Here is a 72,089-nt window from a genome sequence, read left to right as displayed (position 1 = left end):
TCCGTCGCAACGTCCCCTGAATGCCCATCTGCTAGCCTGCTAGCCGCGGCCCGCTAGCTGTCTAGAGCATATTGGCTGTTAGCTGAATAGGTCCATCGGGCAATTTCTTGGGCCACTATACCTATTTTTGCCAATTGGACTGGTCCCCTTTACCACACGGAACCCTACTAATCCATCATGACTGGTCTAGCGACGTAAATGCATGAGGAGGCTATAAACAGACTTCCTCCATCGCGGCGTTGTGACGGAGGCCCTTCTGCTAGCTTGCTAGCCCCGGCCCGCTAGGTGTCTGAATCGCCGTGTCTCCAACCAGCCTCACTACTCACTGGACTCCTTTGATCACTCGGCTACGCATGCCTCTCCCTAATGTCAATATGCCTTGTCCATTGCTGTTCTGGTTAGTGTTTATTGGCTTATTACACTGTAGAGCCTCTAGCCCTGCTCAATATACCTTATCGAACCCTTTAGTGCCACCTCTCACACATGCGAAGACATCACCTGATTTAAATGATGTTTCAAGAGACAATATCTCTCTCATCGTCACTCAATGCCTAGTATACCTCCACTGTATCCACATCCTACCATACCTTTGTCTGTACATTATGCTTTGAATCTACTCTACCGCAACCAGAAACGTGCTCCTTTTACTCTCTGGTCCGAACGTACTAGACGACCAGTTCTTATAGCCTTTAGCCAAACCCCCTGCTAGCTGTCTGAATCGCCGTGTCTCTAGCCAGCCTAACTACTCACTGGACTCGTATGATCACTCGGCTACGTACCCTTATCCTACTCCTCCTCTGTTCCTCTGGTGATGTAGAGGTTAATCCAGGCCCTGCAGTGCCTAGCTCCACTCCTATTCCCCAGGTGCTCTCATTTGTTGACTTCACATTCATCTTCTGCACATCTACCATTCCAGTGTTTAATTGCTATATTGTAATTACTTCGCCACCATGGCCTATTTATTGCCCTTACCTCCCTTATCTTACCTAATATATAATATAATAATATAATATAATAATAATAATATATGCCATTTAGCAGACGCTTTTATCCAAAGCGACTTACAGTCATGTGTGCATACATTCTACGTATGGGTGGTCCCGGGGATCAAACCCACTACCCTGGCGTTACAAGCGCCATGCTCTACCAACTGAGCTACAGAAGGACCTCATTGACACTCAATGTATAAATACTTTTTTTCTACTGTATTATTGACTATGTTTTGTTTATTCGATGATTCCATGTGTAACTCTGTGTTGTTGTTTGTGTCGAACTGCTTTGCTTTATCCTGGCCAGGTCACAGTTGTAAATGAGAACTTGTTCTCAACCAGCCTACATGGTTAAATAAATGTGAAATATATATATATATATCTTTTTTTATATCCCAGGCCTACTCTTGATAAGTTCTTCAGCAAAACAGAATGATCAACAGTGTTGAACGCCTTTGACAGATCAATGAACAAGGCAGCACAGATCTCTTCAGCATCCAAGGCAATGACAAGATCATGAACAACTAGCGTGGTTGCTGTGGTAGTACTATGCCCAGGCCTAAACCCTGATTGGTTTATATTAAGAATAGAATTATCAGATAAAAAGGAACAAAGTTGTACATTAACCAAAGATTCTAAAATCTTAGCTAAACAAGAGAGTCTTTAAACGGGGGCGATAGTTGACAAGATCATCTGTATTCCCACCCTTGGGGAGTGGCAGCACATATAGGGATTTCCATGCCTTTGGAGTACTTCCTGATAACAATGTTAAATAAAAAATGTGGGCCACTGAGCCAGCAATAAGGGGTGCTGCACGCTTAAGCAGACCAGGATCCAAATGATCAGCCCCTGTCTGATGTTAACAAAGTCTCCAGGACTTCTTTATCAGTGAATTTCGGAAAACTCCTGACCAGCATTTTCAGTATCATTCAATATATTTTCACCGGCGAACGACGATCCAAACGACTCTTTTCAAGAGCTGGCTTTGAAATACCTTCAAATATAAAGCCTGCAGAGATAAAATGGTGATTAAATACATTAATGATATCCATTTAGTCAGTAATAGGGCCAGAATCTGCATTAGTCTATTGGGGAGAGAAGAGGAGCCACAACCCTTCAGTGATTTAACAGCTTTCCAGAATTTAGCTGGTTTCCCTGTACATTCAGATAGTGTATTAACATAATAATCTGATTCATCTTTTTTAGCTAGTTTTACATGGAGAATGCTCAATTGCCTAAAAGACTGCCAGTCTGTGCCCGAGTCTGAATCTAGCTTTGGCCCAGGCAGCATCTCTGTTGTGTATGATTTCAGATTGCTCTGGACTGAACCAACTGCAAGACCTATTTTTAATTATCAGGTTTTTTTTATTTTTAAAGGAGCATGTTTATCTACAATACAATTTAAAACGTGGTTTGAGACGTGGTACAGAGCCAACTCTGGATCTGGTATAGATGCAATGCAATCAAATTCACCAATATAAAGGTCACCAAAAAAAAGGCCTGTTCAATGAAATGCTTACAATTACTCTTGTTGATAAAAGGAGGTTTGGACCTAGGCATCTGTATATCCCTGACACATACAATGGGACAGTGGTCACTAATATCTAAAGCAAATACCCCAGTATTTGTAAATATGAGGTCAATCAAAGTCGATTTCGTAGAGTCCTTTTTAAGTTTGGACGAGGCAGGCTTTGTAATCAGCTGGGTCAAATTTAGATGAGTACAAAAATAATTTAAACAGACATGCATCCTGCGTTCCCCATGCAAAATTAAAATCTCCAGCGATCAACACCTCTGGGGGAATAAAAATGGCAATTAAATCAACGAGTTCGTTCGGTACACAATTCTTGGCGGAGGGTGGACGATATATTTATATAACTGTTATTTTGGAGTTCGAACCCAAATTAAGACTTAAAGGAAACAATTCAAATAGTTTAAGACTGGAGGTGGCCTTTCACAGAGACACATAAAGAAGATTCCTTGTGTAAATAGCAACACCACCACCTTTGCCTTTCCTACCAGCCCTAAAAACACATTGTAAACATCCATAGAAACACCACCACCGTTACCTTTCCTACCAGTCCCAAAAACACATTGTAACCATCCATAGAAACACCACCACCGTTACCTTTCCTACCAGCCCTAAACACATTGTAACCATCCATAGAAACACCACCACCGTTACCTTTCCTACCAGCCCTAAACACATTGTGACCATCCATAGAAACACCACCACCGTTACCTTTCCTACCAGCCCTAAACACATTGTAACCATTCATAGAAACACCACCACCGTTACCTTTCCTACCAGCCCTAAACACATTGTGACCATCCATAGAAACACCACCACCGTTACCTTTCCTACCAGCCCTAAACACATTGTGACCATCCATAGAAACACCACCACCGTTACCTTTCCTACCAGCCCTAAACACACTGTAACCATCCATAGAACACCACCACCGTTACCTTTCCTAACAGCCCTAAACACATTGTAACCATCCATAGAAACGTCAGAGTCCAGGGTTTTATCAGTTAACCGGGTCTCAGATAAAATAAACATATTAGGGTCTACCTGAGAGAACCATATATTGACATTATTCATTTTAGATAATAAACTACGAATGTTAAGATGAAAAAAAGAAAAAAAGTCAAACCTTTTCTGCAATTTAAAATACTTTGAGATTTCAGAACGACAGGAGACTCAAAGATTAGATTATACCAATTAGGAAAAGTAAACAAAGTAGGAATATCAATGACATTTCTCCGGTTAGCACCATTTGACATGTCACCACTTTCAGATACAACATGTGGAACTCACATAGTGACCAAAGAGGACATGGTAAAAACGGACTTACATGTAACGCTAAAAGCTAATATTGTTCTCGCAACAATTTAAGAAGAAGAACCAAGAACCTTTCCAATGTTTGATGACGACAGCCGGGAGCCATTTTCACCCAGGTGAATTCCGTCTTCCACAAAGTGGCCAGGTCTATTCTAGAAGGAGTCAAATGATTCCAATTGTGTTATTTCGTAGTTCTGATATCTTCACTATTATTCTACAATGTAGAACATAGTACAAATATAAAAAAACCTGGAATGAGTAGGTGTGTCCAAACTTTTGACTGGTACTGTATGGTACTTTAATCTGCAAAATTGTAATTATTCGCCTACCTCCTCATGCCTTTTGCATGTGTAATTGACTTTTTTCTACTGTGTAATTGACTTGTTAATTGTTTACTCCATGTGTAACTCTGTGTTGTCTGTTCACACTGCTATGCTTTATCTTGGCCAGGTCGCAGTTGCAAATGAGAACTTGTTCTCAACTGGCCTACCTGGTTAAATAAAGGTGTTCTCAACTAGCCTACCTGGTTAAATAAAGGTGTTCTCAACTAGCCTACCTGGTTAAATAAAGGTGTTCTCAACTAGCCTACCTGGTTAAATAAAGGTGTTCTCAACTAGCCTACCTGGTTAAATAAAGGTGTTCTCAACTAGCCTACCTGGTTAAATAAAGGTGTTCTCAACTAGCCTACCTGGTTAAATAAAGGTGTTCTCAACTAGCCTACCTGGTTAAATAAAGGTGTTCTCAACTAGCCTACCTGGTTAAATAAAGGTGTTCTCAACTAGCCTACCTGGTTAAATAAAGGTGTTCTCAACTAGCCTACCTGGTTAAATAAAGGTGTTCTCAACTAGCCTACCTGGTTAAATAAAGGTGTTCTCAACTAGCCTACCTGGTTAAATAAAGGTGTTCTCAACTAGCCTACCTGGTTAAATAAAGGTGTTCTCAACTAGCCTACCTGGTTAAATAAAGGTGTTCTCAACTAGCCTACCTGGTTAAATAAAGGTGTTCTCAACTAGCCTACCTGGTTAAATAAAGGTGTTCTCAACTAGCCTACCTGGTTAAATAAAGGTGTTCTCAACTAGCCTACCTGGTTAAATAAAGGTGAAATTTTAAAAAAGGAAAAAATTAGGTTGTATTTTGGGTTTGCCTCATCTTAACCAACTAGTTTGAGTAGCAGGAGTCTTATAATGTCCTGTTCTTTATCTCTCTTTTCATCTACCCCTGCCCCCCCTGCCCCCTCCCCCAATCCCCCAATCCCCCTCAATCCCCCCCCCAATCCCCCTCTCTCCTCCCCAGGTTTGGTGCGTTGATGATAACAGTGGCAGGTCTGAAACGTCTTCGTTCCTCCTACAGTAAGCCTCACATATCAGTACATCACAGTACTCTCTTCACCGTCCTCTTCTTCACCTTTGACTACCGCAGCCTCTTGGAGACCATGCTGCTGGACCTCTTCCTCAAGTCCATCGTCTTCAGCGAGGTGACCAAGAATCTTACCCTGACATCTGAGACCTATTCATTAGGGCACACAGCACACAAAAAGTCCTCACAGGAATAGTAAGTCGTGTGTGTGTGTGTGTGTGTGTGTGTGTGTGTGTGTGTGTGTGTGTGTGTGTGTGTGTGTGTGTGTGTGTGTGTGTGTGTGTGTGTGTGTGTGTGTGTGTGTGTGTGTGTGTGTGTGTGTGTGTGTGTGTGTGTGTGTGTAAAATATAGCTCAGATGTGCACGTGCCTTTTGAATTTTATGTTTCCGTCCCTTACAATCAAAGTATGCCTGTAACACAATGCACTGCTTTATAAATTAAAACATATTTCTTTTGGGAACAAATTTGAGCATATTCAAAACTTATGATTAATCACGATTAACTACAGAAAAGCATGCGATTAATGGTGATTAATTATGTTAATCTTTTGACAATCGTAGTAACAACTTGCGTAATGATGTGCATTTTTATAGGGTGATTATAGGGTAGGCGATTAGAAAAGAATGCCTCAATATTTGCAGCCCTAGGTGATATCTCTCTAGAAGTTGATAGTCTTCGGTTAAGGTAAGATTATAATGAAGGATCAGAGAAAGCTGAAGAGCGCTGCATTTCTTTCGATCCTGTCAGTTACCTTTAGCGTCTATTGATGAAGGTATCATCTTCACGGGTGACTTTTGTTACGAGCCCCAACGCTCGGTTGCGGTATGTTTTTTATTTTTTTATGCTTGAGTCATGTCCTTTCATATCAGCGAGAAATTACTACACACCTTATTAGGGTTTGGGTTACTGTTCCCTCATATATCTCCATGTTAAAGCGCGTGTATGGGAGATAGACGGAAGACCGAGGCTTCTACCTGTCCTAATTAGCTATCTAGCATGCTCCGAAAACCTGTGCTAATTAGCTATCTAGCATGCTCCGAACACTTGTGCTAATTAGCTATCTAGCTTTCTCCGAACACCTGTGATAATTAGCAATCTAGCATGCTCTGAACACCTGTTCTAATTAGCTATCTAGCATGCTCCGAACACTTGTGCTAATTAGCTATCTAGCATGCTCCGAACACCTGTGCTAATTAGCTATCTAGCATGCTCCAAACACCTATTCTAATTAGCTATCTAGCATGCTCTGAACACCTGTTCTAATTAGCTATCTAGCATGCTCCGAACACTTGTGCTAATTAGCTATCTAGCATGCTCTGAACATCTGTTCTAATTAGCTATCTAGCATGCTCTGAACACCTGTTCTAATTAGCGATCTAGCATGCTCCGAACACTTGTGCTAATTAGCTATCTAGCATGCTCTGAACATCTGTTCTAATTAGCTATCTAGCATGCTCCGAACACCTGTTCTAATTAGCAATCTAGCATGCTCCGAACACTTGTGCTAATTAGCTATCTAGCATGCTCTGAAAACCTGTTCTAATTAGCTATCTAGCATGCTCTGAACACCTGTTCTAATTAGCTATCTAGCATGCTCTGAACACCTGTTCTAATTAGCTATCTAGCATGCTCCTTACACTTGTGCTAATTAGCTATCTAGCATGCTCTGAACACCTGTTCTAATTAACTATCTAGCATTCTCCGAACACTTGTGCTAATTAGCTATCTAGCATGCTCCGAACACCTGTGCTAATTAGCTATCTAGCATGCTCCGAACACCTGTTCTAATTAGCTATCTAGCATGCTCTGAACACCTGTTCTAATTAGCTATCTAGCATGCTCCGAACACTTGTGCTAATTAGCTATCTAGCATGCTCTGAACATCTGTTCTAATTAGCTATCTAGCATGCTCTGAACACCTGTTCTAATTAGCGATCTAGCATGCTCCGAACACTTGTGCTAATTAGCTATCTAGCATGCTCTGAACATCTGTTCTAATTAGCTATCTAGCATGCTCCGAACACCTGTTCTAATTAGCAATCTAGCATGCTCCGAACACTTGTGCTAATTAGCTATCTAGCATGCTCTGAACACCTGTTCTAATTAGCTATCTAGCATGCTCTGAACACCTGTTCTAATTAGCTATCTAGCATGCTCTGAACACCTGTTCTAATTAGCTATCTAGCATGCTCCTTACACTTGTGCTAATTAGCTATCTAGCATGCTCTGAACACCTGTTCTAATTAGCTATCTAGCATGCTCTGAACACCTGTTCTAATTAACTATCTAGCATTCTCCGAACACTTGTGCTAATTAGCTATCTAGCATGCTCCGAACACCTGTGCTAATTAGCTATCTAGCATGCTCCGAACACCTGTTCTAATTAGCTATCTAGCATGCTCCGAACACCTGTTCTAATTAACTATCTAGCATTCTCCGAACACTTGTGCTAATTAGCTATCTAGCATGCTCCGAACACCTGTGCTAATTAGCTATCTAGCATGCTCCGAACACCTGTTCTAATTAGCTATCTAGCATGCTCCGAACACCTGTGATAATTAGCAATCTAGCATGCTCCGAACACCTGTACTAATTAGCTATCTAGCATGCTCTGAACATCTGTTCTAATTAGCTATCTAGCATGCTCCGAACACCTGTTCTAATTAGCAATCTAGCATGCTCCGAACACTTGTGCTAATTAGCTATCTAGCATGCTCTGAAAACCTGTTCTAATTAGCTATCTAGCATGCTCTGAACACCTGTTCTAATTAGCTATCTAGCATGCTCTGAACACCTGTTCTAATTAGCTATCTAGCATGCTCCTTACACTTGTGCTAATTAGCTATCTAGCATGCTCTGAACACCTGTTCTAATTAACTATCTAGCATTCTCCGAACACTTGTGCTAATTAGCTATCTAGCATGCTCCGAACACCTGTGCTAATTAGCTATCTAGCATGCTCCGAACACCTGTTCTAATTAGCTATCTAGCATGCTCTGAACACCTGTTCTAATTAGCTATCTAGCATGCTCCGAACACTTGTGCTAATTAGCTATCTAGCATGCTCTGAACATCTGTTCTAATTAGCTATCTAGCATGCTCTGAACACCTGTTCTAATTAGCGATCTAGCATGCTCCGAACACTTGTGCTAATTAGCTATCTAGCATGCTCTGAACATCTGTTCTAATTAGCTATCTAGCATGCTCCGAACACCTGTTCTAATTAGCAATCTAGCATGCTCCGAACACTTGTGCTAATTAGCTATCTAGCATGCTCTGAACACCTGTTCTAATTAGCTATCTAGCATGCTCTGAACACCTGTTCTAATTAGCTATCTAGCATGCTCTGAACACCTGTTCTAATTAGCTATCTAGCATGCTCCTTACACTTGTGCTAATTAGCTATCTAGCATGCTCTGAACACCTGTTCTAATTAGCTATCTAGCATGCTCTGAACACCTGTTCTAATTAGCTATCTAGCATGCTCTGAACACCTGTTCTAATTAACTATCTAGCATTCTCCGAACACTTGTGCTAATTAGCTATGTAGCATGCTCCGAACACCTGTGCTAATTAGCTATCTAGGATGCTCCGAACACCTGTTCTAATTAGCTATCTAGCATGCTCCGAACACCTGTTCTAATTAACTATCTAGCATTCTCCGAACACTTGTGCTAATTAGCTATCTAGCATGCTCCGAACACCTGTGCTAATTAGCTATCTAGCATGCTCCGAACACCTGTTCTAATTAGCTATCTAGCATGCTCCGAACACCTGTGATAATTAGCAATCTAGCATGCTCCGAACACCTGTGCTAATTAGCTATCTAGCATGCTCCGAACACCTGTTCTAATTAGCTATCTAGCATGCTCCGAACACCTGTGATAATTAGCAATCTAGCATGCTCCGAACACCTGTGCTAATTAGCTATCTAGCATGCTCCGAACACCTGTGATAATTAGCAATCTAGCATGCTCCGAACACCTGTTCTAATTAGCTATCTAGCATGCTCTGAACACCTGTGCTAATTAGCTAGCTAGCATGCTCTGAACACCTGTGCTAATTAGCTATCTAGCATGCTCCGAACACCTGTGATAATTAGCTATCTAGCATGCTCTGAACACCTGTGCTAATTAGCTATCTAGCATGCTCCGAACACCTGTGCTAATTAGCTAGCTAGCATGCTCTGAACACCTGTGTGTAGTAACCGAATGCCGTCAGAAATGAGTTGTCTAAAAACACCTGTTCTAACTTGAAAGCTGGTTAAAACAATAAATGTATATTTTGTATTTGTGAAATGATTTTGATGTGATAAAAAGTACAAAAAATAATATTCTAGAACCATGCTTGAGAACCTGTTCACATTAAGATGGAGCATTTCTGAACAGTCTGTTCCATGGCTGCCAGAGCTATCTAGCATGCTCCAGAACCAGTCTCCATGGCTGCCAGAGCATGCTCTGAACAGCCTGTTCTGAAAATAACATAAAGTCTAGCATGGTCTGCCACCTGTTCTAATTATACTTGAAACATCTTCGCTATCTAGCATGCTCTGAACACCTGTTGAAACATTAGCTATCTAGCATGCTCTGAACACCTGTTCTAACTCCAGCTATCTAGCATGCCCAACACTTGTGCTAATTAGCTATCTAGCATGCTCTGAACACCTGTTCTCCATTAGCTATCTAGCATGCTCCAACACCTGTTCTCCATTAGCTATCTAGCAGCCCAACTCCAGTTCTAATTAACTATCTAGCATTCCCAACACCAGTGCTCCAGCTATCTAGCATGCCCAACACCTGTCCTCCATTAGCTATCTAACAGCCCAACACTAGTTCTCCAGTAGCTATCTAGCAGCCCAACACCTGTCCTAATTAACTATCTAGCCCAACTCCAGTCCTCCAGTACACCCCAACAGCCCTATCTAGTCCTCCAGTACACCAACAGCCCAACTCCAGTCCTATCAACAGCAGCTCCAACACCAGTCCTCCAGTAGCTATCCAGCAGCATTTCCGAACACCTGTGATAATTAGCAATCTAGCATGCTCCGAACACCTGTGCTAATTAGCTATCTAGCATGTACCCCCAACACCTGTTCTCCAGCTATCTAGCAACTCCAGAACACCTGTGATAATTAGCCCAATCTAGCAGTCCTCCAACACCTGCCCAACTCCAGCTATCTAGCATCCAGTCCTCCAACACCTGTGATAATTAGTCCTCCAGTACCCCCAACACCTGTTCTAATCCAGCTATCTAGCATGCTCTGAACACCTGTACCCCTAACAGCCAGCTAGCATGCTCCAACACCTCCTCCAGTACCCCCTATCAGCATGCTCCAGAACACCTGTGATAACAGCTATCTAGCATGCTCAACACCCCCAACAGCAATTCCAGCTATCCAGCATGCCCCAACACCTGTGCTAATTAGCTCTAGCATGCTCTGAACACCTGTCCAGTCCTAGTAACCCCCAACAGCCCAGAAATGAGTTGTCATAAAAATACAGTCCTGCAACTGTGAACAGCTGGTTAAAACAATAAATGTATATTTTGTAGTACCCCTAAGTCCTTGTGAAATGATTTTGATCCAGTCCTGATACCCCCAACAGCCCAAAAAACTCCATTCTCCAGAACCGTATCAGCCCAACTCCAGTCGATTCCATTAAGATGGAGTATTTGGCTGCCAGAACCAGTCTCCATGGCTGCCAGAGCCAGTCTCCATGGCTGCCAGAACCAGTCTCCATGGCTGCCAGAGCCAGTCTCCATGGCTGCCAGAGCCAGTCTGAAAATAACATAAAGTCCTCCAGTACCCCTTCAGTACATTATTGGGCTATCCAGTCCTCCATGCCTCAAAGCCCAACTCAGTCCTCCAGTACCCCCAAACATCTTCAGCCATTACAGCCCAACTCCAGTCCTCCATGCCCAACTCCAGTCCTCCAAAACCCCAACAGCCCAACTCCAGTCCTCCAGTACCCCAACAGCCCATCTCCAGTCCTCCAGTACCCCCAACAGCCCAACTCCAGTCCTCCAGTACCCCCAAAAGCCCAACTCCAGTCCTCCAGTACCCCCAACAGCCCAACTCCAGTCCTCCAGTACCCCCAACAGCCCAACTCTAGTCCTCCAGTATCCCCAACAGCCCAACTCCAGTCCTCCAGTACCCCCAAAAGCCCAACTCCAGTCCTCCAGTACCCCCAACAGCCCAACTCCAGTCCTCCAGTACCCCCAACAGCCCAACTCTAGTCCTCCAGTACCCCCAAAAGCCCAACTCCAGTCCTCCAGTACCCCCAATAGCCCAACTCCAGTCCTCCAGTACCCCCAACAGCCCAACTCCAGTCCTCCAGTACTCCCAACAGCCCAACTCCAGTCCTCCAGTACCCCCAACAGCCCAACTCTAGTCCTCCAGTACCCCCAATAGCCCAACTCCAGTCCTCCAGTACCCCCAACAGTCCATTTCCAGTCCTCCAGTACCCTCAACAGCCCAACTCCAGTCCTCCAGTACCCCCAAAAGCGCAACTCCAGTCCTCCAGTACCCTCAACAGCCCAACTCCAGTCCTCCAGTACCCCCAACAGCCCAACTCCAGTCCTCCAGTACCCCCAACAGCCCAACTCCAGTCCTCCAGTACCCCCAAAAGCCCAACTCCAGTCCTCCAGGACCCCCAACAGCCCAACTCCAGTCCTCCAGTACCCCCAACAGCCCAACTCCAGTCCTCCAGTACCCCCAACAGCCCAACTCCAGTCCTCCAGTACCCCCAACAGCCCAACTCCAGTCCTCCAGTACCCCCAACAGCCCAACTCCAGTCCTCCAGTACCCCCAACAGCGCAACTCCAGTCCTCCAGTACCCCCAACAGCCCAACTCCAGTCCTCCAGTACCCCCAACAGCCCAACTCCAGTCCTCCAGTACCCCCAACAGCCCAACTCCAGTCCTCCAGTACCCCCAACAGCGCAACTCCAGTCCTCCAGTACCCCCAACAGCCCAACTCCAGTCCTCCAGTACCCCCAACAGCCCAACTCTAGTCCTCCAGTACCCCCAACAGCCCAAATCCAGTCCTCCAGTACCCCCAACAGCCCAACTCCAGTCCTCCAGTACCCCCAACAGCCCAACTCCAGTCCTCCAGTACCCCCAACAGCCCAACTCCAGTCCTCCAGTACCCCCAACAGCCCATCTCCAGTCCTCCAGTACCATCAACAGCCCAACTCCAGTCCTCCAGTACCCCTAACAGCCCAACTCCAGTCCTCCAGTACCCCCAACAGCCCAACTCCAGTCCTCCAGTACCCCCAACAGCCCAACTCCAGTCCTCCAGTACCCCCAACAGCCCAACTCCAGTCCTCCAGTACCCCCAACAGCCCAACTCCAGTCCTCCAGTACCCCCAACAGCCCAACTCCAGTCCTCCAGTACCCCCAACAGCCCAACTCCAGTCCTCCAGTACCCCCAAAAGCCCAACTCCAGTCCTCCAGGACCCCCAACAGCCCAACTCCAGTCCTCCAGTACCCCCAACAGCCCAACTCCAGTCCTCCAGTACCCCCAACAGCCCAACTCCAGTCCTCCAGTACCCCCAACAGCCCAACTCCAGTCCTCCAGTACCCCCAACAGCCCAACTCCAGTCCTCCAGTACCCCCAACAGCGCAACCCCAGTCCTCCAGTACCATCAACAGCCCAACTCCAGTCCTCCAGTACCCCTAACAGCCCAACTCCAGTCCTCCAGTACCCCCAACAGCCCAACTCCAGTCCTCCAGTACCCCCAACAGCCCAACTCCAGTCCTCCAGTACCCCCAACAGCCCAACTCCAGTCCTCCAGTACCCCCAACAGCCCAACTCCAGTCCTCCAGTACCCCCAACAGCCCAACTCCAGTCCTCCAGTACCCCCAACAGCCCAACTCCAGTCCTCCAGTACCCCCAACAGCCCAACTCCAGTCCTCCAGTACCCCCAACAGCCCAACTCCAGTCCTCCAGTACCCCCAACAGCCCATCTCCAGTCCTCCAGTACCCCCAAAAGCCCAACTCCAGTCCTCCAGTACCCTCAACAGCCCAACTCCAGTCCTCCAGTACCCCCAACAGCCCAACTCCAGTCCTCCAGTACCCCCAACAGCCCAACTCCAGTCCTCCTCCAGTACCCAGCCCAACAGTCCCCAACCAACAGTCCTCCAGTCCTCCAGTACCCCCAACAGCCCAACTCCAGTCCTCCAGTACCCCCAACAGCCCAACTCCAGTCCTCCAGTACCCCCAACAGCCCAACTCCAGTCCTCCAGTACCCCCAACAGCCCAACTCCAGTCCTCCAGTACCCCCAACAGCCCAACTCCAGTCCTCCAGTACCCCCAACAGCCCAACTCCAGTCCTCCAGTACCCCCAACAGCCCAACTCCAGTCCTCCAGTACCCCCAACAGCCCAACTCCAGTCCTCCAGTACCCCCAACAGCCCAACTCCAGTCCTCCAGTACCCCCAACAGCCCAACTCCAGTCCTCCAGTACCCCCAACAGCCCAACTCCAGTCCTCCAGTACCCCCAACAGCCCAACTCCAGTCCTCCAGTACCCCCAACAGCCCAACTCCAGTCCTCCAGTACCCCCAACAGCCCAACTCCAGTCCTCCAGTACCCTCCAGTACCCCCAACAGCCCAACTCCAGTCCTCCAGTACCCCCAGTACCCCCAACAGCCCAACTCCAGTCCTCCAGTACCCCCAACAGCCCAACTCCAGTCCTCCAGTACCCCCAACAGCCCAACTCCAGTCCTCCAGTACCCCCAACAGCCCAACTCCAGTCCTCCAGTACCCCCAACAGCCCAACTCCAGTCCTCCAGTACCCCCAACAGCCCAACTCCAGTCCTCCAGTACCCCCAACAGCCCAACTCCAGTCCTCCAGTACCCCCAACAGCACAACTCCAGTCCTCCAGTACCCCCAACAGCCCAATCTCCAGTCCTCCAGTACCCCCAACAGCCCAACTCCAGTCCTCCAGTACCCCCAACAGCCCAACTCCAGTCCTCCAGTACCCCCAACAGCCCAACTCCAGTCCTCCAGTACCCCCAACAGCCCAACTCCAGTCCTCCAGTACCCCCAACAGCCCAACTCCAGTCCTCCAGTACCAGTAAATAACGGTAAATAACGAACACTATGATGTTCTTTATGAATTGACAGTGATACACTGCCATCTGTGGTCATATCACATTATTGTATTTGTTAAGACTCTTAGTGGCTATGGTTACCGATGCCTTGGGAATTAAAATAAAAATAATAATCATTCTGTTTATTCAGATATTTTTTTTTTTTGCATTTGATAATTTGATAAATTTAAAAAGTGTTTACAGTACATTATGTCAATATACAAAATATCAATTTTTGTTTATAATATTTATTACTGTGAACATGGTATTTCTCATCCATTTATGAGACAAAGGTTATATAAATAAGAATGTGTTTGATTTACAGCTGGTTTAAATGTTATGATGAGTCTCAAAAGCCAGCGGTTTATTGTAAAATCTGATGTGGATTTCCATACCGAATGTGCTGTATGATCAGGGTCATGATCAGAGTAATGATTAGGGTTGGGGTCAATTTCATTTCCATTCCAGTCAATTCAGAAAAAAAAAAAATTCCAATATTTTTTTTTTTTTTTTAATGATTGAAGAGAATTGGACTTGAAGTGTTCTTCCTGAATAGACTGGAATTTAAATGGAATTGAGCCCAACCCTGATACTGAACCAGTACCGAGCCTTCAGAAAGTAAGAAAGTATTCTCTCCTCTTGACATTTTCCCCCCCCCCACATTTTGTGTCACTGGCCCACACACAATACCCCATAATGTCAAATTGGAACTATGTTTTTAGAAATGTTTACAAAAAAATAAATTTAAAGCTGAAATATCTTGAGTCAATACATTTTTAACCCCTTTTGTTATGGTGAGCCTAGATAAGTTCAGGAGTAAAAATGTGCTTAAGTTGCTTGGACTCAGTGTGCAAAAAGTGATTTTTTAATGACTACTTCATCTCTGTACCCCACACATACAATTATCTGTAAGGTTCCTCACTCAAAGCCCAGGGAGGTTTTCCAATGCCTCGCAAAGAAGGGCACCTATTGGTAGATGGGTAAAAAAAAATAAAAGCAGAGATTGAATATCCCTTTGAGCATGGTGAAGTGATTAATTACACTTTGGATGGTGTATCAATACACCCAGTCACTACAAAGATACAGGCATCCCTTCCTAACTTAGTCGCTGAAGAGGAAGGAAACCGCTCAGGGATTTTGCCATGAGGTCAATGGGGACTTTAAAACAGTTACAGAGTTTAATGAATGTGATATGAGAAGACTGAGGATGGATCAACAACATTGTAGTCAAGATTCAGTTGCCGGAGAGGAAAGAAACCGCTCAGGGATTTCACCATGAGGCCAATGGTGACTTTAAAACAGTTTAATGGCTGTGATAGAAGAATTGAATGCCTGTGACAGTAGAACACTGAGGATGGATCAACAACATTGTAGTTACTCCACAATACTAACCTAAAATGACAGAGTTTAATGGCTGTGATAGGAGAACACTGAGGATGGATCAACAACGTTGTAGTCACTCCACCATACTAACCTAAAATGACAGAGTGAAAAGTCTGTACAGCATAAAAAATATTCCAAAACATGCTTCCTGATTGAAAAAAACGATGCAAAGAAATGAACTTTATATTCTGAATGCAAAGAGTTGTTATTTTTGTATCTATTTTTTTACAAAACAACACAAAGACAATACAAACAGTGGGTGCTCTGGTCAGTGGGTGCTCTGGTGAATGGGTGCTCTGGTCAGTGGGTGCTCTGGTCAGTGGGTGCTCTGGTGAATGGGTGCTCTGGTCAGTGGGTGCTCTGGTCAGAGGGTGCTCTGGTCAGTGGGTGCTCTGGTCAGTGGGTGCTCTGGTCAGTGGGTGCTCTGGTCAGAGGGTGCTCTGGTCAGTGGGTGCTCTGGTCAGTGGGTGCTCTGGTCAGAGGGTGCTCTGGTGAATGGGTGCTCTGGTCAGTGGGTGCTCTGGTCAGTGGGTGCTCTGGTCAGTGGGTGCTCTGGTCAGTGGGTGCTCTGGTCAGTGGGTGCTCTGGTCAGTGGGTGCTCTGGTCAGTGGGTGCTCTGGTCAGAGGGTGCTCTGGTCAGTGGGTGCTCTGGTCAGTGGGTGCTCTGGTCAGAGGGTGCTCTGGTCAGTGGGTGCTCTGGAGTGGGTGCTCTGGTGAATGGGTGCTCTGGTCAGTGGGTGCTCTGGTCAGAGGGTGCTCTGGTCAGTGGGTGCTCTGGTCAGTGGGTGCTCTGGTCAGAGGGTGCTCTGGTGAATGGGTGCTCTGGTCAGTGGGTGCTCTGGTCAGAGGGTGCTCTGGTCAGTGGGTGCTCTGGTCAGTGGGTGCTCTGGTCAGAGGGTGCTCTGGGTGCTCTGGTCAGTGGGTGCTCTGGTCAGAGGGTGCTCTGGTCAGTGGGTGCTCTGGTCAGTGGGTGCTCTGGTCAGAGGGTGCTCTGGTCAGTGGGTGCTCTGGTCAGTGGGTGCTCTGGTCAGTGGGTGCTCTGGTCAGTGGGTGCTCTGGTCAGTGGGTGCTCTGGGTGCTCAGTGGGTGCTCTGGTCAGTGGGTGCTCTGGTGGGTGGCTCTGGTCAGTGGGTGCTCTGGTCAGTGGGTGCTCTGGTCTCAGAGTGGGTGCTCTGGTCAGTGGGTGCTCTGGTCAGTGGGTGCTCTGGTCAGAGGGTGCTCTGGTCAGTGGGTGCTCTGGTCAGTGGGTGCTCTGGTCAGTGGGTGCTCTGGTCAGTGGGTGCTCTGGTCAGTGGGTGTGGGTGCTCTGGTCAGTGGGTGCTCTGGTCAGTGGGTGCTCTGGTCAGAGGGTGCTCTGGTCAGTGGGTGGTCAGTGGGTGCTCTGGTCAGTGGGTGCTCTGGTCAGAGTGGGTGCTCTGGTCAGAATGGGTGCTCTGGTGAATGGGTGCTCTGGTCAGTGGGTGCTCTGGTCAGAGGGTGTTCTGGTCAGAGGGTGCTCTGGTCAGAGGGTGCTCTGGTCAGTGGGTGCTCTGGTCAGTGGGTGCTCTGGTCAGATGGGTGCTCTGGTCAGTGGGTGCTCTGGTCAGAGTGGGTGCTCTGGTCAGTGGGTGCTCTGGTGAATGGGTGCTCTGGTCAGAGGGTGCTCTGGTCAGTGGGTGCTCTGGTCAGTGGGTGCTCTGGTCAGAGGGTGCTCTGGTCAGTGGGTGCTCTGGTCAGTGGGTGCTCTGGTCAGAGGGTGCTCTGGTCAGTGGGTGCTCTGGTCAGTGGGTGCTCTGGTCAGAGGGTGCTCTGGTCAGTGGGTGCTCTGGTCAGAGGGTGCTCTGGTCAGTGGGTGCTCTGGTCAGAGGGTGCTCTGGTCAGTGGGTGCTCTGGTCAGTGGGTGCTCTGGTCAGAGGGTGCTCTGGTCAGTGGGTGCTCTGGTCAGTGGGTGCTCTGGTCAGAGGGTGCTCTGGTCAGTGGGTGCTCTGGTGAATGGGTGCTCTGGTCAAAGGAAGGGTGTTTTCAAGGGTGCTCTGGCAGTGGGTGCTCTGGTCAAGGGTGCTCCAGTGGGTGTCTGGTCAGAGGGTGCTCTGGTCAGAGGGTGCTCTGGTCAGTGGGTGCTCTGGTGAATGGGTGCTCTGTCAGTGGGTGCTCTGGTCAGAGGGTGCTCTGGTCAGTGGGTGCTCTGGTCAGGGTGCCCAGTGGGTGCCCAGTGGGTGCTGGTGAATGGGTGCTCTCAGTGGGTGCTCTGGTCAAACAGGGTGCCTGGGTGCTCTGGTCAGTGGGTGCTCTGGTCAGTGGGTGCTCTCAGTGGGTGCCCAAAAACCACCACAGTCCGATGCCCGAGCTGGCATGGAAGTGAGCGTACCCATAACCACCCGGCCCAGCACTCTCAGTGTGAAACAACCTGGCCCAGCACTCTCAGTGTGAAACCACCACTCTCAGTGTGAAACCACCACGCTCAGTGTGAAACCACCACTCTCAGTGTGAAACCACCACGCTCAGTGTGAAACCACCACTCTCAGTGTGAAACCACCACGCTCAGTGTGAAACCACCACTCTCAGTGTGAAACCACCAGGCCCACCACTCTCAGTGTGAAACCACCAGGCCCACCACTCTCAGTGTGAAACCACCAGGCCCACCACTCTCAGTGTGAAACCACCAGGCCCACCACTCTCAGTGTGAAACCACCAGGCCCACCACTCTCAGTGTGAAACCACCAGGCCCACCACTCTCAGTGTGAAACCACCACTCTCAGTGTGAAACCACCAAGACCACCACTCTCAGTGTGAAACCACCAGGCCCACCACTCTCAGTGTGAAACCACCAGCCCCAACACTCTCACCTCTCATAGTCTGAAACCAAAACACACATAACTAAACACAAAACATACATCACATCCCCACCCTCACCCCTGACTGGAGGACCTCTAACCTTTATACTGGGAATGTGTATACGCCTTGTGTTTGGGGCAAATCCAACACACCACTGAGTACCACTTCATATTTGCAAACGTGGTGGTGGCTGCATCATGCTATGGGTATGCTTGTCATCGACAAGGGAGTTGTTTTCAGGATAAAAAGAAACAGACTAGAAGCTAAGCACAGGCAAAATCCTAGAGGAAAACCTGGTTCAGACTGCTTTTTTCCACCAGACACTGGGAGAAGAATGCATCAGCAAAGACAATAACCTAAAACACAATGTCAAATCTACACTGGAGTTATTGAATGAATGTTTTGACTGTATTTGAGACGCCTAGTTACAGTTTTGACTTAAATCAGCTTGAAAATCTATGGCAAGACTTTAAAATGGTAGTCTAGCAATGATCAACAACCATCTTGACAGAGCTTGAAGAATTATGAAAATAATGAATGGTCAAATGTTGCACAGTCCAGGTGTGGAAAGCTCTTAGAGACTAACCTAGAAAGATTCACAGCTGTAGGTGATTCTAACATGTATTGACAGGTATGAATTCTTCTGTAAATTAGATATGTATGTATTTTCAGTTTCAATAAATTAGCACAACACAACAAACTGTGGAATAAGTCAAGGGGTCTGAATACTTTCTGAAGGCTCTGCAAGTCTGCTAGACGAGGGCCGTTAGCCACACGTGATAAAGCCCACAAATACATTTCGGGAACATTTCACTTCCCGTCCCACAATGCAGTGCAGGTGTTAAACTGAGTGTTAGATGCTCAAATAAAACCAGGGCCCTTTGTAACACTTGATTTGAAAGTCTTCAATACTTAAAGCTTTGTATTGTCCTACAGCCCCAGACTATACTCTCTGACAGGTGTATGGCTACTAGAACATACTCTCTGACAGGTGTATGGCTACTAGAACATACTCTGACAGGTGTATAGCTACTAGAACATACTCTCTGAAAGATGTATGGCTACTAGAACATACTCTGACAGGTGTATGGCTACTAGAACATACTCTCTGAAAGATGTATGGCTACTAGAATATACTCTCTGAAAGATGTATGGCTACTAGAACATACTCTGACAGGTGTATGGCTACTAGAACAGACTCTCTGACAGGTGTATGGCTACTAGAACAGACTCTCTGACAGATGTATGGCTACTAGAACATACTCTGACAGGTGTATGGCTACTAGACTATGGCTATTTGCAGTATCACGAGAGCAAGCACAGGAACATTTCACCTCAGTAAAGGTTTATACTTCGTCTGTTGAGACGTCTGAAGACCATTTAGAATGTGACAAGTGTCTAAAAACAGGAGGTGACTGTTAGGAATATTATGAATAAATGACTAAACAATATCCTCATTTTAAATAGAACTGTAACTAAGAAAACTTATACTCTGTTTTATTATATTTGATTGACAATATGAGTTCATAAGAAGGGATTATGTGGCATGAACAAGGAGTAATTAAATATAACGAACACCATTCCAAACTAGTCTGGAGAGGAATGGGTTGTGGGTTAAGTAAGCAGAGAGGGTCATTAACCTATGGTTGAACCGACGAAACTTAGCTCTGGGGTGTTTTAGATAAGGCAGTGAGTGCATTCCTAGGTTTTCTGTTAATTAGAACTGTCAGCTAAGTGGTGATCGATAATGGTGAGGGGTCAAGAGTTAATTCAGTTATGTTGTGTGACGTGTGTGTGTGTTAGTGAGTTGGAATGAACTTTTAAACTCACTTAATTCTAGGTCGGGCGGAGGGGATTTATTCTAGAAGCAACGAAATGACGTCATGTTTTGTATATAAACTGTTGCTCGTGGTTAGGTGGCAGCGCGCTCCACGAAAAAATACTATTATCTATTATTGATAAGACTATTTTATGCAAACAAGATCCTTACAAATTCTCATAAAATAGATTAAGTGAATTCAATTAATGAAAACATATTGGAATAATTAAATTACAGTAACAGTAACTTGACCAACTGTAAACCAGCCTTAACAGGGCAGGTGCTAAGTGGGTTGACCGCTCAAATAATCACACCCTATTTTGTTTCACCTGCGTCCTCGTTATTATCCCCCCCCAGGTGTTGCTTGTTTTCCCCAGTGTATTTATCCCTGTGTTTCCTGTCTCACTGTGCCAGTGTATTTATCCCTGTGTTTCCTGTCTCACTGTGCCAGTGTATTTATCCCTGTGTTTCCTGTCTCTCTGTGCCAGTTTGTCTTGTATTTCCAAGCCTACCAGTGGTTTTCTGCTTTGCCTTTTTGCCTTTTTGTCTCCTTTTGCTAGTCCTCCCGGTTCTGACCCTTGCTTGTTTTCTGGACTCCTGCCTGACCATTCTGCCTGTCCTGACCTCGAGCCTGCCCTGACCAGTCTGCCTGCCTGACCATTCTGCCTGTCCTGACCTCGAGCCTGCCTGCCCTTCGATATCTCCTGAACTCTGAACTGGTTTTGATCTTTTTCCTGTCCACAACCATTCTCTTGCCGACTCCCTTTTTGGATTTACTAAACATTTAAGACTCCAACCATTTGACTCCTGTGTCTGCATCTGGGTCTCGCCTCGTGCCATGATACAAATAATGCTTTAATTGATCTTTTATGTCACAAGATCTGTGGTTCATTATGTTTCGAACATGTCACAAGGAAGACCTGTGGTTTATGGTGCGCCTCACTGTACCATTTCTGCTGAACATTCAGAAATGGGTCACAAGACCGTGTCAATAAAGGAAGTTAATGAGAGACTGAGAGAATTACACCTGGAATCATATTTCTATATATTGTGACCTTCAGTGTTATTTGGGTGACTTATAAAACACTAGTGACTAAATGAAACTCCCTTTGCAGTTATCCAAACCTGTAAACAGTACTGTTTTTCTTTAATGCGTCCATATTGCACAATGCATAAGTCTTCCTCGTGAAATGAATAGCAAGCTTTATCAAAATTGTGACTGTAGAATAAACTAATTCAGAAAATCTACATTTAACACAATAGATGAGTCACTATATGTAGGGAAAAAGGCAGTGGTGGAAAGTATTTAAGTCGTACATATTATTACTGAAGTTGTTTTTGGGGGAGTTACCTGTACTTTACTATTTATATTTTTTGACAACTTTTACTTTTATCTCACCACATTTCTAATGAAAATAATGTACTTTTTACTCCATACATTTTCGCTGACACCCAAAGTACTCATTACATTTTGAATGCTTAGCAGGACAGGAAAATGGTACAATTCACGCACTTATTATTCAGAGAACATCCTGATCTGGTTGACTCACTAAACAAATGCCTTGTTTGTAAATGGTCCTGGCTATCTGTAAATAACAAAAACAAAACGTCTGGTTTGCTTAATATAAGCAATTTAAAATTATTTTTACTTTTACTTTTGATAATTAAGTACCAAATACGTTTTAGACTTTCTATGTTGTATTTTACTGGGTGACTTCCTAGTCATTTCCTATTAAGAAATCTATACTTTTAGTCAAGTATAGACAATTGGGTACTTTTTCCACCACTGAAAAAAAGACCGTATCATCAAAAACAGGAATAAGTCATATTTTTATCAGAGAATACGAGACAGCGCATGACTTTGTATCACGTGTTTATAACGTAGACTCATTTATCAAATCATGCCCCGCCTTCCCCGCTTTGGGGCCATCTGATTGGCTGTCCAGCAAATCCTGACTGTTTTTTTTTCTTCTTCCCAACACTGTGATTTGCATAAAAATCCTCTCCCTGATTCAACGGCAACAAACGGTACCGGAGGTTTCCTGACAACAACAACAACTAATAACTAACAAAACAAAAACAAAAACAAAAAAGGTAAAGGTAAAGGTAAAGGTAATCAAACTATGTTTTACTTTTCGATCATACCTCAAATGTAGCTGACTGTGTTGTTATGTTCAGTGTTGTAATGGGTTACTGTAGATTTGCTTCAGTTTAATGTTTTGTAAATGGATGGTGTAACTAACAACGGCACGTCTGTATTGGCTTTGCTGCTTGGCTCCACTGTAAACAGCCGCAGCTTTTGGACAAAACGTTTTAATACAAAAGTGTTTCATATAATCTTTAACATTTAGCTAGTAGCTTGCTATGCAGTGATGATGATGCCTTCCCCCAGGACAAGAGGATCATGTTGACATCGACCCTAGCCCTTCTGGGCCTCAGTCTGGGACTTGTGGCGAATGCTTTCCCCACACAACAGTCTGAAACCGGGAAGAACTGGGTGGTGATTGTCGCTGGCTCCAATGGCTGGTACAACTACCGACACCAGGTAAGAGTGAAGTTAACCGGGTACATTTTGAAAGTCTGTTAATGTACACTTGACTTTATCAGTTGAGTGAGTCATTTGGTTGCAATCTTTTACCATGATTACATCCAAAACGGCTCCCTATTCGCTGTATAGTGCACTACTTTTGACGAGGGCATATGTATTACACTATGAAGTGGGGGAAATGTGGCTATTTGGGACATATCAGTACTTTTACCAATTTATCTGCCTAGACTTAAAGGTCACATTCCATTTGATAAGAGAGACTAGACGTGTATAGCTGTAATTGGCCACTATATTACTAGTGTAGCTAGTGCTTTTTAACATTTTATGTAGCAGTGATTCACTCCCACATGCATTTACAAATTACCTCGTCTAACGCATTGCCTTGTACCGGTACCCCCTGTATATAGCCTCGCTATTTTTAAAAATTTTATACTTAGTTTTTTTTGTTAAATATTCTTAACGAACTCTTTCTTGAGCTGCACTGTTGGTTAAGGGCTTGTATAAACAAGCATTTCACAGTAAGGTCTAAACCTGTTGTATTTGGGAGCATGTGATAAAGTTGAATAATAATCAGTAAACCTACTCATGTGCCTCTCAATCAATAACCCCTCATTCTCAATCACATCCAGATCATCAAATGGATAGATGCTGTGATGCATTATTTTGAGTTTTACCTGATTTTTGTTGACTGACTGACTGTGTTCCCAGCTAATGCTCTGTATTTAGCAGTAGACTGACTGGTTGTTTTCCCAGCTAATGCTCTGTATTTAGCAGTAGACTGACTGGTTGTTTCCCAGCTAATGCTCTGTATTTAGCAGTAGACTGACTGGTTGTGTTCCCAGCTAATGCTCTGTATTTAGCAGTAGACTGACTGGTTGTGTTCCCAGCTAATGCTCTGTATTTAGCAGTAGACTGACTGGTTGTTTTCCCAGCTAATGCTCTGTATTTAGCAGTAGACTGACTGGTTGTTTTCCCAGCTAATGCTCTGTATTTAGCAGTAGACTGACTGGTTGTTTTCCCAGCTAATGCTCTGTATTTAGCAGTAGACTGACTGGTTGTGTTCCCAGCTAATGCTCTGTATTTAGCAGTAGACTGACTGGTTGTGTTCCCAGCTAATGCTCTGTATTTAGCAGTAGACTGACTGGTTGTTTTCCCAGCTAATGCTCTGTATTTAGCAGTAGACTGACTGGTTGTTTTCCCAGCTAATGCTCTGTATTTAGCAGTAGACTGACTGGTTGTTTTCCCAGCTAATGCTCTGTATTTAGCAGTAGACTGACTGGTTGTGTTCCCAGCTAATGCTCTGTATTTAGCAGTAGACTGACTGGTTGTGTTCCCAGCTAATGCTCTGTATTTAGCAGTAGACTGACTGTGTTCCCAGCTAATGCTCTGTATTTAGCAGTAGACTGACTGTGTTCCCAGCTAATGCTCTGTATTTAGCAGTAGACTGACTGTTCCCAGCTAATGCTCTGTATTTAGCAGTAGACTGACTGTTCCCAGCTAATGCTCTGTATTTAGCAGTAGACTGACTGTTCCCAGCTAATGCTCTGTATTTAGCAGTAGACTGACTGTTCCCAGCTAATGCTCTGTATTTAGCAGTAGACTGACTGGTTGTCCCAGCTAATGTTCCAGCAGACAGTTCCCAGCTAATGCTCTGTATTTAGCAGTAGACTGACTGGTTGTTTTCCCAGCTAATGCTCTGTATTTAGCAGCAGACTGACTGGTTGTTTTCCCAGCTAATGCTCTGTATTTAGCAGTAGACTGACTGGTTGTTTTCCCAGCTAATGCTCTGTATTTAGCAGTAGACTGACTGGTTGTGTTCCCAGCTAATGCTCTGTATTTAGCAGTAGACTGACTGTGTTCCCAGCTAATGCTCTGTATTTAGCAGTAGACTGACTGTGTTCCCAGCTAATGCTCTGTATTTAGCAGTAGACTGACTGTGTTCCCAGCTAATGCTCTGTATTTAGCAGTAGACTGACTGTGTTCCCAGCTAATGCTCTGTATTTAGCAGTAGACTGACTGTGTTCCCAGCTAATGCTCTGTATTTAGCAGTAGACTGACTGGTTGTGTTCCCAGCTAATGCTCTGTATTTAGCAGTAGACTGACTGGTTGTTTTCCCAGCTAATGCTCTGTATTTAGCAGTAGACTGACTGGTTGTGTTCCCAGCTAATGCTCTGTATTTAGCAGTAGACTGACTGGTTGTTTTCCCAGCTAATGCTCTGTATTTAGCAGCAGACTGACTGGTTGTTTTCCCAGCTAATGCTCTGTATTTAGCAGTAGACTGACTGGTTGTTTTCCCAGCTAATGCTCTGTATTTAGCAGTAGACTGACTGGTTGTTTTCCCAGCTAATGCTCTGTAAAGTGACCTAATACATTCTGACTCCTCCCCCTCAATTAATCTGACTGATTAGTGGGGGTGACTTGTTGCCTTACATTACACGATTAGTTTACTTCGTGTCCTCCCCTTTCCCCTCCCTAGGCCGACGCCTGCCATGCGTACCAGATCGTCCACAAGAATGGCATTCCTGACGAGCAAATTGTCGTGATGATGTATGATGATCTGGCGACCAATGAGCAGTGAGTATTCAATTTCTGTTGTCCACCTTGTCTGCTTAGCTCTTCTCCTTTTTTAACAAGGGTTGCTGTAATCCATTATATATTGTCATGACGGACTGCACATGGTCTGTTCCAGGATTATAAATGACGACGATCCGATCTACTTTCATCTTCAGCTTCAGTCTGTTTTTATTATGGGTTGGCTCTGCAATATTTGCATTCCTGAGATGAGAGCAGAGTATATGTTATCCTTGTGTTGGGTGCACGATGGGCCTAAAACATCTCCTCATTGTGCTGTGGCAAACAGGCGGCAACCAGGCTCCACTCGGGCTCTCGCAGCGGTCTAAGGCACTGCATCTCTGTGCAAGAAGTGTCGCTAAAAACCCTGGTTCGAGTCCAGGCTGAATCACATGTGGTTAGAGCGTTGGACTAGTAACCGAAAGGTTGCAAGTTCAAACCCCCGCGCTGACAAGGTATAAAATCTGTCGTTCTGCCCCTGAACAGGCAGTTAACCCACTGTTCCTAGGCCGTCATTGAAAATAAGAATTTGTTCTTAACTGACTTGCCTAGTTAAATAAAGGTAAACTAAAAAATAAAAACATCCGGCTGTGATTGTGCGCCGCCTTACGGGACTCAATTGGTCCAGCGTCGTCCGGGTTTGGCCGGGGTAGACGTCATTCTAAATAATAATTAATTTTCTTAACTGACTTGCCTAGTTAAATAAAGGTAAAAATTGTATTTTTTTTATAAACAATTCTAAACTCTGTCAGACACCATCCAGTAAACTGTTTTGTGTTTCTCAATCGGTGCCCTATTCCCTATACAAGTGCACTAGTTTTAACCAGAGTCCTATGGACTCTGGTCAAAGGTTATTCACAATAAAATGGAGTAGTGTAGCATTTGGAAGGTGGGCTGTTTTTAGAGGCTCACTGAGACACCATTGACTCTTCGGTCACAAGGATCTAATTTAGCTGGGAATTATGGTGCCCGGGATAGGCCGTGAGGTTCAGGGTTTAAGATGGAAGACGATTCTCTAATGAGAAGAATGTTCTCTCTTGTCCAGTAGCTAGTAGCAACATCAGCCATTGGTTAATACATACGCAGGTACTGGAACCACTCATGTCAATGACAGACACACATTTTGAAATTGTACTTGTCTTACTGTAATCACTAGATGGTCATATTGATCTACTTTGACTCAGACTGTGTCTTAATCTAGGTAAAAATCTAATGTTCTCATATATATATATATATATATATTTTTTTTTTACTGTACAACAATGCCATTTTTGTTTCATTGGTCCTGTAATATTTTCCTGCATAGAGTTGCTGCTGGGATGTACTCTTCCAAGTTACACTTAAAGTCTGAATCGGGAAAAAACAAACAGAATCATGTGACACTTAGGTTTTTGTGTGATGCTGTTTTTTTTTCAGTATCTGAATGTGTTTGAATTTGACTAGTGTAGGAATAGATGATGATGATGATGTGATTCCTGTCATTGGAGGGTAGAGGAAGTGATACTAGAGTTTTGATAAAGAACCCTTTTTGTCATTGCCTTGTGATGGTTCCAAACTGTCAACCACTGACGCGGCAGCGTAGCCTAGTGGTTAGAGCGTTGGACTAGTAACCGGAAGGACGAGCTGACAAGGTACAAATCTGTCGTTGCGCCCCTGAACAGGCAGTTAACCCACTGTTCCCAGGCCGTCATTGAAAATAAGAATATGTTCTTAACTGACTTGCCTGGTTAAATAAAGATAAAATAGATATTACAGTGCTAATGTGTATTGTGATAGAATGCATGTCTTGCCAAGACTGTAGACCGCAACATTTTGTATTTGTCAAACTGTTTTATCAGAAATGTCTTCGGCTCAGTTCTCAAACGCACAGGGTAGGCACATTACTAGCTGTTGGGTGGTGTAAAATGCCTTGGTGGGGGGGGGGTGTCCTCTGTAGTTTTTTTTTGGTTATATAATAAATTGTATGGCCTGTTTCCTCCAGGCATGTATCTGATTATCTATCCTCTTTGTTTTTCAGAAACCCCACCCCAGGGGTGGTGATCAACCGACCCAATGGGACAGACGTCTACAAGGGAGTCCCCAAAGACTACACTGGAGACGTGAGTGGAAGGAAAATGGAACATTTCAAATGCTTAAAAAAAAAAATTTTTTTTTTTTAATACTTTAAAAAAAAATTCAGTGCTAATATCATCACACAACAATCATTGCTTTATACAGTACTGTTTCAAGTTGTGAACATGGATCTCAAGTCAGGAAACTGTCCTCAGTGCCTGTTCTCTGACTGTACCTTACAGGCTGTTACCGCTGACAACTTCGTGGCTGTGCTGAAGGGTGACTCAGCCAATGCTAAGGGGGGGTTCTGGGAAAGTGCTGAAGAGGCAAGTGATTGAGGGGGGGGGGGGGCAGGTTGTAATATCATATGATTACCACAGTAGGGTGAAAGTTATTCCAGAACTTTTTACGGTAGACTTCTAAAATGAAATTAAATAAATTATTGTTACAACAACGTATTGTTATAAAGTGTCTTGACAGACTGTTCCATTGAGAACCTTCCCTGGAAAAACACTCACAGCTTGAAAATGGGGATTGTGTCATATCTTTCAGTTCAAATGAAAAACACCTGGCTTATCAACATAATCTTTTTTTTTTAACTTCCTGTTGGCAGCGGTCCCAACGATCATGTGTTTGTGTACTTCACTGATCATGGAGCTCCTGGGCTGCTGGCCTTCCCCAATGACGACGTAAGCATTTTCACACATCCTGCTCATCTACCAGGGGTTATTTATTTTCGGAACACCTTGCTGTGTTCCCAGCTACTGCTCTGCTTGTTTTTTTATGGACACCTTGCTTGTTCTGGCCAAAAGTAGTGCTCCTGTAAAAGGGATTTCAGACAGTGCCTTTTCTGTCCATGGATGGCAGGATGAATGACCCAGGTCTGCTCTCTGTGAAATAGAAAGCTGCCATGTGTTTCAACTAACATTCAGAACAGTTTGAGTTAGGGTTATGATGATAAAAACAAATTATCATATTTTAAGCCTGTTTGACTAAACCTTATGTTCTGTCAGTCAGCAAAAAAGTTGTGGCAGAGACTGAGTCACTGAACAAGACAAGGAGTACTCCTCCCACAATGCCTTGGGCAACCTAGAATCTTGTGACTGACTCTTGTGGCTCTACCTCATGGGGTCTAGTGCTTCTTTTGTTTTAAAGTTAATGCACTGGAAGAAAAACAGAAATGAAACTATATTTATGAAATGTTTGTTTTTTCTACAGCTTCATGTTGCCGACCTCATGGATGCCATCAACAACATGCATGAGAACAAGAAATACGGGAAGGTATGGAAGTTAAACCTGTTAATGTTTGTGGATGTGGAGCGCCAATCACATGTTGATTTAATAATTTTAAAAAACATTTTTAAAGACAAGTTATTTAGAGTTGAGAGTCCAGATAGTTTCCCCTGACTGGACTTGTTGTTTTTTTTTCATTGATCTTCTCTGCTCTCGCAGTTAGTGTTCTATATCGAGGCCTGTGAGTCGGGATCAATGATGACCAAGCTGCCTGCTGACATCGATGGTGAGCTACGCTGCGCTTCAACCTCCCTGTGACTCGAATCACAGGGAACTATCCAGAAACGCTGATAGTAAAGAACGGGTTAATCATTAACTGTATCGGGGGGTGTGTTCAAGATACTCTTGACCGCTCTTTGACCAGCCAGATCACCAGTGGTACATGTCGGGAGATTATGTGAAAACCGGACACTAGGGGCAGCATTGAGCGCTGTTATCTTCAAGTAGGTTTCGGTGAGAATCTGGCGCCAAAGGTTGCATGTTTCCCTCCAATGATGGAAAGTTGTTTTTCTTCTCTTTTTTTTTTACCCTTAACGATTTGAAAGTAAATACCTAACCTTAAAACATTGCGTTAATGCCTAAACTCAATCTTAAACACTTTGAACTTTTGATGTTTGAGAAAGGTGGAAAATCTCTAATTCTGATGTGACACTGGAAATGATGCTAACAAATTGATGGAAGCACCAATGTAATTATCTTCAAAAATGTAAAGCTGATCCAGTAAGTCTGACAACTCCCATACAGGTCAATGTCTTCCTGAACAGGGCTGTTTTTGGCCTCTCACTAAATCATGCTCTGAACTTTCCCCTAGGTACATATCTAGGATCAGCTCTCCCAATCTTAACTTTAACCATTAGTTGGGGAAATGAAAAACGGACCCAAGATCAGCGTCTAGGGGCAATCGGGGGCGGCAGGGTAGCCTAGTGGTTAGAGCGTTGGGCTAGTAACCGGAAGGTTGCAAGTTCAAATCCCCGAGCTGACAAGGTTACTAGCCCAACGCTCTAACCACTAGGCTACCCTGCTGTCGTTCTGCCCCTGAGCAGGCAGTTAACCCACTGTTCCCAGGCAGTCATTGAAAATAAGAATTTGTTCTTAACTGACTTGCCTGGTTAAGTAAAGGTAAAAGGTCAAATAAAAAAATAACATTTCAACCTACTTCCCAAAATCAGCCCTTGGTAATGGTCTGTTCAGACGGCCAATTAAGTAGAACTGGGTCACGTGTACATAAGTCTTCACACAAGCAGATGGCAGCTACATTGTGTTGGAGTTGTTTGTCACTGTGTGAAAGGACCTTAAGGAGACATGGTCTGTGTCAGACCCTTGGTTATTGTCATGCTCTGCTCCATGGGCCATGTAGATACTTGTCTCCCTAGTCTACTGTCTGGACTAGATCCTAGTTTACTGTCTGGACTAGGGTCTACTGTCTGGACCAGAGCCTAGTCTGCTGTCTGGACCAGAGCCCAAATCTCATACTTAAGTAAAGGTAAATATGCCTTTAATAGAAAATGACTCAAGTAAAAGTCACCCAGTAAAATCCTACTTGAGTAAAAGTATTTGGTTTTAAATGCACTTAAGTATCAAATGTAAATGCTAAAATATGTTTAAGTAAAATTCCTTTATATTAAGCAAACCAGACGGCATTGTTCTTTAAATGTATTGTATTTTTTACAGATAGCCAGGGGCATGCTGCAACCCTCAGACATCACTTATAAATGAAGCATGTGTTTAGTGATTCTGCCAGATCAGAGGCAGTATGACCAGCGACGTTCTCTTGATTACTTGTTTCATACTAGACCATTTTCCTCTCCTGCTAAGCATTCAAACTGTAACAAGTACATGGTGTCAGGGGAAGACCCCCCCCCCCCCCCCCCAAAACAAAAAAACAACTTAAGTAGTATTTTGACTTAAGTACTTTACATCACTGGCCTTGGGGACTTTACGACGCTGGCCTTGAGTGACCGACATCCCATAGTGTTGTATTGTTACCCACAGGCCGAATTCTTCATAGTCTACCGTACGTCATTAAACCATGATGAGGGTGTTTCTTTACTATTTAAAAAAATATATGTATATTTTGTTGTGTATAATCAATCAAGCTATAGATTTCCAATTGTGATGGTGTATAAGCAGTGTCCTGGATCCATAGACCTCGTTTTAAACGTTCTCACGGTCTAAATCTCTCTCTCATTCAGTGTATGCCACCACAGCAGCCAACTCTCATGAGTCGTCCTATGCCTGTTACTATGACGATAAGAGGGAGACTTACCTGGGGGACTGGTACAGCGTCAACTGGCTGGAGGACTCTGATGTGGTGAGTCTGGTACAGTGTAAACTGGACACACAACGTAAACAATGTCCTCGACTAACCACAAGTCTTTACCAGATTTTGTGTTTTTGAAAAGGAACTGTTGGATACAGCCGTTACTCCAATGTTTTTGTCTCAAAATAAAAGGAGCAGAACGTCCTTTAGCCACACACTCACTTTCTCTTTGTAAAATGTCTTTCCCTGACTGTTGTCCCAGGAGGACCTGAGCAAAGAGACCCTGATTAAACAGTTCAAGATCGTCAGGAGCCACACCAACACCAGCCACGTGATGCAGTTTGGAAACAAGGTGAGGGATTCAGAGGGAAGACCCAGCGAATTCCTGTTGCAACGTTCAGTCGGAGTCACATGACGTTATAGTGAAATGGGTTTATCTGCTAAGATTTAGATGTAAAAGAGGATTAACAAACCTCTACTTCCTCACTTCTGTTCAGATGGCTAATGTTTATGTTCCAGTAGACTATTTAATGAACGAGACGGTAACTGTAGTTCTCTAGACTCTGACCTGTATGAGGGAGGTTAGCTAACTGTAGTTCTCTAGACTCTGACCTGTATGAGGGAGGTTAGCTAACTGTAGTTCTCTAGACTCTGACCCGTATGAGGGAGGTTAGCTAACTGTAGTTCTCTAGACTCTGACCTGTATGAGGGAGGTTAGCTAACTGTAGTTCTCTAGACTCTGACCTGTATGAGGGAGGTTAGCTAACTGTAGTTCTCTAGACTCTGACCTGTATGAGGGAGGTTAGCTAACTGTAGTTCTCTAGACTCTGACCTGTATGAAGGAGGTTAGCTAACTGTAGTTATGTTCTCTAGACTCTGACCTGTATGACGGAGGTTAGCTAACTGTAGTTCTCTAGACTCTGACCCGTATGAAGGAGGTTAGCTAACTGTAGTTATGTTCTCTAGACTCTGACCTGTATGAAGGAGGTTAGCTAACTGTAGTTCTCTAGACTCTGACCTGTATGAAGGAGGTTAGCTAACTGTAGTTCTCTGTTCTCCAGACTCTGACCTGTATGAAGGAGGTTAGCTAACTGTAGTTATGTTCTCTAGACTCTGACCTGTATGAAGGTTAGCTAACTGTAGTTCTCTGTTCTCCAGACTCTGACCTGTATGAAGGAGGTTAGCTAACTGTAGTTCTCTAGACTCTGACCTGTATGACGGAGGTTAGCTAACTGTAGTTCTCTAGACTCTGACCCGTATGAAGGAGGTTAGCTAACTGTAGTTATGTTCTCTAGACTCTGACCTGTATGAAGGAGGTTAGCTAACTGTAGTTATGTTCTCTAGACTCTGACCTGTATGACGGAGGTTAGCTAACTGTAGTTCTCTAGACTCTGACCCGTATGAAGGAGGTTAGCTAACTGTAGTTCTCTAGACTCTGACCTGTATGAAGGAGGTTAGGTAACTGTAGTTCTCTGTTCTCCAGACTCTGACCTGTATGAAGGAGGTTAGCTAACTGTAGTTCTCTGTTCTCCAGACTCTGGCCCATATGAAGGTGGTAGCCTTCCAAGGTAATGTCAATGCCAAGCCTGCCGCCCCCATGACCCTGCAACCCGTAGAGGACCCAGACCTAACCCCCAGCCCTGATGTACCCCTGGCCATCCTAAAGAGGAAACTGATGAGGACCAATGACCACTCTGCAACCAAGAAATACTTCAGCCAGATTACGTCACACCTCAAGGTAACGGACAGGAAATGCGTATACCTTTTTTAATAAAAAATAATAATATATGCATTTTTTTTGTTTCGAATGAACCTGGGATGCATTCAATTGGGAACACTGTAACAAACTGAAAACAAGTGTTCCTCAATGAAGTTCAGACAGTTTCGCTCTGGTCGTGTCTAATGAACATGACCCAGACTTTATCATCAGATGCTTCTGGTAGTTCATAAGAACTTGGAGAACTGTGGTGATTTAAAAAAAAATATATATATATATATTTTTTTTTTAAATGTATTTTTCCCCACTAGGTGCGTGAGCTGCTGGCAGAGACAATGCGCAGGGTGGTAGAGACGGTGACAGGAGAGGAGATCACGACCCAGAGGGTTCTGAGTACCAAGCTGGATCTGACCCAGCATCAATGCTACCAGGCTGCTGTTAACCACTACAAGATACGATGCTTCAACTGGCATATCACTGAGGTACAGTCCTGTCTGCCAAATGTATTTAAAAGACTAGTTTAATGATTTTTTTTTTTTTTATTATAATTTTTTCTACATCAACAGTTGTCACTTCACAGGAACTCAACCTAGGTACCATCTATGACACGGCCCCAGCACAGAACTCTCTTTAAAAAAAAATTAAAAATCATTTATTTGAGAAGGGACAGATACAATGACGATATTGACCCCATTTGCATACACAAGTCCGACACACCATCATTTAAGCCTTCATTTATTTCAGGGTTTGTCCCCCCCAGTTGGTTTGTGGTACTGTCGGTTCTGTCTCTGTGTCAATCTACTTCTCTTTCCCAGACTTACCCATGTACTACAGAGACTGAATAACATAAATACGTCGCTGAGTAAGAAACTCACAACCGTCAAAATAATATATTTTTAGACATGTTTACTGTTAAACTCAGACCCCTCCTCCCCCCTGCCCCCCTCACATGACCATGGGCTTTAAACAAAACTTTACACAGAATAACAGACATGACAGACATAACAATGACTTCTGTACAGGACATGTGGAGGAAGTAGAAACATTATGACTTGAATGTACTTTCCATTTTGAAACGGTGTACTGTAAGTCCCCCCCAGTATGGCTCAGAGAACGGTGTACTGTAAGTCCCCCCAGAGAACAGTGTACTGTAAGTCCCCCCCCAGTATGGCTCAGAGAACAGTGTACTGTAAGTCCCCCCCCCTCCAGTATGGCTCAGAGAACAGTGTACTGTAAGTCCCCCTCCAGTATGGCTCAGAGAACGGTGTACTGTAAGTCCCCCCCCAGTATGGATCAGTAGAACGGTGTACTGTAAGTCCCCCAGAGAACAGTGTACTGTAAGTCCCCCCCCAGTATGGCTCAGAGAACGGTGTACTGTAAGTCCCCCCAGTATGGCTCAGAGAACAGTGTACTGTAAGTCCCCCCCCCCCAGTATGGATCAGAGAACAGTGTACTGTAAGTCCCCCCAGTATGGCTCAGAGAACAGTGTACTGTAAGTCCCCCCCTCCCCCCAGTATGGCTCAGAGAACAGTGTACTGTAAGTCCCCCCAGTATGGATCAGAGAACAGTGTACTGTAAGTCCCCCCCCCAGTATGGATCAGAGAACAGTGTACTGTAAGTCCCCCCCCAGTATGGCTCAGAGAACAGTGTACTGTAAGTCCCCCCAGTATGGATCAGAGAACGGTGTGTATATAAAAGGTGTGATGTTTGTTCTTGTGTTGCAGTATGAATATGCTCTGCGACACCTGTATGCCCTGGTCAACCTGTGTGAGGGAGGATACCCAACAGACAGGTACTGTACCAGTCCCAATGCTGAGTCTGAAATGTCTCCCTCTACAGGGAAGGGGTTCTCAAACTGTTTTCTGTGGACCTGGGGAACCCTTTTGTGATTGCAAATTTATCAGGGACCCAATGATCAGAATATAAATGTGTTTTTAAAAATATTTTTTTATAAATGTGTATACAAGGAGTTCAAGGCAGTCTATGACTTTGGTTGTGTGTTGCCAGACGAACCAGGCCTCTGGCCCAGGGAATGAACATTTTTACAGGCCCATCTCTTAGCATCTGAGAAAATGCTGCAATTTATCCTCATTTTTCCATGAGGAAGAAGGAACACTGCATTTATGTTTTTAAAGGAAATATATAATTGAAGTGTGGATACTTGTATGGTGAATAATGAGGACTTATACTTTAACACGATCAAAAGGGGCACTAATGCACGGTTGGCAAACGCAGTAATATTTGGTATATTCTGTTATTATACACTGCTCCAAAAAATAAGGGGAACACTAAAATAACATCCTAGATCTGAATGAAATATTCTTATTAAATACTTTTTTCTTTACATAGTTGAATGTGCTGATAAATAAAATCACACACATTATCAATGGAAATCAAATTTAGCAACTCTTGCAGGTCTGGTTTTGGAGTCACACTCAAAATTAAAGTGGAAAACTACACTACAGGCTGATCCAACTTTGATGTCATGTCCTTAAAACAAGTCAAAATGAGGCTCGGTAGTGTGGCCTCCACGTGCCTGTATGACCTCCCTACGCCTGGGCATGCTCCTGATGAGGTGGCGGATAGTCTCCTGAGGGATCTCCTCCCAGCCCTGAACTAAAGCATCCGTCAACTCCTGGACAGTCTGTGGTGCAACGTGGCGTTGGTGGATGGAGCGAGACATGATGTCCCAGATGTGCTCAATTGGATTCAGGTCTGGGGAATGGGCAGGCCAGTCCATAGTATCAATGCCTTCTTGCAGGAACTGCTGACACTCCAGCCACATGAGGTGATTGTCTTGCATTAGGAGGAACCCAGAGCCAACCGCACCAGCATATGGTCTCACAAGGGGTCTGAGGATCTCATCTCTGTACCTAATGGCAGTCAGGCTACCTCTGGCGAGCACATGGAGGGCTGTGCGGCCCCCAAAGAAATGCCACCCCACACCATGACTGACCCACCGCCAAACCGGTCATGTTGGAGGAAGTTGCAGGCAGCAGAACGTTCTCCATGGCGTCTCCAGACTCTGACTCTGTCACATGTGCTCAGTGTGAACCTGCTTTCATCTGTGAAGAGCACAGGGCGCCAGTGGCGAATTTGCCAGACATGGTGTTCTCTGGCAAATGCCAAACGTCCTGCACTGTGTTGGGCTGTAAGCACAACCCCCACCTGTGGACGTCGGGCCCTCATACCACCCTCATGGAGTCTGCTCAAACTGTCAGAAACAGACACATGCACATTTGTGGCCTGCTGAAGGTAATTTTGCAGGGCTCTGGCAGTGCTCCTCCTGCTCCTCCTTGCACAAAGGCGGAGGTAGTGGTCGTTGCCCTCCTACGGCCTCCTCCACATCTCCTGATGTACTGGCCTGTCTCCTGATAGCGCCTCCATGCTCTGGACACTACGCTGACAGACACAGCAAACCTTCTTGCCACAGTTCGCATTGATGTGCCATCCTGGATGAGCTGCACTACCTGAGCCACTTGTATGTGTTGTAGACTCAGTCTCATGCTCCCACTAGAGTGAAAGCACCGCCAGCATTCAAAAGTGACCAACATCAGCCAGGAAGCATAGGAACTGAGAAGTGGTCTGTGGTCACCACCTGTAGAACCACTCCTTTATTGGGGGTGTCTTGCTAATTGCCTATAATTTCCACCTGTTGTCTATTCCATTTGTACAACAGCATGTGAAATGTTGTCACTCAGTGCTTCCTAAGTGGACAGTTTGATTTCACAGAAGTGTGATTGACTTGGAGATACATTCTGTTTAAGTGTTCCCTTTATTTTTTTTTGAGCAGTGTCTTAATATATTTCGTTTTTTAATTTCCAAGGGAGCTACTTCCATAGACTAATCATGTCAATTTTTGTCCCCCTGCTCAGTATCCTGATGGCAATGGAGAGCGTGTGTCACTTCAACTAGCCGGATCTTTCTGAACACCTCTTTCGGATCAGGTTGCTGTCCCTCCACACAGGAGGGTCTGAGACGACGAGTCTTCTCTTTGCACTGACAAGGAATCAAGTTTGACAAAATATATTTTTTTCACACTGCTATACCACTTTTTCAAATGTTTGATTTTTAAACTTTTATTCCCTGGATTTATTGAGACATTTTAAACATGTGTTTTTTTTTTAAATGATGAATTGTATGATCACTGAGCATTTTGTTTTTACTACTCTTTTTTTAAATGTATTTTTAATTAAGATTTTGATTTTTGGATTCAGTTTGGATTCTTTTCTCCCTCTGGTGCAGTGGTGTCTGAATTTAGTGGGTATACTGTAATTTTGCAAAACTGCCCTCCTAGTGAAGGAAAGGCACCCTGTGTAATTCTATGAGAAACGATGACCTACACTCTGAATGACCTAAATTGAAACCCATATTGGTCTTTCAGTCAGGCTTTACTGTGGAAGTAAGCTAATAGTAGACCCACTATTTCATATACCCCCCTCCCTTCCTGCACCTTTTTTAATATAACAATTTCTTTAGTTTTTCCAAGTCCATAACAATGCTTAAACCACATGACTACTTTTGGGGTCTGGGGGATCTAAGAAATGTAGATTTTGAGTAGCTAACCTCTTAATGAAAGTGCTTAGGCACCTAGCACTGTTTGGTTAGTGATGTTTCTGTAGCCACTGGCTTGATCTCCGTCTGCCAGGGAGGCATAGCTAGCTTAACGTTTTTAAATTGAGACGTTTTTTTGTGAACCATGTCTTTCCATCTACCAGGAGACTGTTGGGGGGGGGGGTGTTGTCATCAGCATCGATATTTTCCCCTCTTCATTAATTGTTTGATACCTGGACATTTTACTTCATATTATGAGGCGTGTCTTACCTTGACTCAAACTAGCCACAATCCCATAGAAACATGGAAATAATTGTGTTTTATTGGTTTTGTTTGTCCAGTAGACAAGTTTATATTAGCAACCATGATACATTTCATAATAATTTGAACGGATATTTCTGTCCCTGAGAACGTGTGCAATCAGCATTTTTAGATTGGTGATTTTCCGCAAATTGTTTTTTTTATTTTTAACCTTCGCATGTCGCCGTTGTTTATGTTGACGCACCGACAATGTGACGAAATAATAAAATGAAGCGAAACATTCAATCAGCCTTATTAATTGATACGGCGCATACCTACAATACTTTGATAAGCATCGTGGCGATTTAAGAAGTGAGTAACGCCAGGGTAGGGTTCGATCCCCGGGACCACCCATACGTAGAATGTATGCACACATGACTGTAAGTCGCTTTGGATAAAAGCGTCTGCTAAATGGCATATCTAGTATAGGCAATGCCCATAAAAATGGGTTTATGGTTTGGACCTGCGTGTACCCTCCACTACTGCTTGGGTGCTGGCTCTGCTATACGCCAACATGAGCCCGTTGTCAGGACTGTGAATGACGGAGTATTGTGATGTTGCCCCTAGATGCTCATCATGGGTCAGTTTTGCACCCCCCCCCACACACTAATGTTTAGGATTGGGAAAAGGGGAGCTGATCCTAGGGGAAGAGTTCACCCCACTGGCCTGTAACAGGGTTGGTGCTTGGAGGTTGAATCCTACAGCATCATAATACTCTCACGTTAACCTCCAAGCAGACTCCTGTAAAGGCTCAGGATACAGTGTTGTCACAGGGATGTTAAACTAAAACCTTGATAGTCAGAACAAATTATGAAGGAATTGTGTTCACTAAAATGAGCCACAAGGTGAAGCTGAGGGGTGTAGCCCACCACAGCCATGATTTAAAAAATATATATAATGCATGGACTCCAGATTTATTGCTTTTATACAACTGATTACCAGCCTTAAAGCAAGATTCTTTCCCAAACCATTTTAATTTAACAACCCGTGATGCTAGATTCACTAACACTCGTTGTCAAGTGCAATTTTTAGGTGTTTGGTTGTTAGTTCTATTCTCATTGACTGGAATTTTAAGCAACCTGCAAAGTTCTAGAACTATGGCAAACAATGGTTGCTATGGATGCTCAATCACTACAGACTGAAAGCTGAAAATACTTCAAACTAACTGCATGTGTATGTTGTCTATCATGGGCAGGCTAGACTCTCTTCACAATAGGGATTTCTAAACCAACGGTTGTATAATATGAATTACCATAGTGGCTCTTTCCATCTAGTCTACACCTCCTGTGTCATAACTTCAGATTTAATCAAGATATTGACCGAATCAAATAATGGTTCCTCTTCTGTTGGGAGTAATTTGTCATATTAGGATTATATATATTTTTTAAAGAGTTAAATGGTGTACCTGGTTTTGCTGAGGAAAGGTAGAGGCCATAGACTGGATTCTATTTACGTTTTCTAGCCACAGTCTATTCTCAAAAGCAATGGTGATTCTTTCATTTTTAATTTGCTGAAGTTTCTGCATGACTGTCTGTAATAAGATGCCAAATGGGGCAGAACACAGTTTTTAGGAGTGTAGAAGGGCGAGATGGCCATGCAGTGGAGGACTAAGGGTTTGACGAGTGGACTGCAGGAGTAACAGCAAACTAGAATGTATGTATGAAATGTTCACTCTTTGGAAATTGAAAAATAAAACTGACAGTGTTCATGTCTTTATGTCTGACTCTTAGGTTGTCCTCAAATTACTGACTTTACAAACACTATAGTGTGTGTGTGTAACATTAACACCTACTCTTTCCATGACAGACTGACCAGGTGAAAGCTCGGATCCCTTATTGACGAAGGGGAGGAGACCAGTTACACAAGGATTTTTAAAGAAATATATAATTATAAGCCTTCAGACATGGCTTGTGTAGTAAGTGTGCCGTTCAGAGGCTAAATGGGCAAGATAACAGATTTAAGTGCCTTTGAAGGTGGTGTGGTAGTAGATGCCAGAAACCGGTTTGTGTCAAGAACTGCAATACAGCTCTTTTTTAAACTTTTTACGCTCAACAGTTTCCTGTGTGTCTCCAAGAATGATCCACACCCGAAGGACATCCAGCTAATTTGACACAACTGTGGGAAGCTACTAGGGTAGCCTAGTGGTTAGTGTAGGGGCGGCAGCGTAGCCAAGTGGTTGCGACACAACAGTGGTAGGCTTGATTACCAATAACGACGAGACTGCCTACAGGGAGGAGGCGAGGGCCCTAGGAGAGTGGTGTCAGGAAAATAACCTCACACTCAACGTCAACAAAACTAAGGAGATGATTGTGGACTTCAGGAAACAGCAGAGGGAACACCCCCCTATCCACATCGATGGAACAGTAGTGGAGAGGGTAGCTAGTTTTAAGTTCCTCGGCATACACATCACAGACAAACTGAATTGGTCCACTCACACTGACAGCGTCGTGAAGAAGGTGCAGCAGCGCCTATTCAACCTCAGGAGGCTGAAGAAATTCGGCTTGTCACCAAAAGCACTCACAAACTTCTACAGATGCACAATCGAGAGCATCCTGGCGGGCTGTATCACCGCCTGGTACGGCAACTGCTCCGCCCTCAACCGTAAGGCTCTCCAGAGGGTAGTGAGGACTGCACAACGCATCACCGGGGGCAAACTACCTGCCCTCCAAGACACCTACACCACCCGTTGTTACAGGAAGGCCATAAAGATCAAGGACATCAACCACCCGAACCACTGCCTGTTCACCCCGCTATCATCCAGAAGGCGAGGTCAGTACAGGTGCATCAAAGCTGGGACCGAGAGACTGAAAAACAGCTTCTATCTCAAGGCCATCAGACTGTTAAACAGCCACCACTAACACTGAGTGGCTGCTGCCAACACACTGTCATTGACACTGACCCAACTCCAGCCATTTTAATAATGGGAATTGATGGGAAATGATGTAAATATATCACTAGCCACTTTAAACAATGCTACCTTATATAATGTTACTTACCCTACATTATTCATCTCATATGCATATGTATATACTGTACTCTACATCACCGACTGCATCCGTATGTAACACATGTATCACTAGCCACTTTAACTATGCCACTTTGTTTACTTTGTCTACACACTCATCTCATATGTATATACTGTACTCGATACCATCTACTGTATGCTGCTCTGTACCATCACTCATTCATATATCCTTATGTACATGTTCCTTATCCCCTTACACTGTGTATAAGACAGTAGTTTTGGAATTGTTAGTTAGATTACTTGTTGGTTATCACTGCATTGTCGGAACTAGAAGCACAAGCATTTCGCTACACTCGCATTAACATCTGCTAACCATGTGTATGTGACAAATAAAATTTGATTTGATTTAGAGCGTTGGACTAGTAACCGGAAGGTTGCAAGTTCAAACCCCCGAGCTGACAAGGTGCTTTCGTTCTGCCCCTGAACAAGGCAGTTATCCCACTGTTCCTAGGCCGTCATTGAAAATAAGAATTTGTTCTTAACTGACTTGCCTGGTTAAATAAAGGCAAAGAAATGTGCTTAACTCACAATCTGCATGGACTCACTGTGTGCAATAATAGTGTTTAACATGATTTTTGAATGAGTACCTCAATCTGTAAGGTCTGTCAGTCAAGCAGTGAATTTCAACCACGAAGACCAGCGAGGTTTTCCAATGCCTCGCTGAGGGAGGGCACCTATTGGTAGATGGGTAAATATATGTATATTTTTTTAAAGGCGGCAGCGTAGCCTAGTGGTTAGAGCGTTGGACTAGTAACCAGAAGGTTGTGAGTTCAAACCCCCGAGCTAACAAGGTACAAATCTGCCGTTCTGCCCCTGAACAGGCAGTTAACCCACTGTTCCCAGGCCGTCATTGAAAATAAGAATTTGTTCGTAACTGACTTGCCTGGTTAAATAAAGGTAAAAAATAAATAAATTTAAAAGCAGGCATTGAATATCCCTTTGAGCACTGTGATGTTATTAATTCCACTTTGGATGGTGTATCAATACACCCAGTCACTACAAAGATACAGGCGTCCTTCCTAACTCAGTTACCGGAGAGGAAGGAAACCACTCATATTAAAATGTTCCAAAAAACGCATCCTGTTTGCAATCGTAGAGGAAAACCTGGTTTGGTCTGTTTTCCAACAGACACAGGGAGATGAATTCACCTTTCAGCAAGACCATTACCTAAAATGTCAAATCTACACTGGAGTTGCTCAGCAAGAAGACATGCAATGTTCCTGAGTGGCAGAGTTAATATGTATGAATGTTTTTATTTGATTTTTTTTTTACAAATTTGATCATGTTTCTTCCACTTTGACAGAGTATTTTGTGTAGATCGTTGACCCCCCAAAAAATACAATTAAATCCATTTCAATCCCACTTTGTCACACAACAGAATGTAGAACAAGTCAAGGGGTGTGAATACTTTCTGAAGGCCCAGTATATATACACAGACCCAGATGTGTGTTCTGAAGGCCCAGTATATATACACAGACCCAAATGTGTGTTCTGAAGGACCAGTATATATACACAGACCCAGATGTGTGTTCTGAAGGACCAGTATATATATACAGACCCAGATGTGTGTTCTGAAGGCCCAGTATATATATACACAGACCCAGATGTGTGTTCTGAAGGACCAGTATATATACACAGACCCAGATGTGTGTTCTGAAGGCCCAGTATATATACACAGACCCAGATGTGTGTTCTGAAGGACCAGTATATATACACAGACCCAGATGTGTGTTCTGAAGGACCAGTATATATATACAGACCCAGATGTGTGTTCTGAAGGCCCAGTATATATATACACAGACCCAGATGTGTGTTCTGAAGGACCAGTATATATACACAGACCCAGATGTGTGTTCTGAAGGCCCAGTATATATACACAGACCCAGATGTGTGTTCTGAAGGACCAGTATATATACACAGACCCAGATGTGTGTTCTGAAGGACCAGTATATATATACAGACCCAGATGTGTGTTCTGAAGGCCCAGTATATATATACACAGACCCAGATGTGTGTTCTGAAGGCCCAGTATATATACACAGACCCAGATGTGTGTTCTGAAGGCCCAGTATATATACACAGACCCAGATGTTGGGAGGCTTCTCTAAAATGATGTTGGAGGTGGCTTATGGTAGAGAAATTAATATTAAATTCTCTGGCAACAGCTCTGGTGTACATTCCTGCAGTCAGCAAGCCAATTGCTCACTCCCTCAAAACTTGAGACATCTGTGTTGTGTGACAAAACTGCACATTTTAGAGTGGCCTTTTATTGTCCCCAGCACAAGGTGCATCTGTGTAATGATTGTGCTGTTTAATCAGCTTCACCATCACCTGTCAGGTGGATGGATCATCTTGGCAAAGGATAAATTCTCACTAACTGGGATGTAAACAAATTTGAGAGAAGAAAGCTTCTTGTGACTGGGAAAATTCTGGGATATTTTATTTTAGCTCATGAAACATGGGACATGTTGCGTTTATATTTTTGTTAAGTGGAGTGCCATCCTCTTTTGTATGGTAATTATACTGCCATCGTGTGGCAGTAAGCAGTGTTGCATTCTGAGTTTAGGCGTTTCCATTGCGTTATCTTGCTGGAAGAGAGGAACAACTCGGCGGAAAACCTCTCTCTCTCCAGCAGGTGGCGTTATATTTCGTTGTTTCAACCATCAAAGCAAGGAGTGTTTGTATGAAGGTCAATGAGTGTCGAATTTAATAAACCAGAAAACATTATGGCTTATTTGCTACGTGAGGTTTATTTGATCAACTAGAAGTTTTGTAATGCATACATTGTTACAAGTGTACTGATATAAGTAGGACACGCGACATCCCGGCAACTTTGAGACGAAAAACACTTTTATATTGGAGTTGTCTTGCTGAAAGCATAACATCTCTCTCCATTGAATACAGTTGTTTGACTTCAAGAACCCAAAGATATACACCGGGGGAGCTAGCCCGCCGTGCCGCTTTGTGGACAACGACTCCCATTGTCAGGGCGGAGAGACATGTAAATCTTGTCAGTGTATCTATAACATTTGCTGCCCCTCTGACAGCGGGAAGACAGAAATCCGGTCACAGGACCCTTCACGCCACGTCGCCGGTGCTGTACGTCACTATGAGCGTGGGTTTCAAAGTGCACGGAATACCGATATCACTATGGATTTATATTTTTATAGTTTACAATTGCACTTTCATATCAATACATAATGTTGCTTTATTTGAACTAAAGGCTGCTAGCTACCAAGTGGCTGGGCCAGTTTAAACCCAAAAGTGAACGATGTGTGAGGCGTCAAGTTTCGCTTGCTAACCAACCAACAACGTCAAAGCCAATCTACTAATTAGTCATTTTACCTGAAATATGAAATGGATCATGACTCGATTTAATCTACTTTCACTGCGATTGGTTAATCAACATGCAACATATCTTGTATACTGTCAATCACTTAGATAAATTATTTGTGTTTAGATGAACAAAATCATATTAACTGAGCCTTGCCTGCCCTTTCCCTCTCCATTTTCAGTGACTGTGGTGTGAACTACAAAATAAATGCAAACCAATACTTCCGGGTCAGAATGATCATCATCAAATCAAATCAAATGTATTTATATAGCCCTTCGTACATCAGCTGATATCTCAAAGTGCTGTACAGAAACCCAGCCTAAAACCTCAAACAGCAAGCAATGCAGGTGTAGAAGCACGGTGGCTAGGAAAAACTCCCTAGAAAGGTCAAAACCTAGGAAGAAACCTAGAGAGGAACCAGGCTATGTGGAGTGGCCAGTCCTCTTCTGGCTGTGCCGGGTGGAGAATATAACAGAACATGGCCAAGATGTTCAAATGTTCATAAATGACCAGCATGGTCCAATAATAATAAGGCAGAACAGTTGAAACTGGAGCAGCAGCACGGTCAGGTGGACTGGGGACAGCAAGGAGTCATCATGTCAGGTAGTCCTGGGGCATGGTCCTAGGGCTTAGGTCAGTTGAAACTGGAGCAGCAGCATGGCCAGGTGGACTGGGGACAGCAAGGTGTCATCATGTCAGGTAGTCCTGGGGCATGGTCCTAGGGCTTAGGTCAGTTGAAACTGGAGCAGCAGCATGGCCAGGTGGACTGGGGACAGCAAGGTGTCATCATGTCAGGTAGTCCTGGGGCATGGTCCTAGGGCTCAGGTCCTCCGAGAGAGAGAAAGAAAGAGAGAAGGAGATGATTAGAGAACGCACACTTAGATTCACACAGGACACCGAATAGGACAGGAGAAGTACTCCAGATATAACAAACTGACCCTAGCCCCCTGACACATAAACTACTGCAGCATAAATACCGGAGGCTGAGACAGGAGGGGTCAGGAGACACTGTGGCCCCATCCGAGGACACCCCCGGACAGGGCCAAACAGGAAGGATATAACCCCACCCACTTTGCCAAAGCACAGCTCCCACACCATAGAGGGATATCTTCAACCACCAACTTACCATCCAGAGACAAGGCTGAGTATAGCCCACAAAGATCTCCGCCATGGCACAACCCAAGGGGGGGCGCCAACCCTGACAGGATGACCACATCAGTGAATCAACCCACTCAGGTGACGCACCCCTTCCAGGGACAGCATGAGAGAGCCCCAGTAAGCCAGTGACTCAACCCCTGATCATCAATGATCATGCCTAAATACTTTGATATGCATGCTATGTGTGAGAGTTGTACAGTAGTAGACCTCTGCGAGCTGTATGTGTGAGAGTTGTACAGTAGTAGACCTCTGCAAGCTGTGTGTGAGAGTTGTACAGTAGTAGACCTCTGCAAGCTGTGTGTGAGAGTTGTACAGTAGTAGACCTCTGCAAGCTGTGTGTGAGAGTTGTACAGTAGTAGACCTCTGCAAACTGTATGTGTGAGAGTTGTACAGTAGTAGACCTCTGCAAACTGTATGTGTGAGAGTTGTACAGTAGTAGACCTCTGCAAACTGTATGTGTGAGAGTTGTACAGTAGTAGACCTCTGCGAGCTGTATGTGTGAGAGCATTTCTGTCTCTCCCAATACTTCACAATATGTAGACTTCTTCAACTACCGCAAACGTACCCATCTGAAGCCAATATGTGTATGACATTGTGTGAGTTTTACAGTATACCTTGCTACCATAAACTGTAAGTGTGTGATCCGCTCTCTCTCTCTCCCAATGTGATTCATAAGAAAATCTTTTTTTTAAATTACTTTGGTATCAGAGTTGCTGACTTCATTAAAAACTGTTGAGTTGATGGATTTTGGTTTGAATCAAATGAACGAAATGAGTCGGAAGATTAACTTTTTTAACTGAACGAAGTCGACTGTCCGACTGAACGAGTCGACTGGACGACTGAACGAGCCGACTGGACGACTGAACGAGTCGACTGGCCGACTGAACGAGTCGAATGGACGACTGAACGAGCCGACTGGACGACTGAACGAGTCGACTGGCCGACTGAACGAGTCGAATGGACGACTGAACGAGCCGACTGGACGACTGAACGAGTCGACTGGACGACTGAACGAGTCGACTGGCCGACTGAACGAGCCGACTGAATGACTGAACGAGTCGACTGAACGAGCCGACTGAACGAGTCGACTGGACGACTGAACGAGCCGACTGGACGACTGAACGAGCCGACTGAATGACTGAACGAGCCGACTGAACGAGCCGACTGAACGACTGAACGAGCCAAACTTCCTATCACTAATACTCTGCTTGTTCTCAACGCAGTTTTTAAATATTTATTTAAATAATATAAGAAAATATAAAAAACATGATATTTATTTAGAAAACAGTACAAATATAGACCTGAACATATTTGGTTTATTCTGTATTCTATTGAAATGCAACAAGACACACAGGAGAACACTTAGAAGGTGGTTTGACATAAATTGTCATTGTTCTCAAGTCTGTCGTTTCACTGTGTGGGCCAACGTCATCTCTCTGCTGGGTGAGAGCTGAGATATACCCCCTACCGTGTCATGTACCACCGCCCACCGGTGAGCTGGACCGCCCCCCCACCGTGTCATGTACCACCGCCCACCGGTGAGCTGGACCGCCCCCCACCGTGTCATGTACCACCGCCCACCGGTGAGCTGGACCGCCCCCCACCGTGTCATGTACCACCGCCCACCGGCCCACCGGTGAGCTATACCACCGCCCACCGGTGAGCTATACCACCGCCCACCGGTGAGCTGGACCGCCCCCCACCGTGTCATGTACCACCGCCCACCGGTGAGCTATACCACCGCCCACCGGGAGAAACGCTGTTTACAGAGTGTCCCGACTAGTGGTTTTCAGTGTTGAAAACACAACACCAAGTGGACGTCTATCCGGTCAGCTGTTTTGAGAGTCAAACTCGGAATCATTTAAAACAAAAACAAAAAAGATCACAAGGATATCATCATCAACAACAACAGTAGGATTCAACGTAAACCATAGATAGACACGTTACACATATTGCTACCTTCTTGTACCCAGCAAGCTCATTACAATGGGATCCAGAGCGTCAACGTTACTGAGAGAGGAGGAGATTGAAGAAATCAAAAAAGAGACCGGCTGTAAGTTAAATTGTCCACTTTTACCAATGCCTGTTAATTAGCTGGTCAACGTAGTGCTAACTAACTTGCTAGAGAGCATTATTGTCTCTACTGTAGTCAACTTGCAGTTAGATGACAAACTCGCACTCTATAGAGTAACCTGGTTTACTATATATTTTTTAGCTAGTTGGATTAGTGTTTGTACATTACACCAGTACGTACTAGTTAGTGTGTTGTGGTGAGATGTTATGTGTTTCTCTTGTCCCTTGAAATGAGCTGATCTGTGGACTGAACAGAGACAGTTATATATATATATATATATATATATTATAGTGTGACTTCACACTGTTCTCTATCTGGTTCCTGGGCTGTACTAAACCCCATACATATGCGTTGTTCCAGGAGATCACAGCAAAGAAACAAACTAACGTTAGCTGCTTTAAATTATGAACACATTTGGTTAATTTAAAAGAGACAAACTATAAATTCCCTTCTCAGTTACATTATTTTTGTTGTTGTTGTACTTTAGCAGGCGCTTTTATCCAGTGTGACTTAGCTGGTGCACCCATCTAGGTGAGACAACCACACGTAGTAAGGACGTTTTTTCCGCCCTCAAAAGTAGCGCTTAGTAAAGTCAGTGCTACAGTATGCTACATTACTGTACTCCTTTGTGTTTAAAAGGTTGTAGTATGTTGGAGACGTGAGGCATTTAGAAACATAGTCCCAACAATCTTGTCACTTTGTGTTTCTTTGTAGTTTCCCACAGCCAGATCACCCGGCTCTACAGTCGCTTTACCAGCTTGGACAAAGGAGAGAACGGCACGCTCAGGTACAGCAGCACTGACATATACATACGTGTGTGTGAGAAACACTCAGTAACTACTGAAATAACCAGAAGGTGGATATGAGATGTCTGCAAGACATTGGTTCATGATTACCCTTCCTCTCAGTATTTACTTCCCCTGTAACATCATCAGAGCCAACTGGGTAATATGCAGGGAAACTGTCTGCCAACCAGTGAATATCGCTGAGAGGCAAGTGACCATTTTCCCTACTTGAAAGTGGCAATGCGAGTATATTCTGAGCCCGTGTGGTTTTGAAAATTGCGTGCACATTTTTTAAGTTTGTAGACTCCGTTCTGTGCGCACACAATTCCGTTGGACAAAAGGCTTTCCTCTTGGCTCATATCCTGACGACACCGCCCGTATCACGTGCGCGAGCGTTCCAAAATCAATGTATGCGCAGCTGGTTTGGGTTCCGTGTCGGGCATAACCTACAGTGGTGTATTTTACCACTGGGTAAGAAGGTCTAGAACCATATTTTTTTTGTTTTTGTCCTGGGTGTCGGTCTAGTCTGACAACACTGTTTGTATTATCAACAGCAGCAGTTGCTTGAGTCTGTGTGACTGGCCCTCACTACATAGACATCTCCTCCCGTCAGATCTAGTGCACGCGTGACAGCAAACGTTAGACTAGATAGACCTTATTGACTGTTCTCAATGTTCCCTCCCTCTCGGACCTTCAGAGGAAAAATGGTCACCTTTTAGTCACAGCACTTCTATCTCTCCCAGCCACACATTTTACAGTGTCTTTGAAATGTTACTGACTATTAAGCTGGGGGTGTGGGTCAGTTTCAGGTCACTACATGACTGTAAACACTTGAATGTAGGCATACTACTGCGTGTTTACACATAGCCAGTTCTGTGTCCTCTCTCACCGAAGCATCCAGTCTGCGTTATGGTATACAGTGGGCCTGGCTAAAGCCAGTGTGGTGAATCCAAGGTGACTTGGGTCCTAATCATTCATCAGTTGACACAACACTACAGCCACGTCCACTCCCCTGAGTTGAATATCTCACCCGCACACACCACCTTGGCCACGTCCGCTCCCCTGAGCTGAATACCTCACCCACACACACACACACACACACACACACACAGCTGAATACCTCACACACACACACACACACCACCTTGGCCACGTCCGCTCCCCTGAGCTGAATACCTCACCCGCAGACACACACACACACACACACACACACCACACACACACACACACACACACACACACACCACCTTGGCCCGCTCCCCTGAGCTGAATACCTCACCCACACACACACACACCCAAGCAGACTCTCAATGTCATTTGACTGTTCAGCAGACTCTCAATGTCGATTTGACTGTTCAAGACGCAGCGAGTCAATATTTGGAATCAAAGCATACGGCCAAATGAACATTTGAATCATTGTCATATCATCACACTGTTCAGTGTCCTGTCAGTGATATCTGTCCATTTGTCAGGTAGTGTAATGTGGGGACTAATTCTTCGCCTCCGAGACCTTTATAGATCAACATTCCATTTTGTTGTCACGGTGTTCATCTTAACTGTCCTCACACTGTCTGTCTGGTTTGTGTAGTCGGGAGGATTTCCAACGGATACCAGAGTTGGCCATCAATCCTCTGGGAGACAGAATCATCAATGCCTTCTTTCCTGAGGGGTGAGTCGTCTCTGTGCCCTTCACTGTTTTCCTCAAGGTCGCACATTGCCGGGAGTCACTCTTACTACAATAACAACAACAACCATTTTTAGTTACACATTAAACATATGTTTAAACATTTATTTTGTTGGAACAGGGTTACAAATGAATGGTTTGTGTGTATTTGACAACTATTTAAAAGTTTAAGAGAAAACGGCACATTTTAAAGCTAGTTTCTGTACACATGGTGATTTTGGATCTTTGAAATGGACATGAAAGTTCCGTGTTTTTATTGACAACATGACTTAGATCGGCTTCTATCATTACATTCCCAACACAACCAGTGTGTAGGTGACTTAAATCTAGCTGTGGCTTACAGTGGTTACTGATCCTCTGGAGTCTAGAGCGCGTCTGGTTCACAGCAGATTGCTGCATTATAGCCTGGTCCTAGATCTATTTTGTGCTGTCTTGACCACTTGTATGGTTATTTTCACCATAGAATTTAGTAAGAAGGCACAAACGGATCTTGAACCAGGCTAGAGCATGACTGGAGAACAGCTGTCCAATCGGGACAGGGGACTGTTGTCTGCAGTGTGGACGTTTACCATTCCACTGTAATTGACTTCGCTGTCAGTGGCATCACACCGACCATGGTTTTGTGTGCCTGTTCAAGGCACTTCTCAACGAATGACCCACGTCTGTCTGGTTAGACTGAATAAACTGGCCTGGTAGAAGAGGGTCGCATTGGTCTGAGGTGTAGTGACCTCGAGTCTTAACTTAGTGAAGGACTGTTTTACTGTATGGCTAGGAAGCAAATGATACAGTTTAAGCTTTCACTACCGTACCCTAGAAATGATGCTCAGTCTTCTTATATGTAGGCCTCTGTAGTAGCCTACCGATTTGAGTGGTGCTTGACTGGAGTAATTGTTATTTGACTGTGATGAAGGATTATTTATGAAATGGGCGTCAGTAACTGTTACTTTCACCCCACTTGGTCGGACAGGGAGGACCAGGTCAACTTCAGGGGCTTCATGAGGACGCTGGCTCACTTCCGTCCCATAGAAGACAACGAGAAGAACAAGGACCCCATTGCCTCCGAGCCGCTCAACAGCAGGAGCAATAAACTGCTCTGTGAGTCAGAGGCTAGGCCCTAGCCTGGTCACCGGTGTGTTTGTACTGTCTTGTCAACAAGATGGCACAAACAGTCTGGGCACATCTAGCTTGGATCCCAGAACACTTGAGTATTTCTCTATCACCTTCTTCCACTATTCTTTATTTAAAAAGAGCTTGACATTATTTTGATGATGGACGTTAAAAATGCTTTTTGAAATGATGCCTTAACATTTAAATTCTTCCATCTCTTCTCCAGTTGCTTTCAGGCTGTACGACCTGGACAGAGATGATAAGATCTCCCGTGACGAGCTGCTACAGGTCAGGATGGGGTCAAGGTTCAAATCACACACTCTTGGGGGCTGCCCAACATTTTGTATTCATATTTTTTAAAGTCTGATGTTTTTAGGCGGTAAGTCTCAAGACCTCAAAAGCGTATTGCCATCGGAGAATCGGGGCGTTACTGTTGTGGAGTATGTATCAGGAGAATAAATACCTAGATCTACACTAGAGCTGAATAACAAGCTCCAAGGGAGAGATTCTGCCTTTGCTGAAAACAGAGAGACCTTTGTCTTGGATTTGTTACGCAAGTCATGTTGTAATCTGAGCCGACTGGAGTAAATATAGACACTGGAAGAAAGGGCTCCTTTAGTGATCACAATATTTTATTATTAAACTTCTAGAACATTTAAATTCAAAGGAAGAGGAAGTTGCCATGTACTGAGACAATTGTGTAACTTTCCAACCCCAACTAAATGTTTTGGGCTACTTTTTGTGCAGCCCTCCTCTTCTGCAATCTCTCCTTGTATTGGTTGGGCAGTTCCCAATGATGTACGACCTGTGTGTCTAGGTGGGCAGTTCCCAATGATGTACGACCTGTGTGTCTAGGTGGGCAGTTCCCAATGATGTATGACCTGTGTGTCTAGGTGGGCAGTTCCCAATGATGTATGACCTGTGTGTCTAGGTGGGCAGTTCCCAATGATGTATGACCTGTGTGTCTAGGTGGGCAGTTCCCAATGATGTATGACCTGTGTGTCTAGGTGGGCAGTGCCCAATGATGTATGACCTGTGTGTCTAGGTGGGCAGTTCCCAATGATGTATGACCTGTGTTTGTCTACCCCCCACCCCTGGTGGGCAGTTCCACTTATATTCATGATGTATGACCTGTGTTAAGTCTAGGTGGGCATTTTGCCCAAGGAACTTTGATGTATGACCTGTTCCAGGTTCTTAGAATGTGGGCTGTGAACATGTTTATTCCAGGTTCAATGATGTTATGACATGTTTATTCCAGGTTCTTAGAATGATGGGCTGTGAACATGTTTATTCCAGGTTCTTAGAATGATGTTTGCTTGGAACATGTTTATTCCAGGTTCCCCACCCCTAGAATGATGGTTTGGGAACATGTTTTTGTTCTTGAATATTGTTCTGTTTATTCCAGGTTCTTAGAATATTCAGTCCAGGTTCTTAGAATGTTTATATTTGACTACATGTTTTTCCAGGTTCATTTTGCTGGGAACATGTTTATTCCAGGTTCATGGTTCTGGAACATGTTTAAGTTCTTAGAATGATGGTTGCTGGGAACATGTTTATTCCAGGTTTTAGAATGATGGTTGCTGGGAACATGTTTATTCCAAGGAAATGGTTGCTCAACATGTTTATTCCAGGTTCTTAGAATGATGGTTGCTGGGAACATGTTTATTCCAGGTTCTTAGAATGATGGTTGCTGGGAACATGTTTATTCCAGGTTCTTAGAATGATGGTTGCTGGGAACATGTTTATTCCAGGTTCTTAGAATGATGGTTGCTGGGAACATGTTTATTCCAGGTTCTTAGAATGATGGTTGCTGGGAACATGTTTATTCCAGGTTCTTAGGATGATGGTTGGTGGGAACATGTTTATTCCAGGTTCTTAGAATGATGGTTGGTGTGAACGTGGTTTATTCCAGGTTCTTAGGATGATGGTTGGTTTATTGTAGGATGATGGTTGCTGTGAACATGTTTATTCCAGGTTCTTAGGATGATGGTTGCTGTGAACATGTTTATTCCAGGTTCTTAGGATGATGGTTGGTGTGAACATGTTTATTCCAGGTTCTTAGAATGATGGTTGGTGTGAACATCTCTGACGAGCAGCTGGGCAGCATCGCTGATAGGACCATCCAGGAGGCCGACCAGAACGGAGACAACTCCATTTCTTTTAATGAGTTCATCAAGGTTGGAAACTTTTATATTTGGAAACATGAACTATTACCTAACCTAGAATCAGTGTGAATCATACTGTAGTGTTCAGGGCCGTTATCAGCACAGGACCTCCTGTGTAACAAATAGTGAAGATACAATTAGCAAAATAATAATTATATATGCGTGTATAATTTATTTGACATGAACACACCTAGTCAGGATGTTTTCATCTTTTTTTTTTTGTCAAACAAATCAAATGTTTTTATTTATTTTTTAAAGTAGGCTGCCTGCACACGTTTGTCCACCTCAAAAGACTTCCAGCCACCGAACGAACACGTCACTTGATGAATGGAAAGGGACATCTGTTACAAAACAAGCGAGTGTTTTAGAATTACACTAAACAAAATAATACACAGTGTTGGTGCCATGTTTCATGAGCTGGGGGGGGGCTGACTTTTTCCAGACGCATAAAAAAGCTTATATCTCAAATGTTGTTCACCAGTGTGTTTACATCCTTGTTAGTGAGTATTTATCCTTTGCCAAGAAAATCCATCCACCCTGACAGGTGTGGCATATCAAGAAGCTGATTAAACAGCATGATCATTACACAGGTGCACCTTGTGCTGGGGACTAAAAGACCTCTTTTGCGCAAATTTGTCATAACACAAATGCCACCGACGTCTCACGTTTTGAGGGAGTGTGCAATTTGCATGCTGACTGCAGGAATGTTCACCAAGAGCTGTTGCCAGACAATGTAATGTTCATTTCTCTACCAAAAGCTGCCAGGGAAACCTGAAAATGGGCTTCGATATGAGACTCTCCAGGGATGACTAGTGTAGCCACACATATTATTATTTATCCATGATCGAGGGCTGGGGATGTTTGTTTAATTAGGAATATGTTTTTATATTTACCACTAGCAGTACAAATTGCGTTTTAATCAAAGTTTGACTTTGTTGCATATAGTGGGACCCATGTCTCATTCAGGGGAGACCCCGGGCCCCCTCTAATTTGCAGTTTGCCTGAAATGTACATTATGTTGTCAGTTCTACAGTACTGACTGTGTTGCGTTGAGTCCCCTGTTGGTATTTAGAGAAGGTGTGTTTGTGAGTTAAACTGAGGTAACGTAGTATAATGTTAATCACTGCAGGTGTTGATGGTCTTGTTAGACCGAGGTAATGTCTCATGTTGTGCTTAATGGCCCGTGTTGTTGTCGTCCTCAGGTACTGGAGAAGGTGGACGTGGAACAGAAGATGAGCATCCGCTTCCTGCACTGAGACACTAATGGGCTTCCTGACAGGACTGTCTCTGATTGGCTGGACCCTCCACCTTCACAATGCCCGTTGGACCAAGACCCAAGCTATGTCCCAAATGGCACCCTATTCTCTATGTATTGCACTCATTTTGACCAGTGCCCATAGGGGTCTGTTATGTAGTGCACTCATTTTGTTTAGGTCCCAAGTCAAAAGTAGTGCACTACATAGCAAATAGGATGCCGTTTTGGACGCAGCCTCACACCCATCTCAACACTATGCACTCTCTCTCTGACCCCTCCAGTACTATGCTCTCTCTCCCCTCAACTACTGACCCCTCCTCCAGTACTATGCTCTCTCTCTGACCCCTCCTCCAGTACCTCCTCCAGTACTATGCTCTCTCTCTGACCCCTCCTCCAGTACTATGCTCTCTCTCTGACCCCTCCTCCAGTACTATGCTCTCTCTCTCCAGTACTATGCTCTCTCTCTGACCCCTCCTCCAGTACTATGCTCTCTCTCTGACCCCTCCTCCAGTACTATGCTCTCTCTCTGACCCCTCCTCCAGTACTATGCTCTCTCTCTGACCCCTCCTCCAGTACTATGCTCTCTCTCTGACCCCTCCTCCAGTACTATGCTCTCTCTGACCCCTCCTCCAGTACTATGCTCTCTCTGACCCCCTCCTCTCTGACCCCTCCCAGTACTATGCTCTCTCTCTGACCCCTCCTCCAGTACTATGCTCTCTCTCTGACCCCTCCTCCAGTACTATGCTCTCTCTGACCCCTCCTGACTATGCTCTCTCTCTGACCCCTCCTCCAGTACTATGCTCTCTCTCTGACCCCTCCTCCAGTACTATGCTCTCTCTCTGACCCCTCCTCCAGTACTATGCTCTCTCTCTGACCCCTCTGATGCTCTCTCCCTGACCCCTCCCAGTACTATGCTCTCTCTCTGACCCCTCCTCCAGTACTCTGACCCCTCCTCCAGTACTATGCTCTCTCTCTGACCCCTCCTCCAGTACTATGCTCTCTCTCTCTCTCTCTCTCTCTCTCGCTCTCTCTGCCTCTCTGTGTATGTGTCCCCTCCTCCAGTACTATTGTCTCTCTGACCAAGGATTTGGTAGAACAGATAACGTTGTAGTTTTTTAATGATTTCTGCTCTGTAAACTAAAGGGACTACATGCGTGCCTTGGGATGTTTTATGTTGACTCTATCACGTCTCTCAGAGATGGAGCCTTATTTATTGTTTAGACCGGTCAAGGTTGAACTAGATCTCAATGTTTATTACCAAGGCTCTCTGTGTTACAACACCTTCATGACATAAGACATATAAAACATGTGGTGTCGTTCCATGTAAGGTATAGCTTTATTGTGATGTTAGCCAGGGCAGAAAAGGCCAAATCTATCCTCTTTATTTAAGATGATGTTTTGTATATAAAAGTGTTTCTGCTTGCTTTGTTAGTATGAACATGCAGATGTAAAAGATATGTCCATTTCTCTTTAAGGTGCGATGTGTTCTTGCTAACGAGGAATGATGTGCCTTCGTTTCTCCCTGAGCAACGACTTGTTTCCCAACCTCAGTCCCCCCCCCCCCCCGTCCTCCCCTCTTGGGTGCATGTTTTGGGTTTCTGCCCTAGCTGCACTACGCAGCTGATTTCAAATATCCAACTCCTTATCAGGCTTTGATTACCTGAATCAGCGGTGTAGTGCAGCTAGGAGGACAAACAAAATGTGCATCTGGGGGGGGGCAGGATCTGACTCCAAATGCCACCCTATTCCCTTCATAGTGCACTACTATCGACCAGAGCCCTATTCCCTTCATAGTGCCCTCCTTTTGACCAGAGCCCTATCCCCTTCATAGTGCCCTACTATAGACCAGAGCCCTATCCCCTTCATAGTGCACTACTATAGACCAGAGCCCTATTCCCTTCATAGTGCCCTATTCCCCATAGTTTTGACCAGAGCCCTATTCCCTTCATAGTGCCCTCCTTTTGACCAGAGCCCTATTCCCTTCATAGTGCCCTCCTTTTGACCAGAGCCCTATTCCCTTCATAGTGCCCTCCTTTTGACCAGAGCCCTATTCCCTTCATAGTGCCCTCCTTTTGACCAGAGCCCTATTCCCTTCATAGTGCCCTCCTTTTGACCAGAGCCCTATTCCCTTCATAGTGCCCTCCTTTTGACCAGAGCCCTATTCCCTTCATAGTGCCCTCCTTTTGACCAGAGCCCTATTCCCTTCATAGTGCCCTCCTTTTGACCAGAGCCCTATTCCCTTCATAGTGCCCTCCTTTTGACCAGAGCCCTATTCCCTTCATAGTGCCCTCCTTTTGACCAGAGCCCTATTCCCTTCATAGTGCCATTTGGGACCAGCCCTATTCCCTTCATAGTGCTTCCTTTTGACCAGAGCCCTATTCCCTTTAGTGCCCTCCTTTTGACCAGAGCCCTATTCCCTTCATAGTGCCCTCCTTTTGACCAGAGCCCTATTCCCTTCATAGTGCCCTCCTTTGCCCTATTCCCTTCATAGTGCCCTCCTTTTGACCAGAGCCCTATTCCCTTCATAGTGCCCTCCTTTTTAAAGCCCTATTCCCTTCATAGTGCCCTCCTTTTGACCAGAGCCCTATTCCCTTCATAGTGCCCTCAAATTTGACCAGAGCCCTATTTATCCCTATTTTGTTTCCCTTCTTAGTGCCCTCCTGAGCCCTAGCACCACAGCCTATTCAACCGTTCATAGTGCCCTCCTTTTGACCAGAGCCCTATTGAGTGAATCTTGGCCATTTGGGACTCAGTATAAGCTTCCTCAGTGTTTGTTAAAGAGGCCACGCTAGTATTGTCGGAAACTATTTTGCAACAACCCTTTTTGTTTTTGAGAATTCATCTTTTTTAAATATTTTTTTTACCCACTTTAGTGCCATGGTGTTGGTCTCCCATCCTTCAATATCATCAGGGTCAAATGGGAACTAAGTTATCATGTTATTTTGTTTTTCTTACGGGTCCACCTGCCTAGCAACAGCCAGTCAACCGTTAATGCCCATTTCTCGTATGAGTCCCAACTGACGCACTGTGTCCTATATAGTGCACTACTTTGAACCAGAGCTCTATGGCCCTTGATTAAAAGTAGTGCTCTGTGTAGGCCATTTATAATGAAAAAAAAAGCCTTCTGTATTTGCCCTGGTCAAAAGTATTGCGCTACAGAGAATCGAGTGCCATTTGAGAGGCAGCCCTTGTGACAGTCCTGACCCTAGCTGGTCTAATGACCTGCCTCAGACAGTCCTGACCCTAGCTGGGTCTCAGGACCTGCCTCAGACAGTCCTGATCCTAGCTGGGTGTCTGGACCTGCCTCAGACAGTCCTGACCCTAGCTGGTCTAATGACTTGCCTCAGACAGTCCTGACCCTAGCTGGTCTCAGGACCTGCCTCAGACAGTCCTGACCCTAGCTGGTCTAATGACCTGCCTCAGACAGTCCTGATCCTAGCTGGGTGTCTGGACCTGCCTCAGACAGTCCTGACCCTAGCTGGTCTGGACCTGCCTCAGACAGTCCTGACCCTAGCTGGTCTAATGACTCTAGTCTAGTGTAACACAAACCTCCATGATCAAAAGAAGATTTCAGTCATTGTGAATCAACCAAGAGAGACATTGTAACCTAATATATTTAAGATCCATACCACTGTTCCATGTTTTTATTGTTGATTTATCATCAGGTTAGACAGGTACTTTTTGATGGAGAAGTGAAAAAGCATTTGAATTTATGTATTTGAACCAGAAATGCCAAATGTATGACAGAACCAGCGTTCATTTAGCTATATGTGATTGTGTACACAGGATGTTTGGTCAAATTTGAGCATGTTTATAATATACCTGACGTAATAGTGGAATGACAATGTTGAGCCGCGGCTTTTGTGGAGCGATGGGTAACGATGCTTCGAGGGTGACTGTTGTCGATGTGTGCAGAGGGTCCCTGGTTCGCGCCCGGGTATGGGCGAGGGGACGGACGTAAAGTTATTCTGTTACATTTTGGTACACCAGCTTCAAACAGCTGTAAAAAAAAAACTATATTGTTTTGTTATTGAAGGGATATTTCACAGCGATTTCTAGACGGTATAATGATTCCCTACGCTATTCAGTGCTTGTTTTAGCACAAAACTAAAGTTGAGCGAACAGTATAGAATATTAGCAACGAGGAAAAGAGAAGGCTTTCTATTAGATGACAGCCGGAGACGGAACAGAACAACGGATGCCGCACCGGCGGGAGAAATCAATAGGCCAATATCCACCATTGTTGTGATTGGCTGTGATAAGTAACACAGGTGAAACGCTCCTATTAGCGCCAGCTATATTATGGACATTTTCTGAAAATACTACATTCCTGTGTAGCACTTTTTTAGGTTCACCAGATCCTTGATGCTGGACGTAGAGATTATTTATCATCAATTAGTTATATTAATCAATGTGACCAATCAAGCATAACTCAAATGTACGATATATTTATAAAATAATTTATCCTGTGAAAAGTTAGAATTGTAAAAAATGATTTGATTGAAATAAAACAGGTGCCATGCTTGCTCAAAGTTACCTTTTTTTGTCTTGTTACAAATCCCATTGTATTTTAATGGTCACATACACGGCCTAATAATATTCATCCATGTACGCTGTTCGTCTTTTTAGTTTTCGTTGCTCCGAGCAAGGTCTGGGATGTCCAAGACGAGCTATATAGATTGCCAGCTTGTAGTCCTAAAACCCAGAATTAAGTTACCTCAGGTTTGTTCAGCCATCCCTATGGGGAAAGTGAACGGGGAAAATAATAGTTTTTTGGAATTAATGACCGGAAATAAGGTCAGAGGTTAACACGGGTTTAGGCGATCTTGTACGTTTTGTTCTGAGATGGCAGCAGTCAGTTAACATGACATTTATGAATTATGAAGCCTTTATATGTGCTTTGTTTGATTACGTTCTTCAAAATTCACAAAGTGACGTTAGCTGATAAAGATTCTCATAGGCTTAAGACATTTGATGCGTTCTGATCTGTGTTTACCACACATATTATTGTCGGTGTTTATACAACAACAAAAAACACGCCATTAATTTTCCTCATAGGCTTTGTCCAGCAAACCATGGCGGAGTTAACGTCTACAAAAAGACGGCAGTAACGTTACAAAAAAATCCCATGTTTCATGAACTAAAAAAATTAAAGATCGCAGAAGTGTTCGTTACGCACAAAAATAGCTTTAAAAAAAAAAAAACTTTCTGTGTACGAATCTGTTGACATCCCTGTTTGGATTATCTTGGCAAAGGACAAATACTTCCACCTGACAGGTGTTGCAGAGCAAAAAGCTGATTCAATAGCATGATCCTTGCACAGGTGCATGTAATTAGCTTGCTAACTGCAGGAAATGGTAGAGAATGTTTATTTCTCTACCATTTTAGAGAATTTGGCGTGTAACCACGCCAGCCCAGGACCTCCACATCCGGGCTTCTTCACTTGCGGGCTCGTCTGAGACCAGCAACCCAGACAGGTGGTGGAACTGTGGGTCTGTATAAACTCAGAGAAGCTCATCTGTGTGCTTGTCGTCCTCACCTCACCGCAGTTCAGTGTCGTAACTGACGACAGTGGGCAAATGCTCACCTTCAATGGCCACTGGCACGCTGAAGAAGTGTGTTCTTCACGGATGAATCCCGGTTTCAACTGTACCGGGCAGATGGCTGACAGCGTGTGTGGGCGAGCGGTTTGCTGATGATGTTGTGAACAGAGTGCCCCATGGTGGTGGTGGGATTACGGTATGGGGCAGGAATAAGTCACGGACAACAAACACAACTGCATCTTATCGATGTCAATTTGAATGCATAGAGATACAGTGACGAGATCCTGAGGCCCATTGTCGTGCCATTCATCCACCACCATCACCTCATGTTTCAGCATGATAATGCAAGGCCCCATGTCGCAAGGATCTGTACACAATTCCTGGAAGCTGAAAATGTCCCAGTTCTTCCCTAGCCTGCATACTCACCAGACACGTCACCCACTGAGCATGTTTGGGATGCTCTGGATTCACGTGTATGACTGAGTGTCCCAGTTCCTGGCAATATCCAGCAACTTCCCACAGCCATTGAAGAGGAGTGGGACAACATTCCACAGGCCACAATCAACAGCCTGATCAACTCTATATGAGATGTTGCGCTGTATGAGGAAAATGGTCACTTCTGATCCACGCCTCTACCTTTTTGTTTTAAGGTATCTGTGACCAATAGATGAATATCTAATGCAAATCCACAGATTTGGGCCTAATTAATTCATTTCAAATGGACTCATTTCCTTATATGAACTGTAACTTAGTAACATCTTAAATGGTTGCATTTAGATTTTTATTCCGTGTATTTCTCCTTTATACAGTATTTGTAATGGGAGGAAAACTGAGGGACGGGGTTTAGGATGAGTGTCAGTTTTTCCCGGCATCTTCGTAGAAAGCTATGCCAGAGATATTAGAGCAAGGAGGAGATTGTTAACGATCTATTTCACTTGCGTTGTGCAATGTAGACATGTTTTCCACGCCAATAAAAGCCTTTGAATTGAATTTATAGGAAGTCCATTAGGCAATGAATGATTGAAAAATAACAGGCTACCCAGCAGACTGTCAACCAATCGCGTTCACGTTATCCCGCTGACCCGCGGTTGTTAAACTACTCGTCACGCAAATCCCTTCCCAAAGTCAAGGTATTCGTCGAAACACGTGCCTATTTTCCTCGGAAGTGCGTAATGTCACCATTCCAGAGCTATACAACATTACAAACAGCAAGACTAATTATCTCACATCTTGGAAAATATTTTGTAATTGTATACATCTTGTTGACGAAATTTCTGTTAATGTTATGTTTTTGAGCTTTGAAGAAGACTCCTTGAAGGAGCCAGCTCCTCTGTCCCAGAATGCACCGCGCAGCTCAAGTGGCGTTTCCCTTCTCCTCAAAATGATCTCTGACGATGGGAGAGTTAAAAAAAAAATGGCGTCGAACGGTGGGGACCGTGGTGCTTGCAAAAAAAAAAATCCACGGGACCCGTACAACGACTGACGGACAACACCCGGGACATTAGCGTTTACTGATTATTTGTGGCGGCTTGGATGTCTTTCAGTGAGTACTGTTAATGAGTATTGTAGTATTTTAAACGTAGCTATAGGTGGTTGGATGATCGGTGTTTGCGAGATGGGCACTCAGAGCCCTTTGTTTAACTGTGAACTGTATAGACGCGGCATACTCTATTCAATTGAAGTGTAGGAAGTTTCTGATTAACTTCACCAGACGGCTTTGTGCAATTCAGCTCCGACTCCATCGATTCGTCCAAGGTCAATACTTTATTTATTTTTAAATGTAAATTACCGTATGCACTTGTACCTGTTTGTCCTCTGTAGTTGCGTGCCTTACTTTGTTGGCTGAAATCCACCCCCCCCCACAATAAACGGTAATGAAATACCATATCACGACCACCGACCGACCTACGTGCATAAAGATGGCACAATTCATATGACCTCATTGTTTTAGGGCTCTCCACTGACTCGAAACTATGGCGCGTTACATTTTTCAAAGTGCAAATAAATCAGCACCATTTACACTTACATTTACATTACATTTACATTTAAGTCATTTAGCAGACGCTCTTATCCAGAGCGACTTACAGATTGGTGCATTCACCTTATGACATCCAGTAGAACAGTCACTTTACAATAGTGCATCTAAATCTTAAAGGGGGGGGGTGAGAAGGATTACTTACCAAACAATCCAAACACAACAATTTAAAATATTTTTTACTAAGTTTCAGTTCATATATTTGGAAAGCAGTCAATTGAAATGGATTAATTAGGCCCTAATCTATGGATTTCAAATGACTGGGAATACAGATATGCATCTTGTTGGTCACAGATACCTTTAGAAAAAGGTCAGTATCTGGTGTGACCACCATTTGTCTCATGCAGCGCGATACATCTCCTTCACACAGAGTTGATCAGGCTGTTGATTGTGGCCTATAGAATGTTGTCCCAGTCCTCTTTAATGGCTGTGTGAAGTTTCTGGATATTGGTGGAAACTGGAACACGCTGTTGTACACACCGTTCCACAGCATCCCAAACATGCTCAACGGGTGACGTGTCTGGTGAGTATGCAGGCCATGGAAGAACTGGGACATTTTCAGCTTCTAGGAATTGTGTACAGATCCTTGTGACCTTGTGGCCTTTTTTTGTCCCCCCAGCACAAGGTGCACCTGTGTAATTGCATTATCATGCTGAAACATGAAGTGATGGTGGCAGATGAATGGCACGACAGTGGGCCTCAGGATCCCGTCACGGTATCTCTGTGCATTCAAATTGACATTGATAAAATGCAATTGTGTTTGTTGTCCGTGACTTAGGCCTGCCCATACCATAACCCCACCTCCACCATGGGGCACTCTGTTCACAACATTGACATCAGCAAACTGCTGGCCCACATGACTCTATACACGCTGTCTGCCATCTGTCTGGTACAGTTGAAACCAGGATTCATCTGTGAAGAACACACTTCTCCAGTGTACCAGTGGCCATCGAAGGTGAGCATTTACCCATTGAAGTCGGTTACGATGCCGAACTGCAGTCAGGTCAAGACCCTGGTGAGGACGACGAACACACAGATTGTTTCTGTAGACATTCTTTGGTTGTGCAAACCCACAGTTTCATCTGCTGTCTGGGTGGCTGGTCTCAGACGAACCCAGTTTCATCTGCTGTCTGGGTGGCTGGTCTCAGACGAACCCAGTTTCATCTGCTGTCTGGGTGGCTGGTCTCAGACGAACCCAGTTTCATCTGCTGTCTGGGTGGCTGGTCTCAGACGAACCCAGTTTCATTAGCTGTCTGGGTGGCTGGTCTCAGACGAACCCACAGTTTCATTAGCTGTCTGGGTGGCTGGTCTCAGACGAACCCACAGTTTCATCTGCTGTCTGGGTGGCTGGTATCAGACGAACCCACAGTTTCATTAGCTGTCTGGGTGGCTGGTCTCAGACGAACCCACAGTTTCATTAGCTGTCTGGGTGGCTGGTCTCAGACGATCCCGCAAGTGAAGAAAGTCGGATGTTGAGGTCCTGGGCTGGCGTGGTTACACGTGGTCTGCGGTTGTAAGGCCGGTTGGACGTACTGACAAATTGTCTAAAACAACGTTTGTTGAGTGGCTTATGGTCGAGAAATGAACATTAAATTCTCTGGCAACAGCTCTGGTGGACATTCCTGTATTCAGCATGACAATTGCACGCTGTCTCAAAATGATCATGTCTCAAGTTTAAACAGGTGCACCTTATGCTGAGGACAATAAAAGGCCACTAAAATGTGCAGTTTTGTGACAAAACTGCACATTTTAGTGGCCTTTTTTTGTCCCCCCCAGCACAAGGTGCACCTGTGTAATTGATCATGCTTTTTCATCAGCTTCTTGATATGCCACACCTGTCAGATGGATGGGTTATCTTGGCGAAGGAGAAATGCTCACTAACAGGGATGTAAAACAAATCTGTGTCTATGTACAATTTCTGTGATCTTTTATTTCAGTTCATGAAAACACTTTACATGTTGCGTTTTTATATTTTTGTTTTTCAAATTGCCAGCGTCCTTGAAGCTAGAATTGGGATCACGTATGCTCTGCTAAAGACCGTACCAATAAAAAACAGTGGAGGAGAGTCATTGTACAGAATGAGGAATTTGTGGCAAGTGCCTGACGGCCGCCATCTTTGACCTCCCACATTTTAGAGCAACTGCATTGAGCAAACAGTCCGCGGTTGTATTTGATTAACATGTATTGAATAGGTATGGATATCTGCAAACAAAGGCATGCAACTACAGAGGACAAACCAAGGTACACGGTGGGCGTTTTTCATAATGATTGACCTTGGGCGAAACGATTTAAGTCAGAGCCACTCCGTTGGTGAAGTCCCATCAAACTACCTTCACTGTGGTTTTTAGTTGGCTACTAGCTAGCAACTCAACATCTGTAGCAATAATTATTGGTTTCTGTTTTTTACTATGGTCATGTCACGGGTTTCTATATTTGTTTTTCATAATAGATCATTTGGATGACATTTGTGAAAGGTTGTTTATGCAATTTATATAGCTAGCTAATTTCCTAGCTATATATATTTTTAAAATGGGGTATTGTTTGTTCATCCAGTCTTTCTCTCCAGCTTCTAGACAAGAGCTTCTCTGACAGTGCAAACATCGTTTGACAAAGGTCAGTCCTTTTAGCCATCATAATGATATGTAGCTGGCCATCATAATGATATGTAGCTGGCCATCATAATGGTGTGTAGCTGGCCATCATAATGGTGTGTAGCTGGCCATCATAATGGTGTGTAGCTGGTCATCATAATGGTGTGTAGCTGGCCATCATAATGGTATGTAGCTAGCCATCATAATGATGTGTAGCTGGCCATCATAATGATGTGTAGCTAGCCATCTTAATGCTGTGTAGCTAGCCATCATAACTCTGTAGCTAGCCATCATAATGGTGTGTAGCTAGCCATCATAATGCTGTGTAGCTGGCCATCATAATGCTGTGTAGCTGGCCATCATAATGCTGTGTAGCTGGCCATCATAATGCTGTGTAGCTAGCCATCATAATGGTATGTAGCTAGCCATCATAATGGTATGTAGCTAGCCATCATAATGGTGTGTAGCTAGCCATCATACTGGTGTGTAGCTAGCCATCATATGTGTAGCTAGCCATCATACTGATGTGTAGCTAGCCATCATAATGGTGTGTAGCTGGCCATCATAATGGTGTGTAGCTGGCCATCATAATGGTGTGTAGCTGGCCATCATAATGTCATCATAATGGTGTAGCCATCATAATGGTGTGGAGCTAGCCATCATAGCTAGCCATCATAATGCTGTGTAGCATCAGCCATCATAATGCTGTGTAGCTAGCCATCATAATGCTGTGTAGCTAGCCATCATAATGGTAGCTAGCCATCATAAGCCATCATAATGCCATCTCATACATAAGTCATGTAGTAGCCATCATAGCCATCATAATGGTAGCTGCCATCATAGTTGGCTCATCATAATGGTGTGTAGCTGGCCATCATAATGGTGTGTAGCTAGCCATCATAATGGTGTGTAGCTAGCCATCATAATGCTCTGTAGCAAGCCATCATAATGGTGTGTAGCTAGCCATCATACTGGTGTGTAGCTAGCCATCATACTGGTATGTAGCTAGCCATCATACTGGTGTGTAGCTAGCCATCATAATGATGTGTAGCTAGCCATCATAATGCTCTGTAGCTAGCCATCATAATGCTCTGTAGCTAGCCATCATAATGCTCTGTAGCTAGCCATCATAATTGTATGTAGCTAGCCATCATAATGGTATGTAGTTGGCCATCATAATGATATGTAGCTGGCCATCATAATGGTGTAGCTGGCCATCATAATGGTGTAGCTAGCCATCATAATGGTGTGGAGCTAGCCATCATAATGGTGTGGAGCTAGCCATCATAATGGTGTGTAGCTAGCCATCATAATGGTGTGTAGCTAGCCATCATAATGGTGTGTAGCTAGCCATCATACTGGTGTGTAGCTAGCCATCATACTGGTGTGTAGCTAGCCATCATACTGGTGTGTAGCTAGCCATCATACTACATTACATTACACCAATTTGTAAGTCGCTCTGGATAAGAGCGTCTGCTAAATGACTTAAATGTAATGTAAATGTAGCTGGTCATCATAATGGTATGTAGCTGGTCATCATAATGGTATGTAGCTGGCCATCATACTGGTGTGTAGCTAGCCATCATAATGATGTGTAGCTAGCCATCATAATGATGTGTAGCTAGCCATCATAATGCTGTGTAGCTAGCCATCATAAGCCATCATAATGCTCTGTAGCAAGCCATCATAATGCTCTGTAGCTAGCTAGCCATCATAATGGTGTGGAGCTAGCCATCAGCCATCATAATGGTGTGTAGCTGGCCATCATAATGGTGTGTAGCTGGCCATCATAATGGTGTGTAGCTAGCCATCATAATGGTGTGTAGCTGGCCATCATAATGGTGTGTAGCTGGCCATCATAATGGTGTGTAGCTGGCCATCATAATGGTGTGTAGCTGGCCATCATAATGGTGTGTAGCTGGCCATCATAGAATGTATGCACACATGACTGTAAGTCGCTTTGGATAAAAGCGTCTGCTAAATGGCATATATACACATGACTGTAAGTCGCTTTGGATAAAAGCGTCTGCTAAATGGCATATATTATTATTATTATAATGGTGTGTAGCTGGCCATCATAATGGTGTGTGTAGCTAGACATCATAATGGTGTGTAGCTAGACATCATAATGGTGTGTAGCTGGCCATCATAATGCTGTGTAGCTGGACATCATAATGGTGTGTGTAGCTAGACATCATAATGGTGTGTAGCTAGACATCATAATGGTGTGTGTAGCTGGCCATCATAATGGTGTGTGTAGCTAGACATCATAATGGTGTGTGTAGCTAGACATCATAATGGTGTGTGTAGCTAGACATCATAATGGTGTGTGTAGCTAGACATCATAATGGTGTGTGTAGCTAGACATCATAATGGTGTGTGTAGCTAGACATCATAATGGTGTGTGTAGCTAGACATCATAATGGTGTGTGTAGCTAGACATCATAATGGTGTGTGTAGCTAGACATCATAATGGTGTGTGTAGCTAGACATCATAATGGTGTGTGTAGCTAGACATGTGCTTTTTCATTGCACTATTCTCACATTTCTCAAATCCCAAAACAGATGCAAACTAAATGAGTGCCAGACTGCCAGGTGTGGGGGAACTGTCCTGTGGACCACAGGTCTCCCATGCCAGACTGCCAGGTGTCGGAACTGTCCTGCGGACAACAGGTCTCCCATGCCAGACTGCCAGGTGTCGGAACTGTCCTGTGGACCACAGGTCTCCCATGCCAGACTGCCAGGTGTCGGAACTGTCCTGCGGACAACAGGTCTCCCATGCCAGACTGCCAGGTGTCGGAACTGTCCTGTGGACCACAGGTCTCCCATGCCAGACTGCCAGGTGTCGGAACTGTCCTGTGGACCACAGGCCTCCCATGCCAGACTGCCAGGTGTGGGGGAACTGTCCTGCGGACAACAGGCCTCCCCGTGTGAGACAAGTCTGGATTTAGGCCACCATCACCCAACTGTCAAGCTTCACAGCTGTTGAAACCAGAGATGGATCAAAGTCTGTGTCATCATCAATGGATCAAGATATCAACCTCTGCCACTCTTCACTAAAGAGAGGACCGCTTCGGGGATGTGTGGGATACAGGAGAGACTGGCTACCACTTATACAGCCCCAGGCCGGGTCTGTCTCTCTCTCCTCACGTAGCTGTCCGTCTCCTCTCTCCTCACGTAGCTGTCCGTCTCCTCTCTCCTCACCTAGCTGTCTGTCTCCTCTCTCCAACCTAGCTGTCCGTCTCCTCTCTCCTTATAGCCAATAATGATAACTGCAGATCAGGGCCCGTATCTACAAAGCGTCTCAAAGTAGGAAGGCTGATTTAGCATCAGTTTGACCATAATGAATCACAATGTATAGACAGATCCTAGATCAGATTGAATCAGATTTTATAGACAGGTCCTAGATCAGCATTCTTAGTCTCCACCACTCCTTGTAGTTTGAGCCTATTTCTTTCATAACTAGGGGTCAAACAGGAATAGTGTAGTCTTTTACCGCCCAATTTGACCACTACTCTTCTGTTGTCCGAACCAAGGCAATTCACCATTTTTATGGTATAGATCTAGGTATAGATCTGGATGTACGGGGATCAGTGGTTTGTTGTTTTTCCTGAATGCCCTTATCCCCAACCTTTTACAAATATATAGTAAAACTTTCAGTAGACATTGTAGCAAGGATCTGGTGTTGACACCCTGTAATCTCGCATGTCAGACATTACAGCCACACAGTAAAGTTTTGTCTTTGAAGTATTATGCAATATTCTGAGACACTCCTCTGGCTCTGTGAGATTAGATTAGCAGCCACGTGATTGGTTGAAAGATGGAAATTTCTCTCTACCTCATTGACATGTTTGGCACCATGACAGTTGGGTGCTTTTCGACATGATGAAAACGCCGTAGAGACCAACAGAACACTAGTCCCGGTCCTACGGAGGGAGGTTAATGAATTTTACATGCCTTCCTTTAGACTTCACGTCATATAAAGTACGTACCATTATAACCTACTGTACCAAAATTCACAGGACACAATTCATACTTCGCCCTGCTCCTCCCCCTTTTCCCAGAATGATTTCGATAACCTTGTCAACAGGGTGTATGAATGGTATGAACCAAATCAGGGTAGATGTTAGTTAGGGCCAGTCACTGTGTGCTGTGCCCCAGATATCCTTTTGTTGTTTTTCTGACCTGTTTTGGTTGTATAACATTTGTGATCCACCTTCCTTCCGGGATCTGTGCAATATGCTATCTCATAACCTGTCTTGTCAATCTAATATGTAATATTGTATGAACAAGTGACAAGTTGTTTTGAAAACAACAAAATCACCAACGTCTTCCATTTTTAAGAAATATTGTACTCTTCATATGCATTAGCTTTATATAGAGGGATTGTGGTGCCCAATATTATAACTAGCCACGCATGAAAAGTAGCTAGTGATGCTTGCTTACTAAAAGATAAATTGTAGCGAAATCTATTTCTAAAAACAGACTGAACAAGTTCGGCTACTAAGTGGAGATTCGAATTGAAAATATCTATTCTAAACTGTTTTCTATAGAATGAACATTTTAAAGAATCAGACATGAACCGTGTTAGTCATTGACCAATAAAATAAATCTGTAATATCAGTATACTGTAATATACCCGTAGAATGATTCCTCAGTCTGGAATGCAAACTGTTTTTGTTCAGAATATATTTAGTAACAAAAAAAAAGCCATAAGATATATTTGATTAGACATTTTTTAGAAGCAATAACAATTATGCATGATGTGTATTTTTATCTATTATAATCTGTTTTTTAAAGGATTTTTTGGGATATTATTAGCTATAATCAACCTTTTGTTTAGAGGGAAGAGTATTTAATATACTCCTGCTTTAGAATCCAGTATGTTCTAAGGATGAACCACTCAGCTGGACATAAAATACCACACATAAACAAAGGGCGGCAGGGTTGCCTAGTGGTTAGAACATTGGACTAGTAACCGAAAGGTTGCAAGATCAAATCCCTGAGCTGACAAGGTAAAAAAGAAATCTGTCGTTCTGCCCCTGAACAAGGCAGTTAACCCACTGTTCCCCTGAACAAGGCAGTTAACCCACTGTTCCCCTGAACAAGGCAGTTAACCCACTGTTCCCCTGAACAAGGCAGTTAACCCACTGTTCCCCTGAACAAGGCAGTTAACCCACTGTTCCCCTGAACAAGGCAGTTAACCCACTGTTCCCCAGTAGGCCGTCATTGAAAATAATCTTAACTGACTTGCCTAGTAAAAAAAAACAAACTGAAAGGCTGCATTTTGGATTGGCAAAAACAAGTGTATATTCTTGGCGAAACTCTTGTGTCCTAAAAACTACATTTAGGGGTGGGGGGGTGGTGTTCTGGTCAAAAGTATACAGAATCGGGTCCCGTTTGGGACAGAGCATCAGATTCATGCGTTCTGTAAGAACCATTAATTTTTAGGTTGCCTATTTTAATGCCTCTCGTTTTTCCCCTCTGTTACTTTGTTCCACCATTGTTGTCCAGATCAAACTATCATGTATACATGTCTATTATGCATCTTTCCTAATAACTGAAAGCAATAGATGCCTCAAGGTGAACACTGTAAAGCATTTATTGCTACCATCCTCCTGTCTTAAAATACCGTGTTTCAAAACTATTTGTAATGTGACAAATGGTCCGGATCAGCACACAAAGATTATGCATGATTAAGTAAAAAGTAATGAATTTGTATTGCATGCAATAAACTTTTCATTTGTGTTGCTCAATAGAGCCATGATACTGATAAACTAATGTTTGCTATTGGTACATTGATGCATCTGTGCATATCGTTGTTGACATTTACAGGGAACACATTGTAAACCACTTGTTCTGATCAAAATGACTTTTGATGTACAATGTTGACCATAGCCTGAAAACCCAGTCAGGTTGTACTACCAGTTCACACCGTGGAGTGGAATGATGACAGGCTTTATTGATCTACTTGTAACCAACGGAACTGTGGTTTAACTTTGCGGTCCAGAGGCCCTGGACATGCTGAAACCAGTCTCTTGTCTTGTATCAACTGAATAATCTACAATAAATAGCAACATGGTGCCAATAAACTTAGTTTTTTTCCCTTCCTCTTCATATCTTTTCAATAGACTCATCATTCTGGAGTCCAATCCTCTACCAATGTCTGAACTCTTCTATGGACAGATTTAAGGTCAAACTCCTTGAATAGACAGTGACCTCAATTTCTGAATGGTTTTTGCCTGTTACATAAGTTCTGTTATACTCACAGACATGATTCAAACAATTTTTGAAACTTCAGAGTGTTTTCTATCCAAATCTACTAATAATATGCTTATCTTATATTCTGGCATGAGTAGCAGGAAGTTGAAATTGGGCACGCTATTTATCCAAAAGTGAAAATGCTGCCCCTCATCCCAAAGAGGTTTTAAGGTACAAAAATAACGATATGCCCATCAATCCCTGGGCAAGAGATGTGTACAGACACTGAGCAAACTAATTACAGTGCAAGGTTTTACAAAGATGCAACATGGTCATAGAAGTATGCAAATTTAAAAGATGTTTTATTAGTTTACAGATGTTTTAATACCTGAACACACAGTGCCATGTCTCATCTATGTGGAGCTTCACATTATCAATGTTAACTAAAGTATTTCCATTGAGCATAAACTATTGAGGCGAACAGTAGAATACGAGGTAGCTACTTTTCAACATCTCAAGGAGGGAACTCATTTTCACTCTACATTTTCATTGGAATACAACACAGGAATGTCCTATTTAGTCCAAATTATTCAGAACTGTTTTTTTTTTGGGGCGTAACAAAAGGAGTGGCATGATGGCACAAACAGACTGGTACCCAGGCTACGAAAAGGCCCTTTAAAAACATGGAACTAGAGAATAAAGTGCAGTTGACGGAGGATTGTCAAACAGAACAGGCTCTTCCGTGTTCATTAGGCACAGAAACGAACGAAAATACTTGAAAAACGCACATTTTCTGTTTTTAAAACGTTTTGCTATAACGTGCCCTTATGAACATGACCCAGGTGGGATCAGCTTGACTACTGGACAGAGGAGGTTCCTTCATTCGTGCGGGTGTCATCCATCACTGCTGACACATTGCTAAGGTGACTTTCCGTTTCTTGGATCAGTTGTCTCAGCTGACAGGAAGAACAGACGAGACAGGGTTGGGGGGGTCAGCAGGAAGAACAGACTAGACAGGGTTGGGGGGGGTCAGCAGGAAGAACAGACGAGACAGGGCCGGGGGGTCAGCAGGAAGAACAGACGAGACAGGGTTGGGGGGGTCAGCAGGAAGAACAGACGAGACAGGGTTGGGGGGTCAGCAGGAAGAACAGACGAGACAGGGCCGGAGGGGGTCAGCAGGAAGAACAGACGAGACAGGGTTGGGGGGGGGGGTCAGCAGGAAGAACAGACGAGACAGGGCAGGGGGGGTCAGCAGGAAGAACAGACGACACAGGGTTGGGGGGGTCAGCAGGAAGAACAGACGAGACAGGGTTGGGGGGTCAGCAGGAAGAACAGACGAGACAGGGTTGGGGGGGTCAGCAGGAAGAACAGACGAGACAGGGTTGGGGGGGGTCAGCAGGAAGAACAGACGAGACAGGGTTGGGGGGGGGGTCAATTTAAATTGCAGGCAGTCAATTCAGGAAGTGATTTGAATTTTCAGTTTATTTCCTGAAATTGACTCGTCTTTAATTCAAATGAACCTTCCAAACCCTGAAGAACAG

General features: G+C 44.2%; 3 protein-coding genes and 1 long non-coding RNA gene across 6 annotated transcripts in view; 3 read left to right on the top strand and 1 right to left on the bottom strand.

The window, feature by feature from the left end:
- The first annotated feature begins 22,272 nt into the window (after positions 1-22,272).
- LOC124046780 (legumain-like) lies at positions 22,273-39,314 on the top strand. Its single transcript, XM_046367530.1, is given in 15 exon segments — positions 22,273-22,402; positions 22,689-22,841; positions 25,321-25,418; positions 27,433-27,514; positions 27,710-27,768; positions 27,770-27,793; positions 28,081-28,156; positions 28,686-28,748; positions 28,920-28,986; positions 30,953-31,071; positions 31,283-31,372; positions 32,555-32,758; positions 33,049-33,219; positions 34,462-34,529; positions 36,613-39,314. Coding segments are annotated over 14 exon segments (1,302 nt in total). The 5' UTR covers positions 22,273-22,402; positions 22,689-22,700; the 3' UTR covers positions 36,653-39,314.
- Positions 39,315-46,886: 7,572 nt separating this feature from the next.
- On the top strand, positions 46,887-54,469 carry LOC124046783 (calcineurin B homologous protein 1). The gene is made up of 7 exons (XM_046367534.1): positions 46,887-47,161; positions 47,897-47,969; positions 49,556-49,636; positions 50,619-50,746; positions 50,985-51,046; positions 52,813-52,935; positions 54,126-54,469. Exons 1-7 carry the CDS (start codon positions 47,095-47,097, stop codon positions 54,177-54,179), a joined length of 588 nt encoding a protein of 195 aa, XP_046223490.1. The 5' UTR covers positions 46,887-47,094; the 3' UTR covers positions 54,180-54,469.
- A 6,633-nt stretch (positions 54,470-61,102) lies between these two features.
- Positions 61,103-67,090, top strand: LOC124046788. The gene is made up of 3 exons (XR_006841064.1): positions 61,103-61,264; positions 64,323-64,369; positions 66,913-67,090. It is a non-coding gene; the product is annotated as an uncharacterized LOC124046788 (long non-coding RNA).
- A 3,792-nt stretch (positions 67,091-70,882) lies between these two features.
- Positions 70,883-72,089, bottom strand: part of oip5 (opa interacting protein 5) — a 6,598-nt gene continuing 5,391 nt past the window's right edge. The window contains exon 5 of one of the 3 annotated variants that reach the window (XM_046367536.1): positions 70,883-71,557. In XM_046367536.1, the coding sequence (XP_046223492.1) occupies positions 71,501-71,557 (57 nt within the window). In that variant the 3' untranslated portion in view covers positions 70,883-71,500. Of the gene's footprint in view, positions 71,558-71,897; positions 71,959-72,089 lie in introns of those variants that run through there. The other 2 variants (XM_046367535.1, XM_046367537.1) reach the window with 2 other exon arrangements.

Source organism: Oncorhynchus gorbuscha, linkage group LG10 (assembly GCF_021184085.1).
Source record: "Oncorhynchus gorbuscha isolate QuinsamMale2020 ecotype Even-year linkage group LG10, OgorEven_v1.0, whole genome shotgun sequence".
NCBI lineage: Eukaryota > Metazoa > Chordata > Actinopteri > Salmoniformes > Salmonidae > Oncorhynchus > Oncorhynchus gorbuscha.
The sequence above is the reverse complement of the archived record's forward strand: the minus strand, read 5'-3'. Positions and strand labels throughout refer to the sequence as shown.

Excerpts from the sequence above, each read along its gene's own strand:
- LOC124046783 (XM_046367534.1), top strand. The coding sequence starts at position 47,095 with ATGGGATCCAGAGCGTCAACGTTACTGAGAGAGGAGGAGATTGAAGAA. Across the intron at positions 50,747-50,984 it reads CAGGAGCAATAAACTGCTCT|TTGCTTTCAGGCTGTACGAC; the intron begins GTGAGTCAGAGG and ends TCTCTTCTCCAG. Across the intron at positions 52,936-54,125 it reads CTTTTAATGAGTTCATCAAG|GTACTGGAGAAGGTGGACGT; the intron begins GTTGGAAACTTT and ends TGTCGTCCTCAG.